At 33.3% G+C, this 60,948-nt stretch overlaps 7 protein-coding genes and 1 pseudogene across 11 annotated transcripts; all 8 read left to right on the top strand.

Annotated features, from left to right (window-relative positions):
* The first annotated feature begins 836 nt into the window (after window positions 1-836).
* LOC128227937 (serine-enriched protein-like) lies at window positions 837-2,383 on the top strand. Its single transcript, XM_052938893.1, has 4 exons — window positions 837-915; window positions 1,107-1,380; window positions 1,630-2,014; window positions 2,327-2,383. Exons 1-4 carry the CDS (start codon window positions 837-839, stop codon window positions 2,381-2,383), a joined length of 795 nt encoding a protein of 264 aa, XP_052794853.1.
* Window positions 2,384-8,377: 5,994 nt separating this feature from the next.
* LOC128227927 (serine-enriched protein-like) lies at window positions 8,378-9,927 on the top strand. The gene is made up of 4 exons (XM_052938881.1): window positions 8,378-8,456; window positions 8,654-8,927; window positions 9,174-9,558; window positions 9,871-9,927. The coding sequence occupies exons 1-4, from the start codon at window positions 8,378-8,380 to the stop codon at window positions 9,925-9,927; spliced, it is 795 nt and encodes a 264-aa protein (XP_052794841.1).
* Window positions 9,928-12,554: 2,627 nt separating this feature from the next.
* Window positions 12,555-14,105, top strand: LOC128227920 (serine-enriched protein-like). Its single transcript, XM_052938868.1, has 4 exons — window positions 12,555-12,633; window positions 12,837-13,110; window positions 13,357-13,741; window positions 14,049-14,105. Exons 1-4 carry the CDS (start codon window positions 12,555-12,557, stop codon window positions 14,103-14,105), a joined length of 795 nt encoding a protein of 264 aa, XP_052794828.1.
* Window positions 14,106-16,728: 2,623 nt separating this feature from the next.
* On the top strand, window positions 16,729-18,284 carry LOC128227914 (serine-enriched protein-like). The gene is made up of 4 exons (XM_052938854.1): window positions 16,729-16,807; window positions 17,011-17,284; window positions 17,531-17,915; window positions 18,228-18,284. The coding sequence occupies exons 1-4, from the start codon at window positions 16,729-16,731 to the stop codon at window positions 18,282-18,284; spliced, it is 795 nt and encodes a 264-aa protein (XP_052794814.1).
* Window positions 18,285-20,907: 2,623 nt separating this feature from the next.
* LOC128227905 (serine-enriched protein-like) lies at window positions 20,908-22,463 on the top strand. Its single transcript, XM_052938843.1, has 4 exons — window positions 20,908-20,986; window positions 21,190-21,463; window positions 21,710-22,094; window positions 22,407-22,463. Exons 1-4 carry the CDS (start codon window positions 20,908-20,910, stop codon window positions 22,461-22,463), a joined length of 795 nt encoding a protein of 264 aa, XP_052794803.1.
* Window positions 22,464-25,086: 2,623 nt separating this feature from the next.
* LOC128227896 (serine-enriched protein-like) lies at window positions 25,087-26,642 on the top strand. The gene is made up of 4 exons (XM_052938832.1): window positions 25,087-25,165; window positions 25,369-25,642; window positions 25,889-26,273; window positions 26,586-26,642. The coding sequence occupies exons 1-4, from the start codon at window positions 25,087-25,089 to the stop codon at window positions 26,640-26,642; spliced, it is 795 nt and encodes a 264-aa protein (XP_052794792.1).
* A 2,781-nt stretch (window positions 26,643-29,423) lies between these two features.
* On the top strand, window positions 29,424-35,983 carry LOC128227890 (toll-like receptor 4; annotated as a pseudogene).
* A 4,725-nt stretch (window positions 35,984-40,708) lies between these two features.
* LOC128227620 (toll-like receptor 4) lies at window positions 40,709-53,535 on the top strand. 5 transcript variants are annotated; one of them, XM_052938533.1, is made up of 3 exons: window positions 40,709-40,812; window positions 48,381-49,889; window positions 50,028-53,535. In XM_052938533.1, exons 1-3 carry the CDS (start codon window positions 40,786-40,788, stop codon window positions 51,159-51,161), a joined length of 2,670 nt encoding a protein of 889 aa, XP_052794493.1. In that variant the 5' UTR covers window positions 40,709-40,785; the 3' UTR covers window positions 51,162-53,535. The 5 variants fall into 5 exon arrangements, with proteins under 5 accessions (XP_052794493.1, XP_052794578.1, XP_052794657.1 ...); XM_052938618.1 differs by having other exon boundaries at window positions 48,381-49,713; window positions 50,028-50,172; XM_052938697.1 differs by having other exon boundaries at window positions 48,381-48,937; window positions 50,028-50,138.
* The last annotated feature ends 7,413 nt before the right edge of the window (window positions 53,536-60,948 follow it).

Raw genomic sequence — 60,948 nt, 5'->3', positions numbered from 1 at the left:
AACCTTATGATATGTGTTTTTCTTACGGTTTATAGCAAAAATACACATTTTTTTTATGTTCGATACACAAAATGAATAACAGCCGGAGAGCACGGGTCATGGACATAACGGACCATAGACCTTACGGACCAGATATAACGGACCATATTTAGGGCCATACGGACAAAGACACTCATAAAATGAAAAATACGAAAAATAATACAAACAATAAGAACATGATAAAACAAATATAAAAACAAGAAAAAGAATGAAAGTTTGAGTTATATAGAAGATACATAAATTAATGAATGAAAACACTAATTAATTAATTAAGAGATAAATTAATTTTCATTTTTTAAACAAATATAAGAACACAGAACTAATAAACAAGTACAGTATTGGAAAACATATCTGACATAGTATGGAGTTCATTAATGTAGAAATCTAATTAATATAAAGTGTGAACAATTTTCTTTAGTATTCTAAATAAACAAGTACAGCATTGGAAAACATATCTGACATAGTATGGAGTTCATTAATGTAGAAATCTAATTAATATAAGGTGTGAACAATTTTCTTTAGTATTCAGCAGTTTGCACGTTTTCGATCACTCACAATCGCTTGTCACGCCGGTTTACCATCGTTCGCTCTTTAACAGCGTGTCACTCACAAATAAAGTTCTAGCTGACAAATGACATGTGTTTGAAATGTATATAAACGGGTTGGTTTCTCGAAATGTCATTCACTTGAATACTTTCCTTCAACTATACAAATTCAGAATCAATAATTTTAAAAGCTTCTAAAATATTTTTGTATTTAAATTATCAGTCAAAACTGTTCATATTTCTTAATAAAGAATGGATTTTGAGTGCAGTCAGCCTCTTCTTCCCAAGTGTAGCGACGACCAATTAATAAACGAATGCTTTGAGTATGATGGTAAGCAACCTTAAATTTGTTTCTTGAAATGCATTTTCTTAAAAACGAAGGAAGACATGTTGTGCCAAATTATTAATTAAAAGAGTACATGTGTTTTAAAATATAGTTTATTGTTAAAACGCAATTTTTTTACATTTACTTGTTGTAAACCCGTTTCAAAAACAAAACAGCTAATGAAAGCTATTTTTCAGATTCATCATCGGGTTACAGTTCATCTGATATCTCCGATGTCGATTTTGTGACGTCATATGAATCCAGCGATAGTGCCGTCGATGACAGCAGTGTTAACCTTCTTACGGCACGTGATCCTAGAGAGGAGGTGATGCACTTTCAAAGTACGCATGTACTCTGCGAGACCATGAAAGTGATTCTAGAAATGCCTGATATGTGTGACGTCACATTTTTGATTGGTGAACGCCAAGTCCCGGTTCATGCGGTTAGAGCTATTCTTGCAACCAGGAGCAGGTAAATAATCTACCTTAATCATTATATTGTATAAAGCATACTCCACATACATATGTCTAAGGCTAAAAAAATAATCGTTTGTACTTACAAAAAGGACATGAAACAATTCTCGAATTATATTTGAAACATTATATGCACCCATCCTACAATCAAAATAGGCCTTAAAAATATATATCTAAACTACAAAAGTGAAATACCAAATTGACTAAACTCAGTTCTTTGTATTTGCAATGTGTATTCTTTTTTCAGAATATTTTACGATCTCATCCTGAAGTACATCTCACTGAAGGATGCGGAAGAGAAGGTAAACTGTAAGAAAATCAAGAACAGTAAAGACAAATTAAAAGTTGGCATCGCTCGGCAGTGTTCGGACAGACTCGTCATCCCCGTAAGGAAGTACGACCCCGAGACATTTCGTTCCCTGATCCAGTTCGTCCACTGTGGGTCTATCAGTATCACAGAAGAAACCGTAGCAGGTCTATTTTGTGGGGCTCATCAGTTCAGACTACCGGACCTATCCCAAGCCTGTCTGGATTTCGTGGAGAGGTGCATATTACTCAGACGTACACAACAAATCCTCAACTCGACTCGCTGCTACAATCATCACTCGGCATCCAAGAAACTTTTTGAAAAGGTGTGTGTATGTTATCAGTTGCAAGCTTATTTTGTATCATATTAAATCTCATTTTCATCTATTTTTTCATGAAGTGGAACGCACTTGATTTTCATTCAAGGACGGCAACTGCATTAATATTTGAGATAATATGAACAGAACAGAACAGAATGTTTATTATACTTAAGCATAAGAAGCTTATCGTCATAATAACACATACATTTACATAGTATGTGTTTGTAAGACGTAATTTAATTGCCTTTTTAAAGGAATGTTTTTTGTTATTTTTTCGATAATTTAGCTTGCTTAAAATGATGCTGATTTCTGTTACAGATCTACGAAGTGCTTGATAAACGACATGAAAGTGGCCATAAGCAGACCTCGGTTTGATTCTCTGCGAATATTGGTGAAAATCAACAATTCGTATTGCCAGGAAAGCTGGATATCAATGTTATCAATGCAAACTGGCATTGTCGGAAATGTGCAATATATTAAAATTTGTTAATGGTTATTGACTGTTTTTGATTGTTCTATGTCTTTGATGAACTACGTTACGTTATGTTAATAAAATACTTACATGTGAACACTCTTATTCTGTATAGCTAATTTCTTCAAAACAGCTAAAGATAAATATATGTTTGTACCGTGACGCCATACTTAAAGAATTATATAATTAACTAAAAGTCGGTTATAGCTTTCTGTCGTTCCATCTGAAGAAAATACTTCTTATATGCATATCCCAAACAATACACTTTTATAAGGTGGTATGAATACACGCGTTTTGCAATGTCGAAAATCCAATTATACAAGATGCAACATAATAGCATCTTATAACAATTAGATTGGAATTGATACAGTTTAAATTCCAATTGTCTAAGTGACACCGACGTTCAACCCAACCTCTAGAACAAGCTTATTTCCCTTATGACAGGATCAGGTCAAGCTAGCTTTTTTGTTTTGATATGATCTGTATAATGTTATCATTTTAAAGGTAGTTGAGACTATTGAAGAACATCTTTTTTAAACTAATCATGGTATACTTCGTTATGATTAATAAAGTATAAGCTTGTCACTTGGCTAAATTCAATAAATACATACACCTTTTGGAGACAGTTGATTACCAAACGGCTGTGTATATTCGTACTTCGCTTTTTATAAACAGGAAGGTTGATATTAACATAATGAAATCTGTTCTAACTTATTCCAGAATTTGATAGTTTATTAACTTCTCATCAATTATAATAATAATAATAATAATAATAATAATAATAATAATAATAATAATAATAATAATAACTTTATTTAAAGAAGGTAACACATTAAGACATAGGCATCATATTATAAACAAACATAACACACGACTTATTTACAATGTAGCCTTCTGAAAGAACATACACACGCACACACACATAAATGCTTAGAATGAAAACGCAAGCATAAATTTATGTTATTTCAAAAGGGTACGTATTAAAATGTTATACGAAAACATAAAGAAACATCTATCTATCTTCTTTATTTCCTCCATTACTGAAGATATACAAGTTATGTACAAATTATTACAATAAACATATTATAAATGGAAGGGTTACATAATGTTTAAATAAAAAACAACAACAACAAAAAACAAAAACAAATGGAGATGTACAATGCAGCATACATGTAGTTAACACAATATGTGTACAGCTTTTGCGTGTCGGTCAGGTACATGCATTTACATATGTATACATGTATATATTTCTATAAACGTCAGCAACATGTCTTGCGTGCCCTCCGCATTACCTTCCCTAAAGGGGAACTTTAACACAGTCGAAGATGAACTTAAATGATCGTTTGAGGAAAACAAGGTTTTCCTCTTCATTCAACAGTGGTAAGATAGGAGCACCGAGGAGTCTTAGTAAAAAGAAAGTTTCATCTAGATGCAATGAGTCTGCTAGGAATTGCGTCCCAAAAACATGAATGTCACTTATAAATGACGCGCGTAATGTCGATGTCGCAACGCATACATGTACACTATGTACTAGCACATCTGTCATTGGAAAAGAACATTGATCGCAAATATTATGCTGGAGTTTGACGCTGCGGCACCAATGCCTTGCAATAGTGTTTATTATACATCTGTATCCGCTGTGAAAACACACTTTGTATACAATACATGGACGGACGTTTGGGTGAAGAACCCTAAAATATTGAAAACTGTCATCACAAAGCACACGCGAGTTCCACTTGCTCTCTTCAAACTGGTAAACTAAGGTCTTAACGTGGCTCTTCCAATTTGATTTGCATGGCAGCTTTGATGGATTAACAATCACATCGTTAACAGTTGACTGTAAACCATATTTGCATAGGATAAAACATATATCAGGTACAAAGCCATACATGTGAGTTCCAACTTGTGATAAATATAATAGATACCTACGAATAAACAGATTTCTGCTAATGCAGTGGACATTTAAGCTTAGGAGTTTGTGCAAAAACAGAAGCTTTCTAATTTCAATGTCGCAACTAAGCTTATGCAAGCCAACTATCGCTTCACACATATCAGATCTAGTCAATATCGTAAACCCCAGTATCTTTTTTACAATAAAGTGTTGAAATCTATTGACTAAGTTAGCATTTGTCGTAGACATGTTACACCAAAGCTCACAGCCATATAATGCTATTGGTTTGACAATTTTCTTATATAGATCTATAGAGATCAGTGGGTTGATTCCATGGGGACTAACTCCCTGCGCAGCCATAGAATAAAATGCGTTTCTCGCCTTCTGTAATCTTTCTTCAATGCGAGTGGTATATTTTAAATTATAGTCCTGCCTTATACCAAGGTGGATTACGTAGCTTGATTGTTCAATGTACATGTTTCCATAAAGTATTCCAATTGGTGGTGCAGTTCGTCGTTTTGTAAAGACAACCGTGTTTGATTTCTTGACATTGACTTCAATTTTCCAGCTCTGGCAATATGTGTATACAATGTCTACTAGGCGTTGTAGATTAAGGGGAGTGCCTGATACTAGTGAGATATCATCCGCAAACGATGGATTACCTCCCTTGACTGACATAACCATACTTCCATAATTGCTTCGTTCAAGGTCGACGAGAAGTTGGTCGACGTAAACCAAATACAAAAATGTTGACAGGACCCCTCCTTGCCTAACAGAACGCAGAACGTCAAACGGCTCTGATTTAAGTCCTTGCACTCTTATTACACATTTCAGGTCCTTGTACGAGCTTATTAAGAGTCTCAGAAATTTCCCAGTGTACCCCAATTTGCCTAACTTGAAGAAGAGTCCCATGTGCCAAACGGAATCAAAGGCAGCTTTCTGGTCCAAGCAGGCAACGTAGGCATTGCTTCCACTTTCAATTTGATGGTAGATCGTCTCTTGAAGGTTAAACGAGGTAGTTATGCAACTGAGATCTTTTTGGAAACCTTGCTGCTGAGCTGATGGAAATTTTTGACTATGCACATTGGTGTTTGTATTTATCCTTGAAAGAAGCATCTTTTCAAACAATTTACAAAAACACGGAATTAATGAAATCGGCCGATAGCTGCTTGGATCTGTTTTTTTCTTTTCCCTTTCCCTTGAAGAGTGGTACTAAAATGCTTGTTTTCCAAGTTCCCGGTACATTTTCATGGAATAGTATTGCGTTAAATAACCGTACTAGCGCTTCCTGGATGATTTGTCCTCCCTTGAGTACGTGCTCGTTGAGGATATTGTCAACCCCAGTAGATTTCTGTGCTTTAAGCGTTTTGGTAATTTCTTGAACTTCAGTCAATGTAACTTGCTTCGTAAGTGTATGATTGTTGAAGAGTTCGCAACCAGAATACTCGTTAACATCGTCTATTATTGATTTGTCATTTTGCAATGTTTCGTGGGGTCTGCTGAACACAGTCTGAAAGTAATGCCGAAAACCGTTGGCTACTTCGTTGTCTTTATATGAGAGTTTGTCAAATATTATTTCATTGCATCTTTCGGATTGTTTCCCATTACGTTTTCTAAGTAACTTCCAAAATTGTTTGTAGTCCATTTCAGCGGTTCTGTTTAACTCATCCAACGAGTTATTCTCATATTCATCTTGCTTTTGTCTTTGGATGCGCCTGAAGTTTGCTTTTGCCTTTTCATACAGATTGTATGACGGGTTTCCATGTCCGCGCGGCTGGCCGTCTTCAATCCACAATCGCCGTAAATGTCTAGCGTGTGTATGAGCGTTCTTCACGGTTTCGCACCAGTAAGGCTTTGCACGTTTGTTAAACTTGCTAACTGGGAGGCACTTCTCAGCAGTATAAAACGATTGCACGATTATCGAGTTCAAAAAATCAGGGTCGCACTGCTCACTGTTTGTTTCTACAATACATTTAAGATTTTCACACAACACAGCTTGGTATTGTGAACAATGTTCTGCCGTGCATTTGTTCCAGGCTATGGTGGTCCGTGGGGGACTAACTGGGGTGAAACTGGGTTTGAAAACATAAAGAAACATGAATATAATACATTAATTATAAGATCAATGCCGAACAATACATCAATTTGTACCTAAAGGTTAACAAATCGTATCATTAAAATTTATTAACTGAGTAAGTAGGACAGTCACACATGTATTTAACACCTTAATTGAGATATATATAATGTAAAAACAATAGTCATGGAATTATGCGTACAATTCTTACAACGGTTTTTGCAATTGATGATGTAAAAAGAACTTTATCAGATTACATGTAAGTATTTAAACAAATATACATCACATAATATACCTTAAAACATGTATTTCCACTCAGTGTATGAGTTATAAGAGACTATAGCACACACAAAATAAAACTATACATTGCTTATACAACATCTAAAATCGATACATATACACAACACACAGTATTGCACACATATTGGATACCATATATCTATTTACAAGTTATAAACTAGAATGCTAATCTTGTTTTAAAACTTAGTTAAATCAAACAAAATAAAAATCTGAAAACATTAACGCGCTCAATCGTACATACTTAAGAAATGGGTGTAAAAAATCGATTATCACCCCGGTCAGACCGTAGATGAACTGATAAGCATTTATTTCTAGCTATAGACACAAAAAATACCACAATAATTTATGTTTAAAATAACAGCAGCATTACTTACACAAATAAAACATCCTCTAATTAAGAATATCGTTGCAGGTTTTGGCACTAAGTCCTGACAACATGTTATTTGCTAAAATATAAGACAACTTATCTATATCGGACATACTTTGAAATACTGGATTGATTGTGTTCGCCCTTTATAATAATGGCTTTCGTATATTATTATACAACATACAATAGAAAAACACATGACTTTCTGATTCAACAGAGTTGCAAAAAGGGCAAAGATGACCATTAAGGGCAAGTTTTTCATATCGGTCCGTTTCCACTCGAATATGGGCTACCCTGCATCTAAATCTATTTAACGATGCTCTATGTTTTGGTGGCATAATCAATTTAACAGTTGCCAATGTTTCGATAATTCCGGATGATCTTGAGATTATATAAAAAAATCAGAACCCATGAAACAATAATATAATGTTTAATTTTGAAGAAAAACCAGACTGTATTTCACTGACGTTTTCAATGTTTCTGTCCAATATTGTAATTACTGTGTTCAATAATATTTGTGAATATATCATTAAAATAATATTAATATGTGCTATATCAATATTTGACCAATAATCCTATGTTCGATACACAAAATGAATAACAGCCGGAGAGCACGGGTCATGGACATAACGGACCAGACATAACGGACCATATTTAGCGCCATACGGACAAAGACACTGATAAAATGCTCTCAATGGTAACAAAAGAAAATGAAAAATACGAAAAATAATACAAACAATAAGAAAATGATAAAACAAATATCAAAACAAGAAAAAGAATGAAAGCTTGAGTAATATAGAAGATACATAAATTAATGAATGAAAGCACTAATTAATTAATTAAGAGATAAATTAATTTTCATTTTTTTAAACAAATATAAGAACACAGAACTAAATAAACAAGTACAGCATTGGAAAACATATCTGACATAGTATGGAGTTCATTAATGTAGAAATCTAATTAATATGAAGTGTGAACAATTTTCTTTAGAATTCAGCAGTTTGCACGTTTTCGATCACTCACAATCGCTTGTCACGCCGGTTTACCATCGTTCGCTCTTTAACAGCGTGTCACTCAGAAATAAAGTTATAGCTGACAAATGACATGTGTTTGAAATGTATATAAACGGGTTGGTTTCTCGAAATGTCATTCACTTGAATACTTTCCTTCAACTATACAAATTCAGAATCAATAATTTTAAAAGCTTCTAAAATATTTTTGTATTTAAATTATCAGTCAAAACTGTTCATATTTCTTAATAAAGAATGGATTTTGAGTGCAGTCAGCCTCTTCTTTCCAAGTGTAGCGACGACCAATTCATAAACGAATGCTTTGAGTATGATGGTAAGCAACCTTAAATCTTGAAATGCATTATGCATCTTCTTAAAAACGAAGGAAGACATGTTGTGCCAAATCATTAATCAACAGAGTACATGTGTTTTAAAATATAGTTTATTGTTAAAACGCGAAATTTTTACATTTACTTGTTGTAAACCCGTTTCAAAAACAAAACAGCTAATGAAAGCTATTACATTTTTCAGATTCATCATCGGGTTACAGTTCATCTGATATCTCCGATGTCGATTCTGTGACGTCATATGAATCCAGCGATAGTGCCGTCGATGACAGCAGTGTTAACCTTTTTACGGCACGTGATCCTAGAGAGGAGGTGATGCACTTTCAAAGTACGCATGTACTCTGCGAGACCATGAAAGTGATTCTAGAAATGCCTGATATGTGTGACGTCACATTTTTGGTTGGTGAACGCCAAGTCCCGGTTCATGCGGTTAGAGCTATTCTTGCAACCAGGAGCAGGTAAATAATCTAGCTTAATCATTATATTGTATAAAGCATACTCCATATACATATGTCTAAGGCTAAAAAAAATAATCGTTTGTACTTGAACGGACATGAAACAATTCTCGAATTATATTTGAAACATTATATGCACCCATTTTACAATCAAAATAGGCCTTAAAATATATATCTAAACTACAAAAGTGAAATACCAAATTGACTAAACTCAGTTCTTTGTATTTGCAATGTGTATTCTTTTTTCAGAATATTTTACGATCTCATCCTGAAGTACATCTCACTGAAGGATGCGGAAGAGAAGGTAAACTGTAAGAAAATCAAGAACAGTAAAGACAAATTAAAAGTCGGCATCGCTCGGCAGTGTTCGGACAGACTCGTCATCCCCGTAAGGAAGTACGACCCCGAGACATTTCGTTCCCTGATCCAGTTCGTCCACTGTGGGTCTATCAGTATCACAGAAGAAACCGTAGCAGGTCTATTTTGTGGGGCTCATCAGTTCAGACTACCGGACCTATCCCAAGCCTGTCTGGATTTCGTGGAGAGGTGCATATTACTCAGACGCACACAACAAATCCTCAACTCGACTCGCTGCTACAATCATCACTCGGCATCTAAGAAACTTTTTGAAAAGGTGTGTGTATGTTATCAGTTGCAAGCTTATTTTGTATCATATTAAATCTCATTTTCATCTACTTTTTCATGAAGTGGAACGCACTTGATTTTCATTCAAGGACGGCAACTGCATTAATATTTGAGATAAGATGAACAGAACAGAACAGAATGTTTATTATACTTAAGCATAAGAAGCTTATCGTCATAATAACACATACATATACATAGTATGTGTTTGTAAGACGTAATTTAATTGCCTTTTTAAAGGAATGTTTTTTGTTATTTTTTCGATAATTTAGCTTGCTTAAAATGATGCTGATTTCTGTTACAGATCTACGAAGTGCTTGATAAACGACATGAAAGTGGCCATAAGCAGACCTCGGTTTGATTCTCTGCGAATATCGGTGAAAATCAACAACTCGTATTGCCAGGAAAGCTGGATATCAATGTTATCAATGCAAACTCGCATTGTCGGAAATGTGCAATATATTAAAATTTGTTAATGGTTATTGACTGTTTTTGATTGTTCTATGTGTTTGATGAACTACGTTACGTTATGTTAATAAAATACTTACATGTGAACACTCTTATTCTGTATAGCTAATTTCTTCAAAACAGCTAAAGATAAATATATGTTTGTACCGTGACACCATACTTAAAGAATTATATAATTAACTAAAAGTCGGTTATAGCTTTCTGTCGTTCTATCTGAAGAAATTACTTCTTATATGCATATCTCAAACAATACACTTAATCACATTTATAAGGTGGTATGAATACACGCGTTGTGCAATGTCGAAAATCCAATTATACAAGATGCAACATAATAGCATCTTATAACAATTAGATTGGAATTGATACAGTTTAAATTTCAATTGTCTAAGTGACACCAACGTTCAAACCAATCTCTAGAACAAGCTTATTTCCCTTATGACAGGATCAGGTCAAGCTAGCTTTTTTGTTTTGATATGATCTGTATAATGTTATCATTTTAAAGGTATTTGAGACTATTGAAGAACATCTTTTTTAAACTAATCATGGTAAACTTCGTTATGATTAATAAAGTATAAGCTTGTCACTTGGCTAAATTCAAGAAATACATACACCCTTTGGAGACAGTTGATTACCAAACGACTGTGTATATTCGTGCTTTGCTTTTAATAAACAGGAAGGTTGATAATAACATAATGAAATCTGTTCTAACTTATTCCAGAATTTGATAGTTTATTAACTTCTCATCAATTCAACATATATAAATCACATATTATACCTTAAAACATGTATTTCCACTCAGTGTGTGAGTTATAAGAGACTATAGCACACACAAAATAAAACTATACATTGCTTATACAACATCTAAAATCGATACATATACACAACACACAGTATTGCACACATATTGGATATTATATATCTATTAACAAGTTATAAACTAGAATGCTAATCTTGTTTTAAAACTTAGTTAAATCAAACAAAATAAAAATCTGAAAACATTAACGCGCTCAATCGTACATACTTAAGAAATGGGTGTAAAAAATCGATTATCACCCCGGTCAGACCGTAGATGAACTGATAAGCATTTATTTCTAGCTATAGACACAAAAAATACCACAATAATTTATGTTTAAAATAACAGCAGCATTACTTACACAAATAAAACATCCTCTAATTAAGAATATCGTTGCAGGTTTTGGCACTAAGTCCTGACAACATGTTATTTGCTAAAATATAAGACAACTTATCTATATCGGACATACTTTGAAATACTGGATTGATTGTGTTCGCCCTTTATAATAATGGCTTTCGTATATTATTATACAACCTACAATAGAAAAACACATGACTTTCTGATTCAACAGAGTTGCAAAAAGGGCAAAGATGACCATTAAGTGCAAGTTTTTCATATCGGTCCGTTTCCACTCGAATATGGGCTACCCTGCATCTAAATCTATTTAACGATGCTCTATGTTTTTTTTGGTGGCATAATCAATTTAACAGTTGCCAATGTTTCGATAATTCCGGATGATCTTGAGATTATATAAAAAAACCAGAACCCATGAAACAATAATATAATGTTTAATTTTGAAGATAAACCAGACTGTATTTCACTGACGTTTTCAATGTTTCTGTCCAATATTGTAATTACTGTGTTCAATAATATTTGTGAATATATCATTAAAATAATATTAATATGTGCTATATCAATATTTGACCAATAATCCTATGTTCGATACACAAAATGAATAACAGCCGGAGAGCACGGGTCATGGACATAACGGACCAGACATAACGGACCATATCTAGCGCCATACGGACAAAGACACTGATAAAATGCTCTCAATGGTAACAAAAGAAAATGAAAAATACGAAAAATAATACAAGCAATAAGAAAATGATAAAACAAATATAAAAACAAGAAAAAGAATGAAAGCTTGAGTAATATAGAAGATACATAAATTAATGAATGAAAGCACTAATTAATTAATTAAGAGATAAATTAATTTTCATTTTTTTAAACAAATATAAGAACACAGAACTAAATAAACAAGTACAGCATTGGAAAACATATCTGACATAGTATGGAGTTCATTAATATAGAAATCTAATTAATATGAAGTGTGAACAATTTTTTTAAGTATTCTAAATAAACAAGTACAGCATTGGAAAACATATCTGACATAGTATGGATTTCATTAAAATAGAAATCTAATTAATATGAAGTGTGAACAATTTTCTTTAGTATTCAGCAGTTTGCACGTTTTCGATCACTCACAATCGCTTGTCACGCCGGTTTACCATCGTTCGCTCTTTAACAGCGTGTCACTCAGAAATAAAGTTATAGCTGACAAAAGACATGTGTTTGAAATGTATATAAACGGGTTGGTTTCTCGAAATGTCATTCACTTGAATACTTTCCTTCAACTATACAAATTCAGAATCAATAATTTTAAAAGCTTCTAAAATATTTTTGTATTTAAATTATCAGTCAAAACTGTTCATATTTCTTAATAAAGAATGGATTTTGAGTGCAGTCAGCCTCTTCTTTCCAAGTGTAGCGACGACCAATTCATAAACGAATGCTTTGAGTATGATGGTAAGCAACCTTAAATTCGTTTCTTGAAATGCATTATGCATCTTCTTAAAAACGAAGGAAGACATGTTGTGCCAAATCATTAATCAACAGAGTACATGTGTTTTAAAGTATAGTTTATTGTTAAAACGCGAAATTTTTACATTTACTTGTTGTAAACCCGTTTCAAAAACAAAACAGCTAATGAAAGCTATTACATTTTTCAGATTCATCATCGGGTTACAGTTCATCTGATATCTCCGATGTCGATTCTGTGACGTCATATGAATCCAGCGATAGTGCCGTCGATGACAGCAGTGTTAACCTTCTTACGGCACGTGATCCTAGAGAGGAGGTGATGCACTTTCAAAGTACGCATGTACTCTGCGAGACCATGAAAGTGATTCTAGAAATGCCTGATATGTGTGACGTCACATTTTTGGTTGGTGAACGCCAAGTCCCGGTTCATGCGGTTAGAGCTATTCTTGCAACCAGGAGCAGGTAAATAATCTAGCTTAATCATTATATTGTATAAAGCATACTCCATATACATATGTCTAAGGCTAAAAAAAATAATCGTTTGTACTTGAACGGACATGAAACAATTCTCGAATTATATTTGAAACATTATATGCACCCATTTTACAATCAAAATAGGCCTTAAAATATATATCTAAACTACAAAAGTGAAATACCAAATTGACTAAACTCAGTTCTTTGTATTTGCAATGTGTATTCTTTTTTCAGAATATTTTACGATCTCATCCTGAAGTACATCTCACTGAAGGATGCGGAAGAGAAGGTAAACTGTAAGAAAATCAAGAACAGTAAAGACAAATTAAAAGTCGGCATCGCTCGGCAGTGTTCGGACAGACTCGTCATCCCCGTAAGGAAGTACGACCCCGAGACATTTCGTTCCCTGATCCAGTTCGTCCACTGTGGGTCTATCAGTATCACAGAAGAAACCGTAGCAGGTCTATTTTGTGGGGCTCATCAGTTCAGACTACCGGACCTATCCCAAGCCTGTCTGGATTTCGTGGAGAGGTGCATATTACTCAGACGCACACAACAAATCCTCAACTCGACTCGCTGCTACAATCATCACTCGGCATCTAAGAAACTTTTTGAAAAGGTGTGTGTATGTTATCAGTTGCAAGCTTATTTTGTATCATATTAAATCTCATTTTCATCTACTTTTTCATGAAGTGGAACGCACTTGATTTTCATTCAAGGACGGCAACTGCATTAATATTTGAGATAAGATGAACAGAACAGAATGTTTATTATACTTAAGCATAAGAAGCTTATCGTCATAATAACACATACATATACATAGTATGTGTTTGTAAGACGTAATTTAATTGCCTTTTTAAAGGAATGTTTTTTGTTATTTTTTCGATAATTTAGCTTGCTTAAAATGATGCTGATTTCTGTTACAGATCTACGAAGTGCTTGATAAACGACATGAAAGTGGCCATAAGCAGACCTCGGTTTGATTCTCTGCGAATATCGGTGAAAATCAACAACTCGTATTGCCAGGAAAGCTGGATATCAATGTTATCAATGCAAACTCGCATTGTCGGAAATGTGCAATATATTAAAATTTGTTAATGGTTATTGACTGTTTTTGATTGTTCTATGTCTTTGATGAACTACGTTACGTTATGTTAATAAAATACTTACATGTGAACACTCTTATTCTGTATAGCTAATTTCTTCAAAACAGCTAAAGATAAATATATGTTTGTACCGTGACGCCATACTTAAAGAATTATATAATTAACTAAAAGTCGGTTATAGCTTTCTGTCGTTCTATCTGAAGAAAATACTTCTTATATGCATATCTCAAACAATACACTTAATCACATTTATAAGGTGGTATGAATACACGCGTTGTGCAATGTCGAAAATCCAATTATACAAGATGCAACATAATAGCATCTTATAACAATTAGATTGGAATTGATACAGTTTAAATTTCAATTGTCTAAGTGACACCAACGTTCAAACCAATCTCTAGAACAAGCTTATTTCCCTTATGACAGGATCAGGTCAAGCTAGCTTTTTTGTTTTGATATGATCTGTATAATGTTATCATTTTAAAGGTATTTGAGACTATTGAAGAACATCTTTTTTAAACTAATCATGGTAAACTTCGTTATGATTAATAAAGTATAAGCTTGTCACTTGGCTAAATTCAATAAATACATACACCCTTTGGAGACAGTTGATTACCAAACGACTGTGTATATTCGTGCTTTGCTTTTAATAAACAGGAAGGTTGATAATAACATAATGAAATCTGTTCTAACTTATTCCAGAATTTGATAGTTTATTAACTTCTCATCAATTCAACATATATACATCACATATTATACCTTAAAACATGTATTTCCACTCAGTGTATGAGTTATAAGAGACTATAGCACACACAAAATAAAACTATACATTGCTTATACAACATCTAAAATCGATACATATACACAACACACAGTATTGCACACATATTGGATACTATATATCTATTAACAAGTTATAAACTAGAATGCTAATCTTGTTTTAAAACTTAGTTAAATCAAACAAAATAAAAATCTGAAAACATTAACGCGCTCAATCGTACATACTTAAGAAATGGGTGTAAAAAATCGATTATCACCCCGGTCAGACCGTAGATGAACTGATAAGCATTTATTTCTAGCTATAGACACAAAAAATACCACAATAATTTATGTTTAAAATAACAGCAGCATTACTTACACAAATAAAACATCCTCTAATTAAGAATATCGTTGCAGGTTTTGGCACTAAGTCCTGACAACATGTTATTTGCTAAAATATAAGACAACTTATCTATATCGGACATACTTTGAAATACTGGATTGATTGTGTTCGCCCTTTATAATAATGGCTTTCGTATATTATTATACAACCTACAATAGAAAAACACATGACTTTCTGATTCAACAGAGTTGCAAAAAGGGCAAAGATGACCATTAAGTGCAAGTTTTTCATATCGGTCCGTTTCCACTCGAATATGGGCTACCCTGCATCTAAATCTATTTAACGATGCTCTATGTTTTGGTGGCATAATCAATTTAACAGTTGCCAATGTTTCGATAATTCCGGATGATCTTGAGATTATATAAAAAAATCAGAACCCATGAAACAATAATATAATGTTTAATTTTGAAGAAAAACCAGACTGTATTTCACTGACGTTTTCAATGTTTCTGTCCAATATTGTAATTACTGTGTTCAATAATATTTGTGAATATATCATTAAAATAATATTAATATGTGCTATATCAATATTTGACCAATAATCCTATGTTCGATACACAAAATGAATAACAGCCGGAGAGCACGGGTCATGGACATAACGGACCAGACATAACGGACCATATTTAGCGCCATACGGACAAAGACACTGATAAAATGCTCTCAATGGTAACAAAAGAAAATGAAAAATACGAAAAATAATACAAACAATAAGAAAATGATAAAACAAATATAAAAACAAGAAAAAGAATGAAAGCTTGAGTAATATAGAAGATACATAAATTAATGAATGAAAGCACTAATTAATTAATTAAGAGATAAATTAATTTTCATTTTTTTAAACAAATATAAGAACACAGAACTAAATAAACAAGTACAGCATTGGAAAACATATCTGACATAGTATGGAGTTCATTAATATAGAAATCTAATTAATATGAAGTTTGAACAATTTTCTTTAGTATTCTAAATAAACAAGTACAGCATTGGAAAACATATCTGACATAGTATGGATTTCATTAAAATAGAAATCTAATTAATATGAAGTGTGAACAATTTTCTTTAGTATTCAGCAGTTTGCACGTTTTCGATCACTCACAATCGCTTGTCACGCCGGTTTACCATCGTTCGCTCTTTAACAGCGTGTCACTCAGAAATAAAGTTATAGCTGACAAATGACATGTGTTTGAAATGTATATAAACGGGTTGGTTTCTCGAAATGTCATTCACTTGAATACTTTCCTTCAACTATACAAATTCAGAATCAATAATTTTAAAAGCTTCTAAAATATTTTTGTATTTAAATTATCAGTCAAAACTGTTCATATTTCTTAATAAAGAATGGATTTTGAGTGCAGTCAGCCTCTTCTTTCCAAGTGTAGCGACGACCAATTCATAAACGAATGCTTTGAGTATGATGGTAAGCAACCTTAAATTCGTTTCTTGAAATGCATTATGCATCTTCTTAAAAACGAAGGAAGACATGTTGTGCCAAATCATTAATCAACAGAGTACATGTGTTTTAAAATATAGTTTATTGTTAAAACGCGAAATTTTTACATTTACTTGTTGTAAACCCGTTTCAAAAACAAAACAGCTAATGAAAGCTATTACATTTTTCAGATTCATCATCGGGTTACAGTTCATCTGATATCTCCGATGTCGATTCTGTGACGTCATATGAATCCAGCGATAGTGCCGTCGATGACAGCAGTGTTAACCTTTTTACGGCACGTGATCCTAGAGAGGAGGTGATGCACTTTCAAAGTACGCATGTACTCTGCGAGACCATGAAAGTGATTCTAGAAATGCCTGATATGTGTGACGTCACATTTTTGGTTGGTGAACGCCAAGTCCCGGTTCATGCGGTTAGAGCTATTCTTGCAACCAGGAGCAGGTAAATAATCTAGCTTAATCATTATATTGTATAAAGCATACTCCATATACATATGTCTAAGGCTAAAAAAAATAATCGTTTGTACTTGAACGGACATGAAACAATTCTCGAATTATATTTGAAACATTATATGCACCCATTTTACAATCAAAATAGGCCTTAAAATATATATCTAAACTACAAAAGTGAAATACCAAATTGACTAAACTCAGTTCTTTGTATTTGCAATGTGTATTCTTTTTTCAGAATATTTTACGATCTCATCCTGAAGTACATCTCACTGAAGGATGCGGAAGAGAAGGTAAACTGTAAGAAAATCAAGAACAGTAAAGACAAATTAAAAGTCGGCATCGCTCGGCAGTGTTCGGACAGACTCGTCATCCCCGTAAGGAAGTACGACCCCGAGACATTTCGTTCCCTGATCCAGTTCGTCCACTGTGGGTCTATCAGTATCACAGAAGAAACCGTAGCAGGTCTATTTTGTGGGGCTCATCAGTTCAGACTACCGGACCTATCCCAAGCCTGTCTGGATTTCGTGGAGAGGTGCATATTACTCAGACGCACACAACAAATCCTCAACTCGACTCGCTGCTACAATCATCACTCGGCATCTAAGAAACTTTTTGAAAAGGTGTGTGTATGTTATCAGTTGCAAGCTTATTTTGTATCATATTAAATCTCATTTTCATCTACTTTTTCATGAAGTGGAACGCACTTGATTTTCATTCAAGGACGGCAACTGCATTAATATTTGAGATAAGATGAACAGAACAGAACAGAATGTTTATTATACTTAAGCATAAGAAGCTTATCGTCATAATAACACATACATATACATAGTATGTGTTTGTAAGACGTAATTTAATTGCCTTTTTAAAGGAATGTTTTTTGTTATTTTTTCGATAATTTAGCTTGCTTAAAATGATGCTGATTTCTGTTACAGATCTACGAAGTGCTTGATAAACGACATGAGAGTGGCCATAAGCAGACCTCGGTTTGATTCTCTGCGAATATCGGTGAAAATCAACAACTCGTATTGCCAGGAAAGCTGGATATCAATGTTATCAATGCAAACTCGCATTGTCGGAAATGTGCAATATATTAAAATTTGTTAATGGTTATTGACTGTTTTTGATTGTTCTATGTGTTTGATGAACTACGTTACGTTATGTTAATAAAATACTTACATGTGAACACTCTTATTCTGTATAGCTAATTTCTTCAAAACAGCTAAAGATAAATATATGTTTGTACCGTGACACCATACTTAAAGAATTATATAATTAACTAAAAGTCGGTTATAGCTTTCTGTCGTTCTATCTGAAGAAATTACTTCTTATATGCATATCTCAAACAATACACTTAATCACATTTATAAGGTGGTATGAATACACGCGTTGTGCAATGTCGAAAATCCAATTATACAAGATGCAACATAATAGCATCTTATAACAATTAGATTGGAATTGATACAGTTTAAATTTCAATTGTCTAAGTGACACCAACGTTCAAACCAATCTCTAGAACAAGCTTATTTCCCTTATGACAGGATCAGGTCAAGCTAGCTTTTTTGTTTTGATATGATCTGTATAATGTTATCATTTTAAAGGTATTTGAGACTATTGAAGAACATCTTTTTTAAACTAATCATGGTAAACTTCGTTATGATTAATAAAGTATAAGCTTGTCACTTGGCTAAATTCAAGAAATACATACACCCTTTGGAGACAGTTGATTACCAAACGACTGTGTATATTCGTGCTTTGCTTTTAATAAACAGGAAGGTTGATAATAACATAATGAAATCTGTTCTAACTTATTCCAGAATTTGATAGTTTATTAACTTCTCATCAATTCAACATATATAAATCACATATTATACCTTAAAACATGTATTTCCACTCAGTGTGTGAGTTATAAGAGACTATAGCACACACAAAATAAAACTATACATTGCTTATACAACATCTAAAATCGATACATATACACAACACACAGTATTGCACACATATTGGATATTATATATCTATTAACAAGTTATAAACTAGAATGCTAATCTTGTTTTAAAACTTAGTTAAATCAAACAAAATAAAAATCTGAAAACATTAACGCGCTCAATCGTACATACTTAAGAAATGGGTGTAAAAAATCGATTATCACCCCGGTCAGACCGTAGATGAACTGATAAGCATTTATTTCTAGCTATAGACACAAAAAATACCACAATAATTTATGTTTAAAATAACAGCAGCATTACTTACACAAATAAAACATCCTCTAATTAAGAATATCGTTGCAGGTTTTGGCACTAAGTCCTGACAACATGTTATTTGCTAAAATATAAGACAACTTATCTATATCGGACATACTTTGAAATACTGGATTGATTGTGTTCGCCCTTTATAATAATGGCTTTCGTATATTATTATACAACCTACAATAGAAAAACACATGACTTTCTGATTCAACAGAGTTGCAAAAAGGGCAAAGATGACCATTAAGGGCAAGTTTTTCATATCGGTCCGTTTCCACTCGAATATGGGCTACCCTGCATCTAAATCTATTTAACGATGCTCTATGTTTTGGTGGCATAATCAATTTAACAGTTGCCAATGTTTCGATAATTCCGGATGATCTTGAGATTATATAAAAAAACCAGAACCCATGAAACAATAATATAATGTTTAATTTTGAAGATAAACCAGACTGTATTTCACTGACGTTTTCAATGTTTCTGTCCAATATTGTAATTACTGTGTTCAATAATATTTGTGAATATATCATTAAAATAATATTAATATGTGCTATATCAATATTTGACCAATAATCCTATGTTCGATACACAAAATGAATAACAGCCGGAGAGCACGGGTCATGGACATAACGGACCAGACATAACGGACCATATCTAGCGCCATACGGACAAAGACACTGATAAAATGCTCTCAATGGTAACAAAAGAAAATGAAAAATACGAAAAATAATACAAGCAATAAGAAAATGATAAAACAAATATAAAAACAAGAAAAAGAATGAAAGCTTGAGTAATATAGAAGATACATAAATTAATGAATGAAAGCACTAATTAATTAATTAAGAGATAAATTAATTTTCATTTTTTTAAACAAATATAAGAACACAGAACTAAATAAACAAGTACAGCATTGGAAAACATATCTGACATAGTATGGAGTTCATTAATATAGAAATCTAATTAATATGAAGTGTGAACAATTTTCTTAAGTATTCTAAATAAACAAGTACAGCATTGGAAAACATATCTGACATAGTATGGATTTCATTAAAATAGAAATCTAATTAATATGAAGTGTGAACAATTTTCTTTAGTATTCAGCAGTTTGCACGTTTTCGATCACTCACAATCGCTTGTCACGCCGGTTTACCATCGTTCGCTCTTTAACAGCGTGTCACTCAGAAATAAAGTTATAGCTGACAAAAGACATGTGTTTGAAATGTATATAAACGGGTTGGTTTCTCGAAATGTCATTCACTTGAATACTTTCCTTCAACTATACAAATTCAGAATCAATAATTTTAAAAGCTTCTAAAATATTTTTGTATTTAAATTATCAGTCAAAACTGTTCATATTTCTTAATAAAGAATGGATTTTGAGTGCAGTCAGCCTCTTCTTTCCAAGTGTAGCGACGACCAATTCATAAACGAATGCTTTGAGTATGATGGTAAGCAACCTTAAATTCGTTTCTTGAAATGCATTATGCATCTTCTTAAAAACGAAGGAAGACATGTTGTGCCAAATCATTAATCAACAGAGTACATGTGTTTTAAAGTATAGTTTATTGTTAAAACGCGAAATTTTTACATTTACTTGTTGTAAACCCGTTTCAAAAACAAAACAGCTAATGAAAGCTATTACATTTTTCAGATTCATCATCGGGTTACAGTTCATCTGATATCTCCGATGTCGATTCTGTGACGTCATATGAATCCAGCGATAGTGCCGTCGATGACAGCAGTGTTAACCTTCTTACGGCACGTGATCCTAGAGAGGAGGTGATGCACTTTCAAAGTACGCATGTACTCTGCGAGACCATGAAAGTGATTCTAGAAATGCCTGATATGTGTGACGTCACATTTTTGGTTGGTGAACGCCAAGTCCCGGTTCATGCGGTTAGAGCTATTCTTGCAACCAGGAGCAGGTAAATAATCTAGCTTAATCATTATATTGTATAAAGCATACTCCATATACATATGTCTAAGGCTAAAAAAAATAATCGTTTGTACTTGAACGGACATGAAACAATTCTCGAATTATATTTGAAACATTATATGCACCCATTTTACAATCAAAATAGGCCTTAAAATATATATCTAAACTACAAAAGTGAAATACCAAATTGACTAAACTCAGTTCTTTGTATTTGCAATGTGTATTCTTTTTTCAGAATATTTTACGATCTCATCCTGAAGTACATCTCACTGAAGGATGCGGAAGAGAAGGTAAACTGTAAGAAAATCAAGAACAGTAAAGACAAATTAAAAGTCGGCATCGCTCGGCAGTGTTCGGACAGACTCGTCATCCCCGTAAGGAAGTACGACCCCGAGACATTTCGTTCCCTGATCCAGTTCGTCCACTGTGGGTCTATCAGTATCACAGAAGAAACCGTAGCAGGTCTATTTTGTGGGGCTCATCAGTTCAGACTACCGGACCTATCCCAAGCCTGTCTGGATTTCGTGGAGAGGTGCATATTACTCAGACGCACACAACAAATCCTCAACTCGACTCGCTGCTACAATCATCACTCGGCATCTAAGAAACTTTTTGAAAAGGTGTGTGTATGTTATCAGTTGCAAGCTTATTTTGTATCATATTAAATCTCATTTTCATCTACTTTTTCATGAAGTGGAACGCACTTGATTTTCATTCAAGGACGGCAACTGCATTAATATTTGAGATAAGATGAACAGAACAGAACAGAATGTTTATTATACTTAAGCATAAGAAGCTTATCGTCATAATAACACATACATATACATAGTATGTGTTTGTAAGACGTAATTTAATTGCCTTTTTAAAGGAATGTTTTTTGTTATTTTTTCGATAATTTAGCTTGCTTAAAATGATGCTGATTTCTGTTACAGATCTACGAAGTGCTTGATAAACGACATGAGAGTGGCCATAAGCAGACCTCGGTTTGATTCTCTGCGAATATCGGTGAAAATCAACAACTCGTATTGCCAGGAAAGCTGGATATCAATGTTATCAATGCAAACTCGCATTGTCGGAAATGTGCAATATATTAAAATTTGTTAATGGTTATTGACTGTTTTTGATTGTTCTATGTCTTTGATGAACTACGTTACGTTATGTTAATAAAATACTGACATGTGAACACTCTTATTCTGTATAGCTAATTTCTTCAAAACAGCTAAAGATAAATATATGTTTGTACCGTGACGCCATACTTAAAGAATTATATAATTAACTAAAAGTCGGTTATAGCTTTCTGTCGTTCTATCTGAAGAAAATACTTCTTATATGCATATCTCAAACAATACACTTAATCACATTTATAAGGTGGTATGAATACACGCGTTGTGCAATGTCGAAAATCCAATTATACAAGATGCAACATAATAGCATCTTATAACAATTAGATTGGAATTGATACAGTTTAAATTTCAATTGTCTAAGTGACACCAACGTTCAAACCAATCTCTAGAACAAGCTTATTTCCCTTATGACAGGATCAGGTCAAGCTAGCTTTTTTGTTTTGATATGATCTGTATAATGTTATCATTTTAAAGGTATTTGAGACTATTGAAGAACATCTTTTTTAAACTAATCATGGTAAACTTCGTTATGATTAATAAAGTATAAGCTTGTCACTTGGCTAAATTCAATAAATACATACACCCTTTGGAGACAGTTGATTACCAAACGACTGTGTATATTCGTGCTTTGCTTTTAATAAACAGGAAGGTTGATAATAACATAATGAAATCTGTTCTAACTTATTCCAGAATTTGATAGTTTATTAACTTCTCATCAATTCAACATATATACATCACATATTATACCTTAAAACATGTATTTCCACTCAGTGTATGAGTTATAAGAGACTATAGCACACACAAAATAAAACTATACATTGCTTATACAACATCTAAAATCGATACATATACACAACACACAGTATTGCACACATATTGGATACTATATATCTATTAACAAGTTATAAACTAGAATGCTAATCTTGTTTTAAAACTTAGTTAAATCAAACAAAATAAAAATCTGAAAACATTAACGCGCTCAATCGTACATACTTAAGAAATGGGTGTAAAAAATCGATTATCACCCCGGTCAGACCGTAGATGAACTGATAAGCATTTATTTCTAGCTATAGACACAAAAAATACCACAATAATTTATGTTTAAAATAACAGCAGCATTACTTACACAAATAAAACATCCTCTAATTAAGAATATCGTTGCAGGTTTTGGCACTAAGTCCTGACAACATGTTATTTGCTAAAATATAAGACAACTTATCTATATCGGACATACTTTGAAATACTGGATTGATTGTGTTCGCCCTTTATAATAATGGCTTTCGTATATTATTATACAACCTACAATAGAAAAACACATGACTTTCTGATTCAACAGAGTTGCAAAAAGGGCAAAGATGACCATTAAGTGCAAGTTTTTCATATCGGTCCGTTTCCACTCGAATATGGGCTACCCTGCATCTAAATCTATTTAACGATGCTCTATGTTTTGGTGGCATAATCAATTTAACAGTTGCCAATGTTTCGATAATTCCGGATGATCTTGAGATTATATAAAAAAATCAGAACCCATGAAACAATAATATAATGTTTAATTTTGAAGAAAAACCAGACTGTATTTCACTGACGTTTTCAATGTTTCTGTCCAATATTGTAATTACTGTGTTCAATAATATTTGTGAATATATCATTAAAATAATATTAATATGTGCTATATCAATATTTGACCAATAATCCTATGTTCGATACACAAAATGAATAACAGCCGGAGAGCACGGGTCATGGACATAACGGACCAGACATAACGGACCATATTTAGCGCCATACGGACAAAGACACTGATAAAATGCTCTCAATGGTAACAAAAGAAAATGAAAAATACGAAAAATAATACAAACAATAAGAAAATGATAAAACAAATATAAAAACAAGAAAAAGAATGAAAGCTTGAGTAATATAGAAGATACATAAATTAATGAATGAAAGCACTAATTAATTAATTAAGAGATAAATTAATTTTCATTTTTTTAAACAAATATAAGAACACAGAACTAAATAAACAAGTACAGCATTGGAAAACATATCTGACATAGTATGGAGTTCATTAATATAGAAATCTAATTAATATGAAGTTTGAACAATTTTCTTTAGTATTCTAAATAAACAAGTACAGCATTGGAAAACATATCTGACATAGTATGGATTTCATTAAAATAGAAATCTAATTAATATGAAGTGTGAACAATTTTCTTTAGTATTCAGCAGTTTGCACGTTTTCGATCACTCACAATCGCTTGTCACGCCGGTTTACCATCGTTCGCTCTTTAACAGCGTGTCACTCAGAAATAAAGTTATAGCTGACAAATGACATGTGTTTGAAATGTATATAAACGGGTTGGTTTCTCGAAATGTCATTCACTTGAATACTTTCCTTCAACTATACAAATTCAGAATCAATAATTTTAAAAGCTTCTAAAATATTTTTGTATTTAAATTATCAGTCAAAACTGTTCATATTTCTTAATAAAGAATGGATTTTGAGTGCAGTCAGCCTCTTCTTTCCAAGTGTAGCGACGACCAATTCATAAACGAATGCTTTGAGTATGATGGTAAGCAACCTTAAATTCGTTTCTTGAAATGCATTATGCATCTTCTTAAAAACGAAGGAAGACATGTTGTGCCAAATCATTAATCAACAGAGTACATGTGTTTTAAAATATAGTTTATTGTTAAAACGCGAAATTTTTACATTTACTTGTTGTAAACCCGTTTCAAAAACAAAACAGCTAATGAAAGCTATTACATTTTTCAGATTCATCATCGGGTTACAGTTCATCTGATATCTCCGATGTCGATTCTGTGACGTCATATGAATCCAGCGATAGTGCCGTCGATGACAGCAGTGTTAACCTTTTTACGGCACGTGATCCTAGAGAGGAGGTGATGCACTTTCAAAGTACGCATGTACTCTGCGAGACCATGAAAGTGATTCTAGAAATGCCTGATATGTGTGACGTCACATTTTTGGTTGGTGAACGCCAAGTCCCGGTTCATGCGGTTAGAGCTATTCTTGCAACCAGGAGCAGGTAAATAATCTAGCTTAATCATTATATTGTATAAAGCATACTCCATATACATATGTCTAAGGCTAAAAAAAATAATCGTTTGTACTTGAACGGACATGAAACAATTCTCGAATTATATTTGAAACATTATATGCACCCATTTTACAATCAAAATAGGCCTTAAAATATATATCTAAACTACAAAAGTGAAATACCAAATTGACTAAACTCAGTTCTTTGTATTTGCAATGTGTATTCTTTTTTCAGAATATTTTACGATCTCATCCTGAAGTACATCTCACTGAAGGATGCGGAAGAGAAGGTAAACTGTAAGAAAATCAAGAACAGTAAAGACAAATTAAAAGTCGGCATCGCTCGGCAGTGTTCGGACAGACTCGTCATCCCCGTAAGGAAGTACGACCCCGAGACATTTCGTTCCCTGATCCAGTTCGTCCACTGTGGGTCTATCAGTATCACAGAAGAAACCGTAGCAGGTCTATTTTGTGGGGCTCATCAGTTCAGACTACCGGACCTATCCCAAGCCTGTCTGGATTTCGTGGAGAGGTGCATATTACTCAGACGCACACAACAAATCCTCAACTCGACTCGCTGCTACAATCATCACTCGGCATCTAAGAAACTTTTTGAAAAGGTGTGTGTATGTTATCAGTTGCAAGCTTATTTTGTATCATATTAAATCTCATTTTCATCTACTTTTTCATGAAGTGGAACGCACTTGATTTTCATTCAAGGACGGCAACTGCATTAATATTTGAGATAAGATGAACAGAACAGAACAGAATGTTTATTATACTTAAGCATAAGAAGCTTATCGTCATAATAACACATACATATACATAGTATGTGTTTGTAAGACGTAATTTAATTGCCTTTTTAAAGGAATGTTTTTTGTTATTTTTTCGATAATTTAGCTTGCTTAAAATGATGCTGATTTCTGTTACAGATCTACGAAGTGCTTGATAAACGACATGAAAGTGGCCATAAGCAGACCTCGGTTTGATTCTCTGCGAATATCGGTGAAAATCAACAACTCGTATTGCCAGGAAAGCTGGATATCAATGTTATCAATGCAAACTCGCATTGTCGGAAATGTGCAATATATTAAAATTTGTTAATGGTTATTGACTGTTTTTGATTGTTCTATGTCTTTGATGAACTACGTTACGTTATGTTAATAAAATACTTACATGTGAACACTCTTATTCTGTATAGCTAATTTCTTCAAAACAGCTAAAGATAAATATATGTTTGTACCGTGACGCCATACTTAAAGAATTATATAATTAACTAAAAGTCGGTTATAGCTTTCTGTCGTTCTATCTGAAGTAAATACTTCTTATATGCATATCTCAAACAATACACTTAATCACATTTATAAGGTGGTATGAATACACGCGTTGTGCAATGTCGAAAATCCAATTATACAAGATGCAACATAATAGCATCTTATAACAATTAGATTGGAATTGATACAGTTTAAATTTCAATTGTCTAAGTGACACCAACGTTCAAACCAATCTCTAGAACAAGCTTATTTCCCTTATGACAGGATCAGGTCAAGCTAGCTTTTTTGTTTTGATATGATCTGTATAATGTTATCATTTTAAAGGTATTTGAGACTATTGAAGAACATCTTTTTTAAACAAATCATGGTAAACTTCGTTATGATTAATAAAGTATAAGCTTGTCACTTGGCTAAATTCAATAAATACATACACCCTTTGGAGACAGTTGATTACCAAACGACTGTGTATATTCGTGCTTTGCTTTTAATAAACAGGAAGGTTGATAATAACGTAATGAAATCTGTTCTAACTTATTCCAGAATTTGATAGTTTATTAACTTCTCATCAATTCAACATATATACATCACATATTATACCTTAAAACATGTATTTCCACTCAGTGTATGAGTTATAAGAGACTATAGCACACACAAAATAAAACTATACATTGCTTATACAACATCTAAAATTGATACATATACACAACACACAGTATTGCACACATATTGGATATTATATACCTATTAACAAGTTATAAACTAGAATGCTAATCTTGTTTTAAAACTTAGTTAAATCAAACAAAATAAAAATCTGAAAACATTAACGCGCTCAATCGTACATACTTAAGAAATGGGTGTAAAAAATCGATTATCACCCCGGTCAGACCGTAGATGAACTGATAAGCATTTATTTCTAGCTATAGACACAAAAAATACCACAATAATTTATGTTTAAAATAACAGCAGCATTACTTACACAAATAAAACATCCTCTAATTAAGAATATCGTTGCAGGTTTTGGCACTAAGTCCTGACAACATATTATTTGCTAAAATATAAGACAACTTATCTATATCGGACATACTTTGAAATACTGGATTGATTGTGTTCGCCCTTTATAATAATGGCTTTCGTATATTATTATACAACCTACAATAGAAAAACACATGACTTTCTGATTCAACAGAGTTGCAAAAAGGGCAAAGATGACCATTAAGGGCAAGTTTTTCATATCGGTCCGTTTCCACTCGAATATGGGCTACCCTGCATCTAAATCTATTTAACGATGCTCTGTGTTTTGGTGGCATAATCAATTTAACAGTTGCCAATGTTTCGATAATTCCGGATGATCTTATTATATAAAAAAATCAGAACCCATGAAACAATAATATAATGTTTAATTTTGAAGAAAAACCAGACTGTATTTCACTGACGTTTTCAATGTTACTGCCCAATATTATAATTACTGTGTTCAATAATATTTGTGAATATATCATAAAAATAATATTAATATGTGTTATATCAATATGTGACCAATAATCCTACTCCCATTATTGGTCCCAGATTTTATATAGAGTTTTTTGGTATTTACCAATTCTTTCGACTGGTTATTGTGTGTTTTTTTCGAATAACTAAATACATTAATGATGTCCAATACAGAAACGAAAATTAAAACATAATTTGGTAAAGAAGTAAAATAATTCTATCAAAACAACCAAGCAACATTTACCTGTCTTGCAACTACATGTAAGCACGGTATTTTAACCTTATGATATGTGTTTTTCTTACGGTTTATAGCAAAAATACACATTTTTTTATGTTCGATACACAAAATGAATAACAGCCGGAGAGCACGGGTCATGGACATAACGGACCATAGACCTTACGGACCAGATATAACGGACCATATTTAGGGCCATACGGACAAAGACACTCATAAAATGAAAAATACGAAAAATAATACAAACAATAAGAACATGATAAAACAAATATAAAAACAAGAAAAAGAATGAAAGTTTGAGTTATATAGAAGATACATAAATTAATGAATGAAAGCACTAATTAATTAATTAAGAGATAAATTAATTTTCATTTTTTTTAAACAAATATAAGAACACAGAATTAAATAAACAAGTACAGTATTGGAAAACATATCTGACATAGTATGGAGTTCATTAATGTAGAAATCTAATTAATATGAAGTGTGAACAATTTTCTATAGTATTCAGCAGTTTGCACGTTTTCGATCGCTCACAATCGCTTGTCACGCCGGTTTACCATCGTTCGCTCTTTAACAGCGTGTCACTCAGAAATAAAGTTCTAGCTGACAAATGACATGTGTTTGAAATGTATATAAACGGGTTGGTTTCTCGAAATGTCATTCACTTGAATACTTTCCTTCAACTATACAAATTCAGAATCAATAATTTTAAAAGCTTCTAAAATATTTTTGTATTTAAATTATCAGTCAAAACTGTTCATATTTCTTAATAAAGAATGGATTTTGAATGCAGTCAGCCTCTTCTTTCCAAGTGTAGCGACGACCAATTCATAAACGAATGCTTTGAGTATGATGGTAAGCAACCTTAAATTTGTTTCTTGAAATGCATTATGCATCTTCTTAAAAACGAAGGAAGACATGTTGTGCCAAATCATTAATTAACAGAGTTTATGTGTTTTTAAATATAGTTTATTGTTAAAACGCGTAATTTTTTACATTTACTTGTTGTAAACCCGTTTCAAAAACAAAACAGCTAATGAAAGCTATTACATTTTTCAGATTCATCATCGGGTTACAGTTCATCTGATATCTCCGACGTCGATTCCGTGACGTCATATGAATCCAGCGATAGTGCCATCGATGACAGCAGTGTTAACCTTTTTACGGCACGTGATCCTAGAGAGGAGGTGATGCACTTCCAAAGTACGCATGCACTCTGCGAGACAATGAAAATTATTTTGTTTTGATATTGATGATTTATGTTACAGATCTACGAAGTGCTGGATAAACGACCGGAAAGTGGCCTGAAGCAGACCTCGGTTTGATTGTATGAAAATATCATCGGTGAAAATCACCCACTCCTGTGAACATCCCTTAATCTTATACTGAAAAAAAACAAATAGAAATATTTGTTTCTGTTCCAATTTCAAATATTTTATTTTTTTCCAAAGATTAAAATTCCACTCAATTTCATAATTTAAAGGTACCTAATTCATAGATAAATTTGCTCGGTAAATAAGAAATATTAGTTGTATATCAGACATATTCAAAATATGAATATTTTAAAAAGACTGTATAGAAGTCTTAATAACAAAATTGTTTTTCTCCCGTTCGGAGTGGCGGAATTGACAAACAAAACTTTTTATTTATTCATTAACCTAACTGAGACTGATAGTAAAAGCTTTACCTAAATTGTAAATGCACTGATAATCGGATAAGGGAATGAAAGATGACATAGATTTATGCCTTGGCTACACTGTGGTATTGGTTTCAGTGGTTCCCTTTCTCATTTTTAAGGTATCACCGCTGTTAACTTTTGAGTTTTGATGGAAAATTCGTAAGACATTACCATATAATTTTCAAAAACCCAGAGCCTGCATAAAATCGCAGCTCATTGACCTATGACATGAATTAGGTTTATGCCTAGGCTACACAGTGGTATAGGTGTCAGTGGTCCCCTTTCGCATTTTTAAGGTATCGCCGCTGTTAACTTTTGAGGGATAATTCCTAGCGTATTAGCCAGTAAGTATAAAAAACCAGAGCTTGCCAAATATCGCAGCCCATTGACCTATGCCATGACCTAGGTTATGCCTAGGTATAGTTGAGAGTGGTTCCCTTTCTCATTTTTAAGGTATCACCGCTACAAATAATTAAAATAATGATGGATTTTTTTTACGGTGTTAGCGTATAAGTATCAAACAATCAGAGCCTGCCTAAAATCGCCGACCAGTGACCTATGCCATGACCTAGGTTCATGCCTAGGCTACACTGTGGTATAGGTGAGAGTGGCCCCCTTTCTCATTTTAAGGTATCACATCATAAATAGCCGAATATCACGGGGCTTATTTTCACATCATGCGACCGAAATTCCGCAGACTGCCAAAAATCGCAGTTCAGTGACCTATGCCATGACCAAGAGCAACTGCTATGCTATACTGAAATAACACTTACAAATATGCTTTGGTAAAATTCCGGTGATTCGGGGCTAGCATCGTGGTTGCGGTGATATCACTACGTTGCTGCGGTGTTGCGGTGCTGCGGTGCTAACTTCACCCACATGATTAGTGTTGTAATACATAGTGGATTGTCTAAGCGACAGTAATATCTTCCGGGAATATTCCCGTGAACCGTTTGCAAGAACATTCTATGAAATTATCTGTATACGTTATAGCTAATGTGATGGGCTTCGGATTGTGACAATATCTGATTACACGATGTTATCGATTGCTTAAAGGTTTCAATAGAAAATATTGGCAAATGCATTAGAGCGTTGGATGACAAATTTTATCTTCACAACAAGTCTCTCCAACATCGCCATCGGATATGGCAGTTTTGCTGCACTAATTTAATCCTTCTGCTTAGGCACTAAGGAAAACACAATGAATGGGAGTCTTTGTTGAAAGGGATTCTCGATTATCTAATTCTTCGAATTGTTTTGTGTATTAACAGTTATATGTTTACCTTTAAGGGAAAAGTCTATACTTAATTCTGTTCTGAACAGTCTTAATATTATGATTACTCTATATAATATAAAACTTATGATAAGCAAGATGAATGAAGATCTATGGACACAAACAATTAGTTATCAAGTCTATATTTTGTAACATAAACCAGGTATAACGCACATTCCGTCTATTAAAGAATCTTTCTCTGTCAGGAAAATCTCTGTGTATACATAGACAGTTGTCATTCGCTAGTGTATATAGTTATCTCGGTTTCAGAGAGCTTGCCATCTTAATAGGCAGGAATCAATTTACTTCTGCAGGAGCGCAAAGACACGACCAGTATTTGTCCGGTTTAAGTGTTGCATGGTATGTTCTGACCCTCGCAGCATTGTGATCTGTGCTGAGCGAACACATAGCGACATAATAGCAGTGCATGGTCCTCGAAGCTTTTGCGTTTCGTATGGTCATCGCACAGATTGCTTGTACTACCGTCATCGGGGTTCAGAGTCGGCTTGGACATTGACGGGAGACAACTGATACCACTAATTTGCTGTAGAGGTTCGGAGACGCTCAGAAGATCGGCATCGATCTGGGTTTGCAGAGACGAGGATATAGTGACAGAAGTATATATATTTGTAATCGATATAATTAAAGGGATGTTGAGAATCTTTAAAAATAGTGTTATGTAACCCTTAAATAACGTTTTAATCATTTCAATATTCCTCTTACTCCGTGATGACTTGCATAGAAAGACAGACTAAATCATAATATATCCCAATCACGCTAAAACAGTACTTATTGATGTTCCATTTGTTAACCTTAACAATACTACATTTACATTACATAACCAAGTAAGTCTTCCTCTTCTGTCTCAACCTCTACCATGGGATTATGTCAGGAAACTGCGACTCATTCATAACCATTTTTTTTTGCTTTCTTATTTTTATTAAGTGACACTCTTACTCAAAGTCAATACTAACACATGTATAACAAACATAAAAAAATGTGATTAACCTTTAACTACTACCTAAATAGTGCATTCATGGAAAATATTAAATGCTGATTAAACGCATAACTGTTAAATGATTGGTTTCTGCTAAAAGATTTACTGCGATCTACTATAGTCCCACAATGTAGAAATACCGTTTTTTCTGCACCTTTCTTTCAAATTAAACTCAGCATCCTTCCTTAAAGCCATTGTTTTCCACAATAAATTATCCTTTTTGGTAACAATTTGGATGGATGGATGGATGGGTGGGTGGTTGGATGGATGAATTGATGGATGGATGGATACGTTTTATTCCTCAAGTAACGGAGAGCAGAACATATTAACAAGTAGACTATAATACGTAGATATATAAATATTATGTTCATAACAAACGTTAATTTACAAAAATCATTGCGTAGCCTGTTAACAAGTTAAACTAAAACGACATGGGTCACATAAGCCTGAAATTGTAAGCATTATCAGAACATCACTACTATCAGTATCAAGTATCTGATATTCACTCAACTCAAGCTTTCTTAACTACAAAAAAGTTAATTAACGCCTAAGCAATTGGGTGACTCATCAAACAATTATGAGAATTATGAGAATTTGTTGTTGCGCATTGAAACATCTATGCACACTGGCCCTTATGATGTTTTTTTTCTCTTTTGTGGCAAAAGCAAATTAAATGTTCAGTATGACCTCCGACCATCAGATTACACGCTTTGCATTCAGTTCAGAATTACCTTTAAACAAACGTTCCCGTCAAGTTCATAAGCGTCGTACATGGTTTCCGGAGACGAGGTTTACTTCTTAGAACAAACCATAGCGGCGAACATTTGTACTCCGTTATGATGTTTTGCAGGACCTCGCCACTAGAAGAGTTCGTAATATTATCATACATTATTGCTTTCACGCGCATCATAACATTTCTCTGAAGGATCAGTTTCCAGGATACCTCAACAATTTATATTGGAAGGACAGCTTCGCTCCTGGTGTATTTGCATATTATATTAACTTAAAAATCATTAATCTGAAATGCAATAAATTCGATGATTTTGTTGGCCTAGACAAGGAACTGAAAGTGCTGAAAAAATAGAGGGTTTATTTATCACACCAAGGCCAAGCTACAATAAGTTTTCATTCGGGAAAGGCTTTAGAGAATAAAATTTAACGAACTGAACACTGAACAACACCCTCCAAGTCTTAGATATATCGGAAAATACAAACCTGACATTCAAGGGCATGAGTAAAGCACTCAATGGTCTTATTAATTCAACAATACTAAAAGAGTTATGTGAACCGCATACATGCTCCTTACAATCTTGTCATAGAAATTAAACATAATGACTTACAAAGTCTTAAAACGATACAAAGTCTGGAATCCCTAAACATGGATTTGAACAAAATAGAAGTGCTTAACGAGGATACACTGTATCCAAACCCGATGTTTCCACCATCTTTAACTCTTCTCATGCTTGCAGGCAACAGGCTAACATTTGGAACATACGTTGACTACTTATTTATGGTCAGGAATATTACAAAGTTATATATATCTAGACAATTTCTTGGTTATAATATATTTAAGTTTAAACACCACGACATTCTATCCCACACCACATGTGGCACGCCTTCAGCTATGGTTTGTGATGTCAATAGTATGACAGCTTATGTAAGAAACAAATCATTGGACGACATCAACGAACAAAACGTTTGGGATAATGTTTTACAGAAAATGTCTCTACCAAACGACGATATAAAAAACATAAAACGAGGTGATTGGGTAACATTGTTTGCAAACTCACCGATTGGTTTCGATGTCAGTTGCAAGTGTAATGTTTCCGTAGCGAGGACAATGATATGTCTACCTGAACATCTATCGCACGTTTACTGGTCCTAGAGTTGTTTGTACGGTGAGGTACCTCCATTGTTATTATGCCGAGCGAAACGTTTTGAATATGTGGATTTATCATACAATTTGCCGTCACCCTGGACAGGACCAGTTTTTGGGTTGCATCACTTAAAGTGGTTGAACTTTAAACCGAAAATTACTGCACACATATTTCAAAAGTCTTCTTTTTGGGGGAATCTGGAAGTGCTTAACCTTACAGGAAATATGCTACAAGAACCATTTCACCCTAACAATGCAGATGCAGGCGTTATGTTTGGAAATCAAAAGAAAATGAAATTCTTGATCTTATCAAAATAAGCAGTTTGCATAAAGATCTGTTAAATTCGATGATTGAGCAGGAAGAATTAGATCTTTCATATAATCAAATACAGACATGGAACTTGAAATTAAAAAGTTCTTGTTTTCATCGATATAACTTCCAACAGATTATCACGTTTGCTGGATGGGCTAAGGACTTATTTTGGATAAGATGGCAGACTCGGAATGTGTTCAAAGCAAGGCTATAAAGGTTACCGTTGATATGTTACTCAACCCTCTTGAGTGTTCATGTGAACAACTTCCGTTTTGGCAATGGATTGTAAATTCTAGTGTTATTGTAACGACCAGGTCGGTTGATATGTGTATGCTTAATGGAAAGATTATACCTATTAAAACCGATACTGACGTTCACGTTTGCAATGACCGAACATGGATCACTTGGGCAACTGCTGGTGAAAGCTTGCTCATAGGAGTTATTATCACAATTACATTAGGAACAGCTATGTATTAAAGTCGATGGAAGATCAGATATGTTATTTATAGTCGTGGACGGAGATATAGACATGAATGGTTTGAACACTTGTTTTCGCATAATGCGATGATATCGTATACCAAAGGCAAAGCAAGATTCATAAAAACTACGTTGGTTCCTTCCCTAGAACAGCGGCATCAACTTGATTTCTGGATAGCAGATAGGAACTCCCAAGCAGGTGTATCTGTCGCTGAGAATATCACACATGCAATATGCACAAGCCGGAAAGTGGTGTTGCTTGTTGACAACGAATATCTGTCTGATTCTTGGTGTGACTATGATATGAACATGGCTCTAGTAGATTCGGTGGAAAGCAAACGAAATATGATATTGGTGGTGTTGATGGAAAAGTTTGAGATGAAAACACCTTCTGTTTCATTTTTACTGCTTCTAAAAAATGAGAGATCACTGGAGTATCCAGACCAGGAGCAGGATATCGACACGTTCTGGGCAAGCCTAGTCGAAGAGATAAAATCTTGAATTTGTGATTCCAGCTTGGTGACCTAGCTCACATACGCACAGGACGGAGATATAAATATAGCTGACAATATACTTGTTGTACATATGTGTTCAGAGACTCCTCATCTTCTTCTTATCGTTCACTGTAAACAAACGTTTTTATGTACATACATAATAATGAATACCGTGTTGTTTAACCGTTGTGAACAAGAATGTTTTTACAAGTGTGCGATTATGGGAATATAAACTACTTCAAACCCCCAGTCAATTCATTGTCTAGTGAAATCGTATAATTCATCTGATCGTTCAAAGGCTGTAATCGCATCATTTATTGATAATGCTATTATGATGTATTCTGAATGTGTTGTTGTACGTGTGTGTCTTCCGGGCAGTGTTTTTTGGTCCCTTTATACATAACCTTAATTGATTTATATTTCAATGTTTGACAATTGAGATTTGGTTTTATTGATTATTTTTAAGTATGATGGATAAGGCATTATTTATACTTTCGGATCATAAAAATTATGGAGCAATTCTTGGCGTCAACTAATAATTAAGTATTTAATGTAAAAAATAAAAGTAAGTTTATGTTTCACATAAACTGTTCCGTCTGATCAAATGTAATTAGTGTATAAGAGTTTGGTCACTTTTTATTTAATTTTAAAACGTTGAAAACTTCTATCATGTTATTAATTGTATTTTTTTTCATATCTGTTTAATGTACGTCTAAAATATTGCATGATTTTGACATGAATTTTGAAAAACGGAATCAATTATGTATCACACACTGTGTTTTCTGATTTCGTTTAACACATAAGGCATGCACAAATCACTCCGCATTAATTTACGAAATAAATATTCGTCAATTTTAAATACTTACGTGACGGAAACGTCTATTTTACTTTAGAAATGGTTTAAAGATATGAACTAATGAAATACAATTTTAATCGGTTGATATAAGAAATTGAACCACTTCTCTTTTCTTGCGTGATGATACATCGGATAATTATGGACTCAACACAAACAACTCGAAATAATATAAATCCCACCAACATAATACACCATGTTTATAACAATTGAAATACTTACCGTTGTTTTAAATTACTTCAGTATGTTGTTTCCGTAAACATTTATTCATTAAAGTGACTCACTCATGGTATGTAAAATGCACTTTTTTATTTACGAAATAAATTGTGGCAAATCATAAGGAGTCAAAAGCTGTAACTCTTAAGCAAATGTTAATATTTGCTCAAATATCGTCATTGAAGAACACAATTTTTCATAAGCGTTTATAATGCGATTCAAAATTAATTACGACCGAGGTGTTGCGTGATTGTTTGATTAATATTATAAAATTATGTTATCAATGTATCCTTAACAAGTCAACATATCCACAACTATTATTAAAGTTCCGGTGGCCGTGTGGACAAGCCTGCTTTTTCATTTTTTTTCTTGACTTTACCGGCGTGGGTTCGAACCCCACTAAAACCTAAATACGTTTTAATGCTATAACTGTATTTGTTCTGCAATTTCGATATTATAGAATTAAGTAATGATAAAATATGTGTTTTCAGATGCATTACCGAGAAAACTTATTTTTGGTCCAAAAAATGAGTGAGTCAATTTAAGGATATCCGTGTACATATAAATATTTTATAGTTTGTTATTTGTGGGGGGGGGGGGGGCAGTTGTGTTTTTTTATTATTTTAAATTGTTTTCAGTAGACTCTAGATCATTTTCGTTACAGTTATAGAAACACCATGAAAACTATGAAGTGAACGGAATTATATATACTCATTTAAATAACAAGTAACATGTATTTGATTATACCATTGTTTGTTTTCATAAATATGCAATGGTTGTAATCTAAACATATTGCAATTTGTAAAATGTATATAATGCTAGCAATAAACGGGCCACTTCAGTTGGTTTAAAACAAGTTCATGTCTGTTGTCCGTCGTCCGTCGTGTATTAACTCATGAATGTTCGAATGAGACCTTTAAAAGTAGACTTAAAAGGTTGGATGTCGCTTCCTTAATGCAACAGTTAAGTGCTGGGCTATGTATGGACTCAATGTTTTTACCAAACCCGCTTGTGGTCAGAGGAGGGAAATCGTTTCCTAAATGCTGAAAGTAAAATCTGTAAAAATCTACAGATAAGAAACAAATATGAATTGAATATGAGAAATTTTCTGTTTCGGAAATTTAAAAGATGGTTCAAGGCCTCCCTTTCAGTACAAACCTATTACCTTAGAAGAGCTATTCTGCATTTTAGGAAGTGTTGGCATACTCAAATCAAACTTTTGCTTGAAATTATTATTCGGAAAGCTTTAAAATACTTTAACTCATCGGGAAATTTTTAACCAGAATATTTCTAAAAACACGATAAAGTAAAATAAGTTTGAAAAAAATCCTATCAACCTGAAGTCTATTATCATGTGATTCAGCAATATCGAGTTTATTCTACTGTGATCCATTAATATAAAGTCCGACATAATTTGTTCATCAACCTCAAGTCTATTATAATGTGATACATAAAAGGCAAGTGTATTCATATGTGATACACCAACCTCATGTCTATTTTAATGTAATTCATCAAACTCAAATCTATTAAAATGTGATCCATCAACATCACGTCTATTAGTATGTCATACACCAAACTCAAGTCTATTATAATGTGATACATCAAGCTATATTCTATAAAAATGTTATACACCACCGTCAAGTCTAATACTATGTTATACACCAACCTAAAGTCTATTATAATGTGATACATTAACCTCAAATCTATTATAATGTGAAACATCAACATTACGTCTATTAGAATGTTATACACCAACCTCAAGTCTATTATAATGTGATACATCAAGCTCTAATCTATTATAATGTGATATATCAAGCTCTATTCTATTAAAATGTGATACATCAACATCACATCTATTAGTATGTTATTCACCAACCTCAAGTATATTATAATGTGATACATCAAGCTCTAATCTATTATAATGTGAAACATCAACCTCAAATCTATTATAATGTGATACATTAACCTCAAATCTATTATAATGTTATACATCAACCTCAAATCTATTATAATGTGATACATTAACCTCAAATCTATTATAATGTGAAACATCAACATCACGTCTATTAGTCTGTTATTCACCAACCTCAAGTATATTATAATGTGATACATCAAGCTCTAATCTAATATAATGTGATACATCAACCTCAAATATATTATAATGTTATACATCAACCTCAAGTCTATTATAATGTTATACATCAACCTCAAGTCTATTATAATATTACACCAACCTCAAGTCTATTATAATGTGATACATCAACCTCAAGTCTATTATAATGTTATACATCAACCTCAAGTCTATTACAATGTTATACACCAACCTCAAGTCTATTATAATGTTATACATCAACCTCAAGTCTATTACAATGTTATACATCAACCTCAAGTCTATTACAATGTTATACACCAACCTCAAGTCTATTATAATGTTATACATCAACCTCAAGTCTATTATAATGTTATACACCAACCTCAAGTTTATTATAATGTTATACATCAACCTCAAATCTATTATAATGTTATACACCAACCTCAAGTCTATTATAATGTTATACATCAGCCTCAAGTCTATTACAATGTGATACATCAGCTCTGTTCTATTATAATGTGCTACATCAACATAAAGGCTATTAGTCTGTTATACATCAACCTCAAGTATATTTTAATGTGATTCATCAACATCAAATCTATTAAAATGTGATCCATCAACATCACGTCTAGTAGTATGTTATACACCAACCTCAAGTCTGTTATAATTAGATACATCAAGCTCTATTCTATTAAAATGTGATACATCAACATTAAGTCTAATAGTATGTTATACACCAACCTCAAGTATATTATAATGTGATACATCAAGCTCTATTCTATTAAAATGTGATACATCAACATAAAGGCTATTAGTCTGTTATACATCAACCTCAAGTATATTTTAATGTGATTCATCAACATCAAATCTATTAAAATGTGATCCATCAACATCACGTCTAGTAGTATGTTATACACCAACCTCAAGTCTGTTATAATTAGATACATCAAGCTCTATTCTATTAAAATGTGATACATCAATATCAAGTCTATATGTATGTTATACACCAACCTCAAGTATATTATAATGTGATACATCAAGCTCTATTCCATTAAAATGTGCTACATCAACATAAAGGCTATTAGTCTGTTATACATCAACCTCAAGTATATTTTAATGTGATTCATCAACATCAAATCTATTAAAATGTGATCCATCAACATCACGTCTAGTAGTATGTTATACACCAACCTCAAGTCTGTTATAATTAGATACATCAAGCTCTATTCTATTAAAATGTGATACATCAACATTAAGTCTAATAGTATGTTATACACCAACCTCAAGTATATTATAATGTGATACATCAAGCTCGATTCTATTAAACTGTAATTCATCAAAATCAAGTATATTAATATGTAATACACCAATCTCAAGTCTATTACAATGTGATACATCAAGCTCTATTCTATTAAAATGTGATTCATGAACATCAAGTCTATTATTAAACACCAACCTCAATCGATTATAATGTGATACATCAAGCTCTTAACTACTTACGCCACTTAAAAAAACAATAGAAACCACATACTGAGTGCACGTCTCAAACACATTATTTTAGAAATATATTCAGGGATGAAGCATACAATTACTTATTAAAAGGAAGTATAATCCCTACCACAATAGGTCGCCATTCGGTGCAAAAACAACAACCCGGAAAATAATAGTCGGCAACACGAAATTGAAACAGAAACAGTGAATACTAACAATTAAATAACTTGAAGATGTACTCGAGTTCTCAAATACCACCTTCATGACAGCCTCAAGTGCTGACGCCACTTGGACACAACAACTTCTACATAAAACTGCACGTTTTATTTTAATGAAATTTATTTAGAGACAACAAATATCATTACTCTTTAGAGTGTTATGTGTATGGAATTAAGCATGTATAAGGTAAGCATTCATTGTACTCATTATAGTTGATCATTTATTAAGAAGATATAATAATAATAATGTTATATTCATTATTGCGCTATTTATTACTATACTTTGCACACCACTTAAATATCCTTTAAATACGCTCATGAATCGTGTTATGTTTATAGCTCAATAAAACAATGACATATTTACACAATAAAATCAACGATTCCTATGAGTGCTTGAAGCACTTTTCTATTTTTAGAATACAACGCATTTTTATAAAATATTGATGAAACAAAATCCAACGACGCAGTTATTATCAATTTAAACAATGATGTTTCTTGGGTTATATATGTATATACAAGTATTGAAAGTAGCCTAGAAGCCTACGACTAGCAAGTGTTTGCCACTGTATTCTTCATTCAAACAGAAACCGTTCAATTGTTAAACAGGCAAAACGGAAAGATAACAAAGTATCTCCTTCACATGATCATACATTTTTGTCTTACAGCGTATATGTAAATTGGCGCACAATTGACTGAAAAAATAACAATGCATAAATAGATGATGATTTTTATTTTCGAATTAACAGTATAATGACAAGAGTACGACTACATACTTTGTAATAATTGTTATTGTGTCCCTAAAGTATTAATGAAAAATATGAATGTTGTTGATGTTAACACATATTAAACAGGTAAATTTTACAATGGCTGGTACATGTACATACCGACGTTTGCTTTTTACTTCTCCCAAAACCAAAATATTTTTTTTAATTAAACAATTCCAAAACATACGCATATTGTTGAAATTTTCGTTACAAATTTGCAAAATTAGAAGACTGTAATCGGCCAGGGTACACTTACCAACTTTGAATCACTTTCCCTTTGGATGGCGAGTAGCAAAATTGATGTGCAATAACTCACTTAGTAATAATTGTTTGGGAGGTTTGTATAAACGACAGACCGGAGAGTTTCATTGGTCTGGCAATATTCCGGTTCGGCCATTATGAAACAGTTTGTTTTTAGCATATAAATTAAATAACCGATTTGTATTAACAAAGGGAAGATTTGTTTGTTAAACAAATGATATTAAATAAAATCAACCATGTTAATTTGCATAGTTTTGATACAAAATACATAAGATACTGTAACAGTTAACTTACCGAATTTGACCAGTCCAGACTGTTGCTTTCATTGGAAATCGACTAAACTGAAGTTTAAAAAAGCATACAACTGATAAAATTGATATTCTTCTACCACTTTTATATTTACTCTTCATGTAGAACAAGAAAGATTTATAACTAAGCACATGTTTTCATACGTTTTGGAAATATTATACATTAATTTTGAAAAGTGTCGAATCCCAATTTGTTTATTAGGCTTAAACAACAATAACAAGTTCGTTTTATATATGCAAGGACAGACAATTTAAAAAAAATGACCAGTCAAGACTGGCTTACTTTTGTTGTCGACTACAAAAGAAATCTTAATAAAATGTGTGGCTAATTTCAAGAACATTCATATAATCAAAAGAAATATTCTTTTACTACTGTTATATTTATGGCTTTGATTGAATGTGAACTAGAACAGAGAGTGTAGTTACAAACGACCACGGAAACCAACCTTATGAACAAGTAACCTTGTTCACAAATAATGAAGGTATCATTGTACAAACTAGGAGGAAAACACAGTAAAAAACAATAGAGAAGAATAGAATAAAACAACAACATCATGTTGTGTAGTATTCTTAGACATGCATACAGATTGATACTATTAATTACTATTAATCACTTTTAACATTCTATTATTAAATATGATCTTACTGATGGCATTTTCATGCATTTTTCGTAAACGTTTTCCCTGATCATGCCATTGAATCATTACACCGCACAACATTTTAGCGCTAATTGTTAGTCAGGTGGTTTCGTATACTAAAAAATAATAAATTTTGCTACCCGAAATTTTTAATTTAATTGTTTAAGTACAATATGTCTAAAACAGATAAAAAAGAATGGCTATTTTTCTTTCCAATAGTTGGAACAAAACCAAGTCAACCTTCCCTGTCTGATACAAACAAAGCTATATCGTAAATTGTTGCAGCATGACATGTTTGCTACATTATTTGATTTTCAAAGCACCTCGGACACTATCTTTATCAATCCTATCTTTCATAATTATAAAAAAAAACATTTCTTATTTTTTCTTCAAGGCAAATAAGTTTAATGAAAACATGGCTCTAGTAGAATCGGTGGAAAATAAAGTGTGATAATTGTTGTGCTGATGGAAAAGTTTCAAATGAAAACACTACCTGTTCCCTATTTACGGCTTCTGAAGAATGTGCGATCGCTGTAGTACCAAAACCAGGAGCAAGATATCGACACGTTCTGGAATAATCTAGTAGCAGAGATAAAATCTTAAAAAATGGTTCGTCCGGCTATGTGAATCTCAACCTAATTCACATACACCCAGGCCGGAGATGAGAATATTGCTGACAACATACTAGTTGTACATAAGTGTTTATGAACTCTTCATCTTGTCATATTCAGTCAGCAAACGTATTGCTTTACACACTTAAAAATACGTGCTATTCTGACTACAGTTGTAAGCAGAAATGTGTTTAGGAAAATCGAGCAGTTATTGTTTTAAACAATAATTCAAACCCCCAGTTAACGAATGGCCCTTGTCTTTGTTTCCCTAAATAAGGTCTATATTTTAAGTTTTACAAAACCGCCCCTGATTCAAAGTTGAATGTACATAAAAAATGTTTGGAACAGGTCTGCGGTGATGAGCATATTAACTAGTTTTAATCCCCAGTTTACTCATGGTCTAGTTAACTCGTGTTTCACTGAGGGTTCAATGCGATAATTCCATCATATATTGATAAAGCAAGTTTGATGCGTGTCTGATCTGGATTTGTTGTCTTTATGTTTATGTGTGCCGTTAAATATTGTCCTACCCCCTACCTTGGTCCTTTAAATAAAGGTTATACAAATATAAGTTTGAAAACTTTGCTTGTCCCTGCAGATTGGGTAATTGTACCGATTGTTTTCAAGTACGATAGTTCTATTAGTATTCAAATGGTGGGTTGTTACATCCGGCATTTCAAATACTGCAATTAAACTTTTGTTCATGTCATTTATTTCCATGAACACTGTTATCATATGTATACATACAAACCTTTTCACGCACCCAATGCAAACATATTACAACATTTACAACATAAGGTATAGAGATAGTTCGGAAATCAAAATCATCTAACACTGTATGGTTAACAGTGTTAATTTTACGTAGCACTAGTACATTTCAAACTCATTTACAAATACACATGCAAGCAGAATAAACGTATCGATTGTGATAAAACACATACATGAAGGTGGATGATGAAGGTTATACGCATATAGCTATACGTATTATTATTTTCACAAGGGAACACAAACATTCACGCACACAACCATTCATTCAAAAACGCATACACAGAACAAGGAAAGGGTTTGACAGATGGAAGGATGACCCTGTCATACTAGCATTTGACTTAAATTATTTGTAATAAATTCCATTTTAGCAAGTGAGTCACAATTATAGTTTGGAAGATTGCTATCTGTTACGCACTATTGATTCGAATATTTAAATAGTTCTGATATGCATTACACTATTGTTTGTTATTCCTGGCTTTTTTAATTGAAAATAGAAATGTCTATAAAAATATCAAAAAGTTAATTAACTCCATGCATTTATGTTTAAATTTTCCTAAGAGAGCTCTACGTCTTGTTATATCAATTGCAATGCCATTCTAATTCTTAAAAATGCTTATCTTACACCATACAACCTTAACTTATTTAACACTCCAAAAAACAAATGTTCTCAAGTTTTTAGATTACAATTACAAAAATGCATTTATATCTTTTTAGTTTATGTTTAGGTAATATCGTTGAAGTTTATTTCTATACAGTATTTCAATTATTTTTCTTTGGTTTTGAACTTTTTGAAAACCTCTTTTTGAACGTTCTGCATTATTTGGTAATTATTTGATTGCTTAAAAATAGCCCAACAACGAAATATGTTTTTGCTGTAAGTAGTTCATATTTGTGTTACATAATTTTGTTTTATTACCGTTTGGAACAGAAAATAACAATTGGTAGTATTTCAGATAATCAGAATTGTCAAGTCTATATTGCTATTTAATTTGGTTAAAGGAGTGATATGTTTTTTTTATATTATCGGTCTTACGATAATTATAAATTTCTACGAGATACTTGATTTCTTTGATATACCAACTTTTGTAAAATAAAGGGTTCTCGAATTGTTGTGTTTTGTGGTTATTTCAAATAATGTGACCGTCAACTTTCTTGTTTACATTGCTATTTCGTTCAAAGAGTCCTGAATTGTGAACCAAGACTGAAACACATCAAAGATAAACAATCATTTAAAAAAAAAGATTGACTCTGTCGGACTCATTTAAATCACTTTCGAACATATCTTTTGTACTATAATACTATTTATGAATTATTCGCGTCCTTTCAACTTTGTGTTGTCCTAGGGAATTTAAACATGGCATTGTCTTTATATGTAATTGTATTTTAAAAAGGCTATCAATTTTGGTAATGCTAATGTTTTCATTACAATTACTTTTCCAAAAACATTAAGTTTTAAATAGACTTTGGCACACATTAATTATTAGCATTGAATGTAAAAAATAAAGGTAACTTTATGCTAGACATGGACAACAAATATGGTCTTATCCGATGTGTTTCGTCTGCAAGGAAAATGAAAATAGTTCGGACACTTTTTGGTAAATATGAAATATTGAAAACGAAAACACTGTGTGTTTCTCCCGTATCAAAAAGTAGCGCAGCGCGCAGGCAGCATTCACGTTTTAATACTACACGAAAGAAAATGATGTTTTTTCTTTGATTGTAATAACAAAAACATACTTGAATTGCTCTTTCCTTGCGTAAAGATACATCAGTCATGTATGGACTTTACGCAAACAGCTTCAAATGATAAAACCCAACAGAGCAACCGACTTACATAATATTCACTGTATATAATATTGAACTATTCACCGTTATTTCAAATCACTTAAATATAGTGTTAGATTATACAAAGTCAGTTGTTGATGATATAATGATATAAGTATACTGGAATAAATCTGTCTTGCAATATATAAGTAATATATTTTAAGTAACAGACAGGTAAATAATGTAAACAAAACTTTTCAATGCAATGCTAGAGGCGCTTTTTGTCAAAGCTGTAAAGAAACTCATTATATGATCTACTTTCTTTATCAAAATCTTAACTGGTATGTCGAAAGATAATGTGACTTTTATCTTTCGAAAGAAGACATTATTGCTGACTTCTAATACGTCTGTAAACATTCACTCATTAAGGCTTTCCTTGGTCATATTACTTTTCTATAGAATCTAAATAAATTACTATGTTGTAATTTGTGCGGGGTGGGGGGTCTTTATTTTTTGTTTCCCAATTTCTTTCCGTGAACTCTAGATACATTTTTTTCCGACAGATCAAGATACACTATGAAAAAAGTGAAGCGAACAGAAGTACAAAATGTATTTTAGTTACAGATTCTTAATAAAATATGGGATACCTTGTCCCTTTATGATACTTGTAACAATTAATTGATTTCTTAAATGTTTAAAGTTTGTTATTAAGACCTATTCTGTTTTGTTGTATACAAATGTATATAAAATGTTTGTTATGATTATACCAACGGTTCCAAAAAGAACAAGTTTTTTTTGTTTTTTATCCGTGGTCGCTACAATGCGTCGTCTGCCACCGTTTGTTAAACATGTTGACACATAAATGTTCCAATGACCGTTTAGAAAATATAGCCGAAATTAAGGGTAGCGTTTTATGATGGACAATTTTGAGGCTGCGAAATGTATGCGTTATTTGTTTAATGCTAAATCAATTTATATTATATGCCAATATAGTGTTCTTTACTTGACATATAAATGTCAATTCCTTTTACTAATGGCCAGTTGGAGCGAATACAAAGAAATGTTAATTTTGTAAACGGAAAATTATTAATAAGTATTATTTTGCGAAATATTCACAAACAAATTGTAAAACTTGTTTATATACATCAAAGAAAATATTCCTATGAGTATACATGTTGAATATTAATTACAATTAATTATTTTTTTTTACACAATTATTCTTTGAGCGGTCGCTTCATTTACAGATAATAAATTTTCTCCTTCAATATGTTTCCGTTTATGCATTTTTAGAACCATTGAGTTTCTCTATTTCAAAGCAGATATGTAAGTAATGAATAATCATTTAGTAGGTGGTCGGAAATTGTGTGTGTTTTTTATATATATGTAGATAATTATACAAAAAAACATTTATGATTAGCAAAGGGGTGTAACCGAAACATCAATAAAGTTAACATCGCTGCTACATTTACCTCCCATAGTACGCATTGACTTGATTAAGAGCTCAATGAACCGAGCCAGCTATACCTTAGTTCACTTTATCATAACTTTACATAACCTGCATTATACGATGAAAATACCCCGTTTCAATGATCAGGTGAAAACCTTATCACAAAGTATCAAAATACAAACAAGGAAGTTTAACGAACAAGGAAAAAAATAAACCAAAGAAAATTGAAAGTTCATTCATTCCTTTCTTGCACATGGAATAACCTGATGCATTGATCTAAAATGGTACGATTTCATTCCTTTTATTTGGCTAACTCGTTTCTTATGTGTTTAATTTTGGTATAAATATTTAGCAAATATAATTTGTATATCAAGCGTCACTCTGTAGTTTGCATCTATAACCGGTTGAAAATTAGTTATTAATACTTTTATGGAGCGTAAGTCAAAAGCATTTGAGAACGAATATGAATTTATATTCACAATAATTATAAAACTCTTCAAAGCTGTATATTTCAACGTTTTTTTTTCAATTATTTCAATTTTAAATATCTGGTTTAATCAGTATTTCATTTGAAATATACAACATAACAAATATATTTAAACGATTGAGGAGAAAGCCAAAAGCTTATATGGAACCCTTTTCCTTAGAATCGTTAATGGGTTGTATACCAGCAATATCATGTATCAGATTTTTTTTTTATTTCATTAATATTTTTGAAAAACTATTCATTGTCCGGTTCCTCTACGTCGGTAAACAATCATATCAAAACTCAATCTAGAGCTATCACAGAAGTATTTAAAAAAAAACAGACGCCATATGGATTAACAATATCTGTCACGTTTTTTCGTTCCGGATAGAAAAATCCGACCCGAGAGCACTTGCATTGCCACGTAACGAGGCTTTCCGAGTTACCGACAGCGCTGCGTGCCCGAGAGTCGGATTTTTCTATCCGAAACGGACACACATGAATTCACCGGAAATGCCTATCCGGTGTGCTAGAAAATCATATCAAATTTGTATTTTAGACAGTGACAATACGTATTGTTACACGAAGTGAAACCTCGATTACAGGAGACAAAATAGTATATTAAGTTAGTTAGTACGTATGTCACAGAGAAAAATAAATGTTTGTTTTTTAAATAATAATGAAGATATTAAATCACTATACGTATTTATGCCATTCATCCATTGTAGGTCGTCGTGGAAGTGTTTGCCGTGTGTGCCGTGCTCCCAAGTATTTTAGTATCTGCTCATGTCTGCACCCCCAGTAAACTATCGGACAAAGCCTTCGATCAGTGTGGACAAACGGGGTTCGCGATGAAGTGTAACGGACGTAGACTAGATAACATTCCTAGCGCATATCCTATCCCGTCACCACCTTTGTCAGGGCCAGCATGTGTTCTTGACCTCAGCGATAACAACATATCTGTTGTGGAAAATAAAACGTTCACAGAAGCAAAACACATTAATTCAACTGAGATTTCATATTTGTATCTGAATAAAAATCATCTTAACTGCCTAAAAAGTGAAGCATTCGTTGGACTATCGAATTTAAAGTATTTAAACTTGTCACATAACAACTTATTGTGGAAGGACAGCTTCGCCCCAGAAGTCTTTGCGCCACTGATTAACTTAGAAAACATAAATCTAAAGTGCAATACGTTCGACACGTTTGATGGGCTAGGCCAGGAACTGATGCTGATTAAGAGATTAGAGGGTTTATTTATTACACCAAGCAATTACACAAATAGGTATTCATTCGGGGAAAGCTTTCTAAATATTAGCTTAAAGTATTTGTACTTGTCATCTACACCTGAATGTGATTGCAATTTAAAGGAGATAGACAACAATTCATTTCGAAATCTTTCCCATATTGAGAGACTTTATGTGAAAGATTGTCACATTGAAAACGTAACTGAAGAGGCATTTAAACCACTTAACGAAACCATCAAAGTCTTAGATATATCAGGAAATTCAAATCTGACTTTCAAGGGCATGAATAAAGTTCTAAAAGGTCTCATCAATTCACCAACACTAAAGGAGTTGAATGTGAATCGCATACATGTTCCTTACAACATTGGCATAGAAATTACACCAGATGACTTACAAAGTCTAAATACGTTACACAATCTGGAAAAGCTGTTTATGGATTTGAATAAAATCGAAGTATTTAACGTTGACACATTATATCCAAAAGTTATGTTTCCTCCATCTTTGACTCTTCTCACGCTAGCAGGCAACAGGCTCACATTTGGAAAATACGTTGACTACTTATTTATGGCGAGAAATATAAAAACTTTAGATATATCCAGACAATTTCTTGGCTATGATCCATTTAGGTTTAGAAAACATAATACTCTGCCTCACATATCAAGTGAAACGCCATCGGCAAAGGTTTGTGATGCAAAAAACAAGCCAGTTCATGTCAGAAAGGAATCAGTGGTGGATATCAACGAAGGATATATTTGGGATTTTGCTTTGCAGAAAATGCTCATATCCAACGATGAAATCAAAAACATGACTCGAGGTGATTGGGCAGCATTGTTTGCCAACTTCCAAAATGCTTTCGATGTCAATTGCACGTGTAATGTTTCTGTAGCCAGACAATTGATATGCCTGCCAGAACATCTTTCGCACATTCAATGGTCTCGGAGCTATTTGTATGGTGCGATACCTCCAGTGTTAATATGTGGAGCGAAACATGTAAAGTTTTTGGATTTATCATACAACTTGCTGTCACCCTGGACAGGACCTGTGTTTGGTTTGCATCGATTAAAGAAGTTGGATTTGTCCGAAAACTATTGCACAAACATTTCAAAAGTCTTCTTTTTTGGATTTCAGAATCTGGAAGCGCTTAACCTGACAGGAAATATGTTAGAAGAGACTTTTCACCCCAACAATGCAGATGCAGGTGTTATGTTTGGAAATCAGAAGAAAATGAAAAATTTGACCTTGTCAGCCATCAACGTAAGCAATTTGCATCAAGATTTGCTCAATTCGATGGTCAAGCTGGAACGCTTAGATCTTTCTTACAATCACATTCATAAATGGAACTTGAACTTGAAAAGCTATTGTTTTCATCACCTCGATATAACTTCCAACAGACTATCAAGTTTGCCGAAAGACCTCATGGCTTATTTGGACCAAATGGCAGAGTCTAAATGTATTAAAACCAAACGTATAAATGTTACCGTTTATATGTCGCAAAACCCTCTTGAGTGTTCATGTGAACAACTTCCTTTTTGGCAATGGATTGTTACGTCTACTGTTAATGTCCACCCTAGAGCTATTGATAGTTGTATGCTTAATGGAAAGGTTAAACAAATTACAACTGATGATGAAGTTCACAAGCTTGTGAAGCTGCTTGAGAATGATATTTGTATAGACCGAACATGGAGAACTTGGGCAATTGCTGGTGGAAGTTTGCTGATAGGTGTTATTGTTACAATTACATTAGGAACAGCTACGTATAAAAATCGATGGAAGATCAGATATGTTATGTATAGTAGAGGACGCAGATATCGACATGAAGGGTTTGAACATATGTTTTCGCATGATGCGATGATATCGTATTCCAAAGGCAGAGCGAGCTTCATAAAAAACTTGTTGGTTCCTTCCCTAGAACAGCGGCACCAACTTGATTTCTGGATAGCTGATAGAAACTCCCAAGCAGGCGTGTCTGTCGCGGAGAATATCACACATGCAATTTGTACAAGCCGGAAAGTGGTGTTGCTTGTTGACAACGAATATCTGTCTGATTCTTGGTGTGACTATGATTTGAACATGGCTCTAGTAGAATCAGTGGAAACGAAACGAAATATGATAATTGTTGTTTTGATGGAACAAATTCAGATGAATACACTACCTGTCCCATTTTTACGGCTTCTTAAGACTGAGGGATCACTGGAGTACCCGGACCAACAACAAGATATAGAAACGTTTTTGACAAATCTAGCCGAAGAGATAAAATCTTGAAAATGGTCTGTGCGTTAGGTGATATTAAAAAAAAACCTCACATACGCCTAGTCTGGAAATATTAATATTATTGACAACATACTAGTTGTGCATAATTCTAAAAGAACTATTACCCTTGTTAAATATTATTAACAATTGTCTGTACATACATATAATAAATTTAGTTCTGATCTACTTCTGTAAAATATACAAGTGCTTTTGACAAGCCAGAGGTTTAAGACCCCATGTTTTTTGTGTGATATTCTAACAACACAGTTCAAAGCGGCTCTATTCGTGAACGTATTCGACCAATGAAGAGCAATGCTGGTTTGCATGTTCGGTGGCATTATGAATGAAAGTAACATCAAAATTGTTCGAGAGGTTTCAGAGAAGATGCCGATTAAAATGATTGTTTACGGACAGACAAAGAGTGATCACAATAGTGTACTAATACCTTAAACAAAAGGGCAAGAGTGTTATATAAAGAAAGAAGAAATTGTATTCAGTTAATTCATAAAAACACGTACATATGTAAATCGTTATACAATCATTTTGAAATTTGAAATGTGTTAGTGATATCAAATATGTTGGTAACTAAACCTTAATTGCGGAATGTCACTTGAATCATCTTTCTTATACATTCTGTGTCATTTTTGTTCTTTATTGATCAAGCTGTATTTATGTTGTAATTTGTCTTGTACTTTCTATGTAATTTTAAGGCATCATTAATTAAGATGTATATATCTTATTATGTTCCCACTCATCAATGGGTAGAAATATTGTTTTTGCTCGAGTTGTCTGTCTGTCCGTCTTTCCGTCATAATTCTTGTCCGCTCCATAATTACTGAACCGATTGAGGGATTTTAACCCCCCCCCCACAAATGTTCACCATATTAAGATGATGTGCAAAACGCATCTTACAACCAGCCCGGTTCAACGTCAATGTCAACTTTGAATCCAAAGGTCTTATTTCACACTTCATAAATCTTGAACCCCTTGAAGGATTTTGAAATAAATCGCCACAAATGCTAACCATTTAAAGACGATGTGCAAAGCGCATGTTTACTGTATTGCTGTCATAGCTCATAAACTAGCATTGGTGCGCAAATCGAGGTACAAGGATTTATTTCATTTAAACTACTTGGTCAGAAAAACACCCAAATAAATGTAATGATACTTTACGCCTAAACAGTAACATGACCCGTTATAATTTATTGAAACAGAATTTTTACTAAAGGAAGTAATATGATCATTGTAGTCCTCTAAATAACTAAGCATGCTTATACTTAAATGAATATCTTCAATCCAGAGTTTATAGTTTGTGAATACTCCAGCATCGGTTGTAATGTAAATATGATGTGCATATAACCTACTTCATATATATTTCAACTTCATATTATTTCTTTTTAAACAGAATATTATATTCATAAAAAGATTTAATATACTTCACTAAATGAACTCAGCATAAATGTTAGCTTTTGTTGTCGCTTCTCAACCAAACATATAGTGTATATTATAACACGAAAAAGGATATGCCCATAACCTACTGCATATATATTGTTCATTGTATGATACAATTTTTTGAAACAGTATTGTTACTTAACATTTTAATTTGATCATTGTCAACATTTGATTATTTTAGTATACATGAAGTTGTATATCATTGCTTCTTATATGTTGATAGAGCATAGCTTAGTGGTCAACATTTCCTTTTGCTGCTCAAATCAAACAAAAATGCATTATTATTGTATGTTCAAAACGGATTTTGTATGCGAAGATTATCTCATTTTCGTTAAGAGCGATAAATATAGAAAATAATTGTCTAAATTCAGACTCTCTGCCCACTGTGTAGAGATTGAAACTGGTGGATATACAAATAGCGTTAGGGAAAATAGAACTTGTAAGCTATGTACTCAGAACACTGTAGAATCAGAATACCATTTTATGTTATGCTGTAAGTTTTATGAACATCTTAGAAATAAATATTGTATCAAATCAACCTGGCCAACACTGGCAAAATTCAAGTACCTTATGGGTAGTAAAAATAAGAAAACTGTTAACAACATCGCGAAATTTGTGTACCATGCTATGAAACTTAGAGAAGATAGATTAAAAACTTTAGCTGCTTCTAAGAAAGAATCATCTGTACAGTCAACATATTTGTTTTAATATATACTGTGTTTTCATTGATATTTCATATACAGTACGTATAGACTAATTTACTAAGCATAGTAGCACATAATATATACTTTACACTTGTAACTTTCACAGTTTACAGTATCATTACCATAATTTAGTATTATATTCATTTAACATATTTGATTATATGTACATATGTGTTTGTCTTTGCCATAAAATGCTTGTTTTGTAAATGGCCAAAGGCAAATTATGTCGATTGCCAATAAACTTTGAAACTTTGAAACTTTGAAACTTAAGCTAGTATTAATATTATGATACACGTACACCCCTTTTACAGAGTAGTTTTAGTATGTTTGAAAATGCTTGTTTGTCTATCAGTCAGTCGGTCGGTTGGTAGACGAATCTTGTCTTAAACAATTTGACCTAGGACGTTTACGTTAAGTTGATTTTGAATAGTGCACGGCCCCCTCATTAATTTCGGATTAAGTGACATGTGACTCGGGGACAAAGAAAGTTCACCAAGTGCTTGCCCTTTAGGACAAACAATCATTCAACCGATGGACTTGACACTTTAGAGGTCATTCATTGACTAGGGAATCACCCTTCTTATAAGGTATTTAAGTCAATCGAAGCCAACAATGTTTAAACATTAAGTCAGCACTATAACTTAAGAAGGGTCGGATCTAGGACTATAAAATATATAAGATTTAATTGATATGTCATCGATGCAACGCAGTGAAATCAGGGGCGTGGCAATTTCGTTTTTAAGAGGCTTGGTATCATTTTATATTCGGAATTTATTCAAGTAAATTTATAAAGACAAAACGACACAATTCAATATCATATTTCTCCTAGTAAGTTATCAATTCTAAAGTAAATGTCAATGAAGCCAACGTCCGTCCTTTGAGAAAGCATGTGAATGGAAAATCAGCATTCTGAAAAAGAGGAAAAGGAAATCAAAACAATAGGCAAATACAAACTGTCAAAGTGCAGTCGTTCGTAAATCAGAAATGTTTGAAGACTTATTATCTTTTAATTGTTCTTTAAGTGAATATTTAAATCACGAGTTTAATGATTTCCAACACAAAATCTACTATAAAGCAGACGTGCATTAATCTAAATAAAGAATAGTCTTAAATATATGCATGCACAATCTATGACCATCAAAAGATAGAAATCTCCCATCTGGTTATTCCCAAAATTGAAGTTTCAATTTTCAGTGCCATGGGTTCGTATTCAATATAATTAGTATCCTTATCCTTAAACACGCCTTAGTGATTCCATCCAATACATTTGCCAGTTATGTTTACAGTCCAATCAAAATACTGAACGATGAGAATAGCATTATGCCTTTGTAGTGAAAGCATTGTATGGTTACAGTGACCAGGATGTCGACTACGTTTCAAATCTGTTGAAGTGCATCCTGTGGTTCTTACAAATTTCACAACAATGGATGCTGAACAATTATCGGGGAGTCCAAATCATATATTAGTTCACAATATAATGGAAAACAATGCGTTCTGCTGTGAAAAAACATGGATCGCCAGGAACAAAACAAAGAGTGTAGAACTCTGGATGCGCACAAGAACCAACAACTTGATTGTCTACTGTACAGTACATATTGTTTGGTAGTAAATGGGACCACTCTTTTGCTTTGAAACAGAAAGTTATGTTTAATTTAAGCTTAAGACGTCTTGACTCGAACTCTTTCTAAAACTTACATTTGGATACTTAATTTTCAATTTTAAGTGAACTATTAACGCTAGAATGAAAAACTACTGTTGTGTTGGTGCTATATGCAGGTCGATATAGGTGTCGTTTGTATTAGGATATGTAGCCCACTTCGTAGACAGCCATCTGAGATATTATTTAGAGGATAGTCAATTTATTTAACAGTTTATTCAATTATTCAGGTTTAATGAGTATATTAAATTATTAACATGCTAGTGTTTGTATTGGGCTATTAAAATATATTGACCTATACGCCTATTGGAATCTCTGATGCGCGTCTGATGTAAGATTATAAAATTAACCTACCGGTTCCCAACTATGCCTAACAAACTAAGGGGTCATCAAAGGTCTTCCCCTGGATGAGTTTTAGGTCAGCAGATATTTTGTCCCATGGGAGTCCGTTCAGGCTGATCTCTCCGGCCATTCCTATGGTAATATCTAACAAAGGTCAACATCAACACATTTGAAAGCGCTTACCAAACTTTTTTGTAACATGAAGACTAATCTGATAATTTCCAATTTGTTAGTTTGAACTTCTTCATTGTTTAAGCCCAGCTGTAATACTACTATTGGTTAATTGTTGTATTTCAATAGTTATATCCAGAGTGCAAATTTGACAGTCCCACTTTGGGCCAAAAACCGTAATGCGACATATTTATTATTGATCTTTCATCAAGTAGTTCCAATATTGCTATAACTTTAACTGACCCTCTCTGTTGTCCCGTATTTAGAGGTCAAAGAAGCCGAAGTCACATCATCATCATCATCATCATCATCATCATTATCATCATCATCATCATCATCATCATCATCATCATCATCATCATCATAGTTTTTCTACAAAACCAGATAGAATAAATCAATATTAACTGGCTTTGAGGTACTGTTAACCCATATTAAGTTGGTAAAAGTAAACATGACGAATAGTCGTTATTCAAACAAATACATTATGGCGTTTACCTTGTTGTAGCTCCGCCATTCCGCACGAGGTAGTGACCAGATTGTTATCAAATGTTAACGTTTCACAGGCCTGGTTGCTGAACAAGTAAAGAAGTAATACATTAGAGGCGTATCTTTAATGCGGAAATAAGAAAATTCCAGCATTGGTCTGAAGCCAAGATGTTAACTTAGATTTTGTCTTAAAGCAAACGAAACAAACTGTAACGGTACTATGGAACGGAAGCCAACCACCCCGAATCCCGCCCTTTCTCTTGTAACACCGCCCATTATCAACCCGCCCTATGGTATGTCTCCCGCTTTATTGCGCCTTCCAACGTTTTAATATCGTTTCTCAAGGTGGTGGTAAAGCCCTAACATGCATTTTCATACAGATTAATGAAATAATTATAATATGTTCCGTGTATAACACACAGTGAAAAACAACACATTAGTAGGACAACACATAAGGAAAGCGCTAATTTCTCATACAAACTGCGGGTCTCCCGACGCCACGTTCCTCCTTGACTGAACCATCTGTTGATGGACTTTTGGAAAGGTGTGATTAGGCCTATCTCAGTGGTGTATATATATACCCAACCACTCACCAGTTGCAAACTAGAAAATAATGAAATTATATGTTATGTTTAAGGCGTATCCCGGTGGATAGAGCAAGGTAGCTGCCTGGTATAGTATCTTGGAGCCAATGATTGGCTTTCGCCGGTGAAAGCATTTCCCATTGTAGACTGAGCTTGTATACTGGTGCGATATGTCAATCATCTTCTTTTGTATACGAAAATTATAGGGCAGTTTTTGTCTTCTCTCTATTTCGTACAATTTTGGCCCTGTCCTTGTTTTCCCCTTGGGTTGGGGCTGATTGGGATACGCCTAGTTGATGTTTGCAAACAGTTGTTTTGTCTAAATCCCGCCTAGGTCTGGACTAGGGAAATTTGTATATATTTAGGATCGGAGGTCTTACAGACATCTTACATCAGTAGAAAACAATCCGGCTAAAGTAAATTTCACAAACGGTTTCATCTCAATCCTGTCGATAAGCTCCCCTTTTCATAAGTTGACTGTAGGAAAAACATTGAATAAGAATAGTAAAAATGATAGAAATATGTTTACCTATAAATTTAAGGTGACAATATTTACATCTTAAGAATATTTATCTTGAGACGTATGACTAAGTGATTTTTCCTTTTCAGATGCCCGTTGATGAAAGGAAATGTAACACATATCAAGTCTTTGAAGACGAATACCACTTTGTTCTGGAAAGTGGCCTATACTCTGATATAGGACGTTAATACATACCACTATTTTATAGACTTAGACCAAACATGCAACAGTTTATCAAATTAATTACATTTGATAAAGAAGACATCTTAAGAAACCTTAGTATACATATGTTTACAATGCATTTTTAGTTAGATCACTTGACACGTGTGTGTCCTAATTATTGCATGTATACTGTGATCTATCCGTTCACAATGTTACGTTTTGTATTGTGCATTTAGTTATGAATATTTACTCGTTTAACAAACATGTATGAGATACTTTTACATAGAATTACTGTTACATAAGTGAGTGTTCAGCTTTTATTACTTAGTAAAACAAATTCGAAAGTGATAGTTTCATAAATGATCCATGCAAATAATTTTGGTGGAGAAAAATTAACTACGCTTTTAAAAGACTATTACAAAAATGAATTTTAAAGTGTGGGTGATTTCCCTTAGGCTTCGTATAATTTACCCTTTATTTCCACTTATCTCTGATTAAACATACAACGTTATTGACAGGTTAATTTAATAAATAGATTGCAATATAAAATATTTTGATTTACTGAACCTATGAATTTGTTGTATTTGCGTGTTTGATATTTATTTTATCTTTGGTTATTTAGTTTTGTAATTTGTATGCATGGAATCATCTGAAAACACTATATTTTATATTTATTTGTCCAAAAGGGCTATGGCCTTCTGGATATTCTGTAAATTAATCTTGAATCTTGAAACCTTAAAATATGTGTAATATTTCTTCATTTAACCATGGCATGAAAATTACCAAAGATTTCACTGAAACATTTTAAATAAAAATGTTTTTAAACAAGTATCAAGTGTCTGTTGAGACATATCCTATAAAGTATGCAAGGTGATTGGGCTCTGTAATTATGTAAAAGAATCACATTGTGTTCTTAATGTTTCGATGTATTTATGTATAGGTCTTAACAAACGTCTATCATTTATATTAAGCAGTAAACAATAAAGAAACACATTGGCATGTCACCAATATTAATTCATTTCGGTTTAGGTCATCATTTCAATCTATCTGATAAGTTGTTAAAATCCAATAGCGATTATTTTCATAAGAGCTTCACTATGTTTACTAGCAGGTGTATTCTGAGAATAGCTAGGAGAATCGCAGGATGGCTCGAAGACTTGAATTATAATGAGTGATGGTCCGGCCCTTTCTGTAAATTCATCATGTTCATGATGCTATCGCACGTCAACAGGCTCGACCGAGATCAACAGCTAATGGTTGAAATAAATACTATCCAGAAAAAATTTACCTTGTTTACTAAAATTCTGTCAAAAGGTGTTGGCATAGCTAAATTACACGTCACTTTATATTTTGATTGACAAGCCCCTTCATGTTGCGATAGGCGGTAACATCTTTACATTATTATCATGTGAGATTAAAAGTACCACATGATTTCATTGAACTATTAAAAGGAATTGAGAAAGATTCTCTGAATGGTCAACTGTAATTTCAGCTCAATTTGGAAGTATAAAACGCTTATCTTGAGATTGATCATCAGTTTTCACATCTCCGATAGCTCAGTGGTTGAGTGTTCGCTTCGGGTGTGGAAATTCGGTGTTCATACCCCGGCCGATTCAAACATGAATACGTTAACATATGGTAACAGAAGCTCGCTTGCCAAGCGCTCGACATTAAACGGTTAGAACGTATTGGGAAAAGGGTATGGTTCAACCCTGGGAAGATGATCCCGTGTTTCGACGAGGTCTCTTCGCAAATATCTAAGGCTCAAACCCGGATATCCTGTACCTAACAGTGTTTCTTCAAGTCTTCTAATGACCGGATGATAGTGTGCTGAACGTGATGGTTATATACAAATAAAGTGTTTGTATGTGTCAGGAATGGCGGAGGGGAGAAGTCTATACGCCACATCAAGATGATCCAGACCCTGGAGGATACGTATAAGATACGTAAACCTTTCGTGGTCAGTTGATTAATAGAGGACTGTGTGTATTTGTGCTATGCTTTTTATCAACAGGAAGGCTGATAATAACATAATGGTATCTGTTCTTACTTATTCAAGTGTGTCAATTAATACTGAGTGGTTTTATAATCATTATTTTGAGACGTACTTCCGATCCCATAAGTCACAACTACAATGTTATTTTAAGAATTCTGCGGAGAGTAACGTGTCATCAAGCTAATCCAATCTGGCGCAAAATCATCATTCACATTGATATGAGGTTTGATAATGATAATCAAATGCATGGCGTCATCACTGAAGTGTACGAGAGTGGAAATCATTGACCCAATTGATATTAATAGTTTTAGTTTTGCTGGCGATGGATAACCATAACTTTTTTACACCTAACACAAGACATATATTTCACCGAATGAGAACCAAAAGTTATATTTCACGAGTGACGTAGCTACGAGTGGAATATTCACTCTTGGTGTTCATGAGGTGAAATATATTGCTATCTTACACTGTAACATGTTTTATTTTTATTTTTTTTATCTAAGACTGGAATTAAAAGTCATCTAATAACACTTAAAAAAACACCGAACCAAATTGTATGCCCATGTGTGATTTGGATCCGATCTAAACAGTGAACAGTATCAAATTGATATTTTTACTGTTTGAGTGAGTGAGTGAGTGAGTGAGTGAGTGAGTGAGTGAGTGAGTGACTGAGTGACTGAGTGACTGAGTGACTGAGTAAGCGAGAGTCAGTCAGTCAGTCAGTCAGTCAGTTCATCTGATATCTCCGACGTCGATTCTGTGACATCATATGAATCCAGCGATTGTGCCGTCGATGACAGCAGTGTTAACCTTCTTCCGGCACGTGATCCTGGAGAGGAGGTGATGCACTTTCAAAGTACGCATGCGAGACCATGAAAGTGATTCTAGAAATGCCTGATATGTGTGACGTCACATTCGTGGTTGGTGAACGTCAAGTCCCGTTCCATGCGGTTAGAGCTATCCTTGCAACGAGGAGCAGGTAAATATGAAAACATGAATATTAATAAATCATAATATATTATAAAAAATACACCAAACACATACGTCTAACGCTCTAATAAAAAGTCAGTCGTTTGTACTTACATCAAAAGATATCTCACAACTCTCAAAAAATATTTGAACCATTTTATGAACACAAACCACAATCACACTAGAATATAGTCAATACATTGAATGCAATGAGTGGAAGTGCAATGAGTGTTATAAACAATGTGTATCTTTTTTTTCAGAATTTTCTATGATCTCATCCTGAAGCACATCTCAATGAATGATGCGGAAGGAAAGGTAAACTGTAAGAAAATCAAGAAGAGTAAAGACAAATCAAAATTCGGCATCGCCAGGCAGTGTTCGGATAGACTCGTCATACCCGTCAAGAGTACGACCCCGAGTCGTTTCGTTCCCTGGTCCAGTTCGTCCACTGTGGTTCTATCAGTATCACAGAAGAAACCGTATCAGGTATATTTTGTGGGGCTCATCAGTTCAGACTACCGGACCTATCCCAAGCCTGTTTGGATTTTGTGGAGAGGTGCATACTACACGGACGTACACAACAAATCCTCAACTCGACTCGCTGCTACAATCATCACTCGGCATCCAAGAAACTTTTTGAAAAGGTGTGTATGTAATAAGTTGTAAGCTAATTTTGTATCATATTAAATCTCATTATTTCTACATAATGTGGAACGCACTTGATTTTCATTCAAGGACGGCAACTGCATTCATATT

The sequence above is a fragment of the Mya arenaria genome, chromosome 1 (assembly GCF_026914265.1).
Source record: "Mya arenaria isolate MELC-2E11 chromosome 1, ASM2691426v1".
NCBI classification, from domain to species: Eukaryota; Metazoa; Mollusca; class Bivalvia; order Myida; family Myidae; genus Mya; species Mya arenaria.
The sequence above is the reverse complement of the archived record's forward strand: the minus strand, read 5'-3'. Positions and strand labels throughout refer to the sequence as shown.

Excerpts from the sequence above, each read along its gene's own strand:
- LOC128227937 (XM_052938893.1), top strand. The coding sequence starts at position 837 with ATGGATTTTGAGTGCAGTCAGCCTCTTCTTCCCAAGTGTAGCGACGAC. Across the intron at positions 1,381-1,629 it reads ATTCTTGCAACCAGGAGCAG|AATATTTTACGATCTCATCC; the intron begins GTAAATAATCTA and ends TTCTTTTTTCAG. Across the intron at positions 2,015-2,326 it reads CCAAGAAACTTTTTGAAAAG|ATCTACGAAGTGCTTGATAA; the intron begins GTGTGTGTATGT and ends TTTCTGTTACAG.
- LOC128227927 (XM_052938881.1), top strand. The coding sequence starts at position 8,378 with ATGGATTTTGAGTGCAGTCAGCCTCTTCTTTCCAAGTGTAGCGACGAC. Across the intron at positions 8,457-8,653 it reads CGAATGCTTTGAGTATGATG|ATTCATCATCGGGTTACAGT; the intron begins GTAAGCAACCTT and ends TACATTTTTCAG. Across the intron at positions 8,928-9,173 it reads ATTCTTGCAACCAGGAGCAG|AATATTTTACGATCTCATCC; the intron begins GTAAATAATCTA and ends TTCTTTTTTCAG.
- LOC128227920 (XM_052938868.1), top strand. The coding sequence starts at position 12,555 with ATGGATTTTGAGTGCAGTCAGCCTCTTCTTTCCAAGTGTAGCGACGAC. Across the intron at positions 12,634-12,836 it reads CGAATGCTTTGAGTATGATG|ATTCATCATCGGGTTACAGT; the intron begins GTAAGCAACCTT and ends TACATTTTTCAG. Across the intron at positions 13,742-14,048 it reads CTAAGAAACTTTTTGAAAAG|ATCTACGAAGTGCTTGATAA; the intron begins GTGTGTGTATGT and ends TTTCTGTTACAG.
- LOC128227914 (XM_052938854.1), top strand. The coding sequence starts at position 16,729 with ATGGATTTTGAGTGCAGTCAGCCTCTTCTTTCCAAGTGTAGCGACGAC. Across the intron at positions 16,808-17,010 it reads CGAATGCTTTGAGTATGATG|ATTCATCATCGGGTTACAGT; the intron begins GTAAGCAACCTT and ends TACATTTTTCAG. Across the intron at positions 17,916-18,227 it reads CTAAGAAACTTTTTGAAAAG|ATCTACGAAGTGCTTGATAA; the intron begins GTGTGTGTATGT and ends TTTCTGTTACAG.
- LOC128227905 (XM_052938843.1), top strand. The coding sequence starts at position 20,908 with ATGGATTTTGAGTGCAGTCAGCCTCTTCTTTCCAAGTGTAGCGACGAC. Across the intron at positions 20,987-21,189 it reads CGAATGCTTTGAGTATGATG|ATTCATCATCGGGTTACAGT; the intron begins GTAAGCAACCTT and ends TACATTTTTCAG. Across the intron at positions 21,464-21,709 it reads ATTCTTGCAACCAGGAGCAG|AATATTTTACGATCTCATCC; the intron begins GTAAATAATCTA and ends TTCTTTTTTCAG.
- LOC128227896 (XM_052938832.1), top strand. The coding sequence starts at position 25,087 with ATGGATTTTGAGTGCAGTCAGCCTCTTCTTTCCAAGTGTAGCGACGAC. Across the intron at positions 25,166-25,368 it reads CGAATGCTTTGAGTATGATG|ATTCATCATCGGGTTACAGT; the intron begins GTAAGCAACCTT and ends TACATTTTTCAG. Across the intron at positions 26,274-26,585 it reads CTAAGAAACTTTTTGAAAAG|ATCTACGAAGTGCTTGATAA; the intron begins GTGTGTGTATGT and ends TTTCTGTTACAG.
- LOC128227620 (XM_052938367.1), top strand. The coding sequence starts at position 40,786 with ATGTGTATGGAATTAAGCATGTATAAG. Across the intron at positions 40,813-48,380 it reads TGGAATTAAGCATGTATAAG|GTCGTCGTGGAAGTGTTTGC; the intron begins GTAAGCATTCAT and ends CATCCATTGTAG.